A 71,438-nucleotide genomic window follows, 5' to 3' on the forward strand; every position below is an offset into this window, starting at 1 on the left:
AGCCCAGGAAGATGGACAACCTTGACAGTGCAGTTGAAAAAACCCATAACTGAAAATAACCATTAAGTTTACATTCAGTTAGCCATAAGAATGAAGAGTATTCCATGAAGAGAGAGTAAATTACTACTGAAGCATAATTTGTGATTCCTACCATATGATTTAGTTATGGTGCCACAGTAGAGCTTATGAGCTCGGTGCCTCAGTTTCCCCATCAGAAAAGTGAGAACACAGTGAATACTGAGTAAGTGAGGTTAAAGAAATGGGACAAAGTTTTAAAGCAGGATTTGAAAAATTTACCAGATACCAACTAGTCAAAAGATTAAACTCACTAGACAGAGTCCAAAATAAAAAGACAGGAGGAAGCTCACTGGCCAACTTAATGACCTAGTGAAAAGCCAACTGCCCTTCCGAACTTGCTGCCTACCATGGTGTTGTCCCTTTACCCTACTCAAGGGCTCCATCTTTTATGTCAACTGCTTGCTAGTAGGTGTGTGACAGTTTTGAAGCCCCCTCCCCATACATTCCCCCTGCAAAAGAAGGAGCATTCTCTCTACCAGCCCCTAACCTTAAAATTGTTCTACTAGTCTATCCTCCACCTTCCTTCATACTCTGAATTTCCCTCTCCTGTAGTTTCTTTTGCTGCCGCTCAGGATTTTTTCCAAGTAGCAGGGTTAAAGTGACATAGTTCTTGTCAGTTGCTATTCAGAATCCCATCCCATATGTAGCAGTGCAACAGTAAAAACTACCAAAATTCTGCTCTTATTTCAGACCACTGCTGTTTGAAAAAGCTCTGAGCACTGAACCATATGCAGATTCATGAAGCTAACAGCAATAAGATGAAATGATCTAGTCACATCTTGGGAGGGTGTTGCAGAGATGGAAATAAGATCTTTAAAGCTTGACTAGACAAAGCAGGTGGTAAGTTTAGCTACAGAAGCAAAGTGGTGGAGATGAAGATACTTTAAACAGGTATGATCTTCCATTAGTTTTCAAGACAAGATGCTTCTATTTGGGCAGAATCCTGGGTGAAGTCATAGCTCTAGTACTCCTCAAATGCCTTTTTCTTGAGCCAGTCCTTGTAGAAATCTAAAGTGCCAGCTTCTCCTGGAAAAAGGCCACTGGCAAGTCACAAAACCCAGGAAAACAGCAAGCACAATCAACCCCACCCCTAAGCCTTCTCCCTACAGCCAGTACTGCTCCACAGGTATCGCCTTAGCCCACCGACACCGCATACCCCGTGCGGGATCACTGCCTGTACAGTTTCCTCAGGGGCAACGATTACCTTGACAGCAACATGTGTGTAGCAGGAGGCAGAGCTGCCTAAATTTCCCCCTCAGAAGCGCACCTGAGCATTTATATCTGCAGAGACAGCACTTAACGCCCGGTACCCCACCGCCTCTCCCTTGCACGCTCCCACACCTGACACTCCCGTTGCCAACCTAGGGACAGGAGATACCCCTGGGCGCAGCCGCCACCCGCCTTCCCCCTAGGAATCGCCTCTGCGCCCATTGGAGGCAGCCAGCCGGCTCCTGCCGCCACCCCCGAGCCCCACCCCCAGGACAGGCGCGACAGCAGCTGCTCCCCCCCATCTCCGCCAGCGGCGGCAGCCTGAACGGTAGCAAAGCCCCCCAGCCCTGCTGTCTACGGGGCTGCCTGAAAACCAACGCAGACGAGGACCCCACCTATCCATCCTATCCTAGACCTTCGAAGACCCAAGGTGCCTGTAGCGGTGCCTGAAGAATAATTCCACCGAGGACTCTAACCGCCTGTACAACCACAGCACGCGCACTGAGCAGGGATCCGAGCGATTCTTCCTGATCCCGGAATAACAAAGCCACCGACGACCCTCAGCGCATCGTCCAGCTGTTTTACATAGGGCTTGTCTCAGGACCCCGACTGTCTACCATGCAGCCTGAACAATAATTGCCTGAGGACCCCGGGTGCCTAGTACAGTGCCTGCGCAGCGAGTGCGCCCGTTGCCGCTGAGGACCCCGGCTGCCTTCGCGTTGCCTGCACAATAACACTGCTCCGCCAGCCTCCGGTAGAAGTTCTAAACAAAATTCCGCCCGGCGAGCGGCGGGGAGCCCGGCGGCAGCAGGGAGACCCGGCCTGAGGGAGCGGGGGGCCCTGCCGCGCTCGCTATGGATCAGTGTGTGACGGTGGAGCGGGAGCTGGAGAAGGTGCTGCAGAAGTTCTCGGGCTACGGGCAGCTCTGCGAGCGGAGCCTGGAGGAGCTGATCCAGTACGCGGGGGGGCTGCGCCGCGAGATCCTGCAGAGCGAGAGTACGTGCGGCGCGCCGGGCCCGGGGCTCGGGTGGTGGTGGTGGGGGGAGAGCGCTACCCCTCAGCCCTTCCAGAGATCCCGCCCCTGGTTCTCCTACCCCCCCCCCAGATCCCTGTTCTCCCCAAACGCCCCCCCCCCCGATCCAGGTTCTCCCCAGGCTCCCCTGCCCCCCCAGATCCCAGTTCTCCCCAGGCTCCCCTCCACCCCCAGATCCCTGGTTCTCCTCAAACTCCCCAGGCTTCCCGATCCAGGTTCTCCCCAGGCTCCCTTCACCCCAGATCCCAGTTCTCCCCAGGCTCCCCTCCACCCCCAGATCCCGGTTCTCCTCAGCCCTCCCCCTCCAATTCCTGGTTCTCCTCAACCCTCCCCAGGCTCCCCCGATCCCGGTTCCCCAAGTCCCCTCCCCCAGATCCCGGTTCTCCCCAGGCTCCCGCCCCCAGATCCCGGGTCTCCTCAGCCCTCCCCAGGCTCCCCCGATCCCGGTTCTCCGAGTCCCGCCCTCTGCCCCCGATCCCGGTTCTCCCCAGGCTCCCTTCCCCTCCCTCCCCCCCAGATCCCGGTTCTCCCCAGGCTCCCCCCCCGATCCCGGTTCTCCTCAGCCCTCCCCAGGCTCCCCCGAACCCGGTTCCCCTAGTCCCGCTCTGCGCCCCCCGATCCCGGTTCTCCACAGGCTCCCCGCCGATCCCGGTTCTCCTCCCCCCTCGCCCCCCGATCCCGGTTCTCCACAGGCTCCCCGATCCTGGCTTCTCAGCCCCTTCACACACCCCCCCATCCCGGTTCTCTTTGGTCCCCTGTCCCCCATCTGCTCCCCTCCCCGATCCCGGCTTCTTGGCCACTCGCTCGAACGACTCCCCGATCTCGGTTTCTCTTCGGACCCCTTCCCCAGACGTATCTCTAAGAAGCTCTGGGGGTCCACTTTCTCTGTGTCTGCTCACACCCCCTGTCCCCACAGAGACCCGGAGCCCCCGGCTTCTTCCCCCTCCGCCTCCCAAGTCCCGGGCTGGCTTCTCCGTGGGCCCCCGGTTCCCGGCCCCAGCCGCCCCCTTCACCACCACTACTACCACCACCATCGCCCCGTCCCCGTTTGGAACAACTCCCCGCGGCTGCGGTGTCTCCCTCCTCCCCCCACTTCCTGGCCTCATCACCCCCAGATACTGTGATTTTTAAGCACTCAAGGAAAATGAAATAGCGATTTCATAAACAGAGTGTAAAAGGGGGAAAATTCCCAGCCGGTCAAAACATGTAAAAGTTAAAGGAAACTGTTTTTAGACAAACTTCCTTCTTTCCTTTTCATCTTTTGTCTTGCCTATACAGTGTTCGTAAAGGGAAACAAGCCTTTGTTTACAGTTTCTGAAATGGTATTAAATGCCCTTGTAGGGGGAAACGTGACTCACAGCAATTTAGTGAAAAGGTTACAACCATGTTTAAATTTAGACCCTTTCCACACTTTATAGTTAACAACATGCTAACAAGAGTATTTGAGCACCATTGTTGCTAGTAGTAGTGTGGGGTTCTAGCAGAGTTTTCCTGACCTGCTAGGACAGGGAGACAAGGTGGGTGAGGTAATATATTTTATTAGACCAACTTCTGCATACTGCAAGGACAGGGGCATTTTTCTGTTTCCCTGACCAGTTGAAAAAAAGAAGCAATCCTTCTTCATGCTCATTCAGGGAAACTGCAGATTTCTGCTACCCTCTGAACTTAAACAACTTTGTTGCTACCCTGGGTCTAACTATAGCATAAACAGAGCCTTATTTGGGTGATAGAGGAGATTAGGACTTCTGGTTGTGTGGTGTTGAGTTGGGACAGGCATTGGTCCATTTTGGGTACGCCTACTCATTCTTTAATGACTGAAAACATTTATTCCTGGTTAGGAGATTCTGCTGTGTCATCTTTATATTTGTCAATATGTTTATATCTTTATTCTTTTGCATTGAGTAATAATGGGATTAGTCACTGCTATTGAAAGAGCAGTCATAAAAGCCAGGCTGCATGACATAAACAACAGTTTTATTGGATTTTCTGGGCTAGATTATAGGGGCTTCAGATGAAGATAAACATAGCCCCTAAGTAGTATATTTGCAAATAATATTTAGCACTTTCAAAGTGTCATACACCATACCAGCTCTTTTTAAACATAAACCTTGCAAAATCCCTGGGAGGTAAGTAACTCAGTATTTATACATGTAATGGGAGGAAGTGGTGAGACAAATCATGTGATTTACCCAGTGCCATAGAGGAAGTGAGTAATAGATATGTGATTAGAATCTGGGCATTCCTGGCTCCCAGTCCTGTATTTACTGTCGCTGTTTTCAAGAATCCACTTTTGTTTAGTTCCAAGAGTTGTATTTGTTTGTTCTAGTCCCGTGCAAATGCAGCTGCATAACTTTACTTGCATTGATGTCAGTGGGATTACTCATGTGAGTAAAGTTAGATGTTGGCAGGGTCAGGGCTGTTATTTATATATGTCAGTTTACAGAGAGACTATAGAGTCAGGCCGTGTTCTGATGATCTTACAATTTAGGTATTTGTAAAAGTCCAGTCCAATATAGGCAGTAGAATCTTCATTCTGTGAGAAGTTCTTGAACAGCTGTTAATCCTCTTGTTCCAGCTGTTTCAAGGGTTGGTGGATCAGAAATTCCTAGTGGCATTATCTACCAGAAATTAATTCTTTAGAGAATCTTCCTCTTTGGAAGCACGTTTTTAATAGTCCCTCATATTTTTTTCAAGTTGTCCAGGCAGATAAAAATTAAATTAAATCTGTTCCTTCTGCACCCTCTTTTATCGGCCCACAATTCAAAGAATTTTTTTGTCGTACAAAACGGTTTGACTAAGTGGCCAGCACTTTGTATGTTTGTTTATTACTTAGCGTGTGCATAGTCGTCTAGCCAAGCGATGGCATCTTCAGTGGTGTGATGCTGTTCTTCTAGGCCACCGCTGAACCTAGTTAGCAGGCATTCATCGACAGTGTGCGTCATCGGCTGTGTTGTGCCGCAGCTGCACAAAAGGCTGTTACGAAGGTCCCAGTGATACTGGTTGGCTGCACAGAGACCGTGCCCGATCCAGAACCTATTCAACCATTGGCACCTGGGCAGGTCAAAACCAGGCGGACAAATTGTGGGGTCGGCAACGAGGGACTGGTTGGGGATTATAACAGAGATCCATTCCTCTCGCCAGAGTGTTACCACCCTAACATCCTGGCATGGCCATATGAGACCATAATGGGCAACATGACGGCAGACATGCAGCTGGTGGTTTAAAAAGGTGGTTGTGCAGCAGCAGGCTTGAGTTGGCGCCTACTTTCTCCAGTAACTGGCCAGTGGCAACCTCTTGTCTGATATGAGGAGGAGCATTATTGCTCAGAACTGGGAGCCGGGGAGTGGAGTCGGATGCAGGGTGCTGGAGATTATACACATGGCGGTATGTAACTGTGTATTCACCAGTTTGGTGTGTGACGATCGACTCCAAACTGGTGTGCAGTACTCCGCCACCGAATTCGAGGTGGCAAGAGCTGATGTCTGCAGAGTTGGAGCACAAGCATCCCATGACAAACCTGACAGTTTTTTAAGAAGATTGTTGCGTCTCTTAACTTTAGCTGCTGTCTTCTTCAGGTGGGCATGGTAACTCAGTTGTGGTCTAAGGTCACACCTAGGTAGAACGGTTCTACTTCGTGCTTCACCGTCTAACCATTCAGATAAACATTCAGTTTTCAGGTTGCTCTGGCGTGATGAAGATGGAACAAAGTGGAGACTGTTTCTATGATACTTGGCTGGAGGTGCCAAGTTTTACAATAGTCAGCTAACTTTATCATGTCCCGGTTTAAGGTGGCATCAAGCTCATGAAACGTCCAGGCCTGGGTACTGAAACAGATGTCGTCTGCCTAAATGAACTTTTGTGACTCTGTTGTTGGCAGGTCATCAATGTAAAGGTTGAACAGGGTTGGAGAAAGCACAGAGCCCTGGGATAACCCATTGTTCTGTTGTCTCCAAGCACTCGTCTTCTCCCCCATATGGACTCTGAACTGCCTATCATGGAGGAACAGTTCAGTGATGCCTGTGACCCAAGGTAGCAGGACCCATGATACCTTCACGAGCAGGCCAGTATGCCATATCGTATTGTATGCTGCTGTTAGATCAACGAAAACAGCGCCTGTTTTCAGGTTTCTCTGGAAGCCATTTTCAACAAATGTGGTCAGTGCGAGTACTTGATCGCATGTGCTACAGTCTCTGTGAAAGACGGCTTAGTCAGGGCTCAAAATTCTCTCCACGTCAGGTAATATGAGCTGTAGGACCAAGCGCTCCGTACCTTGAAACACACCGGCAATAATGATATGTTAAAGGCAATCAATAAAATATACATCTTACAAATTGAGACTCTTATCCTGCAAGGAGAGTTGTGTGGTAAGACCCTTCTGCTTAAAGAGGGTCTCATTGACCTCAGTGGGGTTCTGCTTAGTCAGGAAGATCAGCCTACAAGGATCCCTTTGCGGGATCCAAGCCTCTTACCCGTTAAAAAAACAAAACACTCTTGTATGTCTTTACTCTTTTGTGACTGTGTCCCCACTGTGCTTCTTTTCTAGACCTTTAGCAAGGCTGGTGCTATCTTTTTTCATATCTTGTAAAAGGCCATGTATGTTATTGGTACCTAATGAGTGAGCAATGTGAATGTGAATATTGCCATTGCTTAGTAAACACTCTGGAATAAAGTAAGGGGTGTTTACTGTGCAGCTTCAGACAATTTGGGGACATTATAAAGCTACCTTTTTGGATAGCAAAATTTCCAATTTAATTTTCAGTAGTTATAAATAACTTTTTAAATAGAACAAGGTGTTCAAGCTTTGTTCTTGTTATTAGTCATTTATCTTATTGCTTACTTTCTCATTTTTACCATATAATTATAAGCAGTATAAACAAGTTATTGTATGAAATTTTAGTTTGTACTGAGTCCAGGGTGGATTTGATTTAAATCAAATTGATTTAAATCACTAGTCAGGAAGACTTGATTTAATCATAGTTTTCTACATAAAAGTGCATTCGTGTTGGTTGTTATAACCTTAATACATATTCTTCACAACTCAGAGATAGATGTAGGTTTCATTTTTAGAAAGTACACACTATACATTTTTAAACAGTGATTTATTTTGAAAACTTTTCGGATTACTTTTACAGCGATATCAGAAAATGAATGATTGTTTGGTTATTTCATTTACCAAAGGTAATGAAGCAGATATTTATGAAGTCATTGGGAAGTGAACTATTTCCAAATCAACAGGTTAATCATTAATATTTGGAGGATTTTCTTGCCATGCTGTATTAGGAGGAGAACATCACCAGACAGACATTTAGATTGTTTTAGTTAAATAAAACAAACATTAAGTATTCTGGATTTTTTTCTTCAACAGCAAACATATAATATTTTAACAGAACAAGCATATGTCCCTCGCTTCTCACATTTATCTCCAGACTTCTTCTCCTTGTCCAGGTCTATTCCACCCCCAACAATCTTCTATTCATTGAACATTTTGAAGCTTTGCACTTTAAGAGAGAGGTAAGGGATTGACTCTGTGAACACAAATTTGCAGCGGCACAATAGAGTTGAGGTCTGTTATTTCTCACCTCTATATATTATTTGTTTATTTTAAAACATTTTTGCTGTTAACAAGCATGTTATCTCTGGAGACACAAATCCACAGTTTGAGAACAGCAAAACTAAGTATCTCTGATGGTATCTTCTAGACTGAGCACTGAGTCCCATTGGGTAGATAGAAAGATTAACCTAAATAATCTGTACAGAAGCCTGTGGAACCCCATAAAATTGGGTCCCTAATCCATGAACTATTGGAACTCATTTACAAAACTTTTCTTGAACATTATATGAATATATTGTCTCATACTATAGAATTAGAATTTATAATCCCTATTCCATGATGAGATATCTTTGAGCTATAATGTATCTTAATTAAAACTATCTTTAGATAGGGTTTTTCCTCAAAAAGCATTTTATCATGGTAGTTGCGTTTTGTTTCTCCTCTCCCCACACTTGCAACTCCTGTGATGGCAGTTTGTTACGCATGTTGTAATGCCTGAAATATCAGAAGAGAAACTGGCTGAGTAACACTCTGCTCCAACCAACAGTAAGAATAGCAATTAAGATTAGGGGTTGCTTTTTGATCCTTGTTTTATTAAATGTTGTGGAACTATTAGGATCTCATCCTTTTAAATATTTCTCCTGGGAAGGATTTATGGGAAGCTAGGGCTGTTAAGAAAACTGTTCTTGGACTGGTTGTTTACTTCAACCATCACTGTGTACACTACCTGAGGGATATTTTAACACAGACATGAGTGTGTGCCTGATTGAACGATGTAACTCGTGGAATGATCTGGGCGGAAGCAGTGATGAGAAAAATCCTCTCATTAGCAATAGGTTCTAACACAAGACTGGAAAAGAAAATATTCCTGAATCTGGGATCCGAAAGTGGGACTGAAGCAGAACACTGAAGAGAAAAAGTCCATTTCTCCAGCTGTGACTATTTAACCCATAGGGAAACTGAGGCATAGACGATGTGAGTTGCCTGGGAGATACTGGGATTAAGTTTAGGAGTTCTCAAACATTTTCATATTTATTATTTTATACATAGAGTGTGCCTCCTCCCCTCCCACTGGTAATCCCATAACATTCCTGTGGCAACTATTGAAACTGATGCAATGGACTATCTGGAAAGGAATAATGTATTTTTAGCTGTCACATGTGATTTAGCAACTGGAAATGAGGAAATCCAGCACAGTGTGACGAGCCAGTTCTTTGTGGACCACCAGCAAGCGCTCCATGGCCCAACTCTGCTCTTTGAATCAGTGTTTGAGACCTGTTGGTTTAATTATTTAGACATAGGATTGTGAGTTAGAAGATTTAGGACCTGAATTGTATTGCTTTGCACTTTGTTTTTAATGTAATATGCTACCAAATCAGAGTGGTAATACTGGGCACTCACTTTGCACTGATGTAAATAGCTATATAAGGTTTAGGGCAACAATGAATTGGGCCTTTAGGTTCTAATCCTGAAGAGAGAGAGAGAGAGAGAGAGTGTGTGTGCGCGCATGCAGTAATGTAATGCCTAGCCCTAGTACATCCTCAAAGAACTGCACAAATGAAAGCTGATCCTACGGTGAGGGTAGAAATGATACCCCAGTACATTCTGTGAGGAAGGTTGGTTTAATGTTAATGCTTTGAGATCCTCTGGTGAAAGGCACTAGAAAGTCCTATTTATCATTAACCTTGAATTCATCAATTTAAAAAACTGTTATTCCATTCAGGAGAATTTGTACCTGCCATAGCAAAACCGGGACTGGCATCTTAATGAAGTTGTCCCATATCCTATGGGTTTTATTTTTTTTAAAACGGTGTTTAGCTGATGATACTTTGCCTACGCTTTCTAAAGATTGGCTTTTGACTTTGTTTTTTTCAGAGCTCTTCACTCTTCCAGTACCATTTTCATCTTTTATTATCTTCACCTATTTGGGAAGGATTTAGCATTATCATTTGTTTATAATAAAGTTTGTAATCAATTTTCTTGTCTTCTGCCTAGACCAAGATGGAGCCTTGTCAGGGACAATTTCCCTTGTTATGACACAGTGCTGTAAAAGAATAAAAGACACAGTTCAGAAATTGGCCTCAGATCATAAAGACATTCACAGCAGCGTTTCCCGAGTCGGAAAAGCCATTGATAAGGTATTTATGTTATGAGTTTTATTGTGTTGAAACGTGTTAAGTATTTTTCCCCTGTATTTTATAGTATATAGTCAATCCTGCTATATTTGGAATCAGAAGGTTGAGGTTAAATCCTGGCCCAATAATTGGAAAAATTCCATGGACTTCAGCAGCGCCAGGATTTTATCCCTGTGCATAAACTAATCTTCTGAAAGTTTAGACCACTCTGTAAAGAGACTCTCCCCCTTTCAAGCATATTAATAAGAGAAAATGCCCATTAGCATATACAGGATTAATAGTTCAATGTCACCTTGATCATCTTGAGCGATCGGTCCTTCAGCCCTTGTATAGATTACGCCGACACAACACGTCTTCCATTCTTCTCATATCCTGGCCTTCCTTCTCCATGTGCAGCCATGTCTTTTCACGATAAAATCTTCCCATCTCTTTGGAGGTCGGCCAAGTGGTCGTTTCAGTTCCCGTGGGTACCAGTTGGCGACAGCTGCAGTCCATCGATTGTCAGTGAGCCTCGCTATATGTCTGGCCCATCACATTTTACTATGCCTGCTCTCAACAACAACGCCCTGCACTCCACTCTGCTGTCTGATCACTTCACTGGGGACTTGATCGAGGATTGAAATTCCCAGAATTCTTCTTTCTATCATCCTCTCTGAGACAGACAGTTGCTGCTCCTCTGTCTTTGTCAGCGCCCATGTTTCGCTGCCGTACAACATTGCTGGCAGTACTGTTAAGTTGAAGATGCTGGTGCGTGTTGCTTTGTTGATTTTTTTCCTTGGAGAACATCCTTGATAGAATTGAATGCGCACCAACATGTTTTCTTTCTTTGCCAGAGTTCCCCTTCCTGATCGTGGTGCATGTTCATTTCTTGGCCCAAATAGATATTGTTGTCAGAGCGGTACCGGTGTGGTGCTCTGCTGTCTCTTCTTATGATTGTTGGTGTCTGTGTGTGTGTGTGTGTCTGTGTGCTGCCCCAGCTCTGAGCAAGCTGACACAGCAGACCAGAGAGAAATCCCAATGACCACAGAGTCCAGTAAGATGCAAAAAGCCACATCGGGGGTTTTTTGCGACTGCACACCCCCGCAGGTCCCCCAGTTATTTGGTAGTCTGCGCGAGAGTGCAGAGAGGTGCCTCTTGGCAGGAGGCGACCCCCGGCTTAGGCGGGACTTTCCCGACCCCCCGGGGACCCCAGGATGCCTTCTTATATGCCTTCAGATACAGACTACACACACATCACACCTCACACGTTACGTTAACTCTTCTCCTCCTCTCAGTTACAACCTTCTTCGTACCTATTAAGCGCCCCACCTTGTACATGTTGGTTGTTGAAAAAAACAACTCATCCATCATTTTTTTTTTTGCCCCTTTTTGGTGGTGGATGCCCTGTTTTTTTTTTTATTATATATGGAATGTTTAGTAGTGTGTGTGTGTCTAGTGCTGTGTTTATGGTGTGAATGCAGCAGCAGCAGCAGTTTGTGCCAGCTTCTGAGCAGGGCCCTACCCCTGCTCTCACAGCTTTAACTTTTTTTTATAGCAAGGTCTTGACCATTACTTTAGTTCAGGCCTCAGGCCTCATACTGGGCCTTTATCAGGGCCTGCACTTACTACAGACATATTGCTCAACTTCTTCTGTTTGTTCTCCCTTGATTGTTATTTGGGCTTTTGGCAAGGTAACAGACTGCATACATTTTGTTTTGGAATGGTTAATTTTCAGTCCGACTTGGCTGCTTTTTGTGTTACGATCTCATAGCATTTTCTGTAGTTTGATAGTATTTTCTGCAATCAACACAATATCATCCATGAATCTGAGATGTTTCAACGTATTATAGTAATATAGCAAGGTGCTAACAGAATTAATAGAAATCTTCTAGCTAAGAAACATGTCTTCTTTCTGTCTAATCACTGGTAACAGATGTTTAGACATCCGTATCCTGTTTTAGGAGACCTGTTAATCTGGAACAGCTTTATCAGGAAAGGTATTTTTGAATGATTTTTTTTTCTAGTTTGCTTTTACTCACTTCACTGAGGGCTTGGTCCTGTGAGGTGTTGAGCACTCTCAGTGGGAATACAGGATGCTGAGCACCCCACCGGATCAGGGCTATTAATATGATGCTTTTGTGTACTTTATTATTTATTAAGAGAGCACAAAAATTATCATAGTTGAAGCTTTTCTGGTGAGACATTCTGATACAAATTCCGATTTCAAGGATTTCTGGGAGCTCCACAAGTTACTGTAGGATAGACTTCAATATCCCTTCGAAAAGGTACCAGAATTCTCTCTCACAGCAATTGATGCCATTTGTAAACCTTCAAGCCACCCTTTTCCATGAAACAATATTGTGAAACATTCTTCCCTCTCGTGGGAGATAAATCTCTGTGTAAGAGCATCTGTAATAAACAAAACAAAAAATCCCCCAAACCCTTTTTTCAGATTTTCGTTTGTGTTGTGGTTTAATATTTAGACATGTTTAGATCTCAGATTGTATGTACTGACAGATTTCTTAAACACAGTGACAGACACAGAGTTGGTAGACCGCAGACAATCCTTTTATAAAGGAGACCTCTGTGAATATGTCTCTTGCCTCTAAAGAGCCAACCCAGCTATTCAAAGTAAGGATTAATCTTTTATCTTTCATAACCAGGTTTAAACAAGACATCTAATCTATTAAGTTTTAATTTAGTAGAGCAGAGTGCACTAACAATCGCAATACCCAGCACACTGCATTATTGGGTGGAATATCTGCAACTATTGTGATTTTTTGTTTGTTTGTTTTCTCTGTATTTAGCTATCATATAGATCTAAAAAAGAATGGCTGGCTTAATACCAACAGTGCTAATCTAACCATCAGTGTGATATTCAAAGCTTAAGGATACATCTGTTCATGATCCTAGCTACTATATCTAAACCAATTAACTAGAATAAAAGCAATCCATCCTTATTACTAGCTTGAAACCTGCTATAAATCTGTTTAATCTTGTCTTGAGTTTGAAATTTGTGACTTCAGTCCTCTTTTTTGATTTAACAGATGGACTTCATATGAACCATTCTGAATTTGATTAGGTTCTTTTTCTATTTAATTGCTCTGGTGAAACAGAATAGCACTAAATAATAGCAATGTAATTTAGGTGGACTTGAGTACTGATTAAGTTTGCCCAGTATTAAAAAATGGACAATATAAATAAAAGTTTTATTAAACTGTAGGAACCACATTTTAGAGACTGACAGAAACAAGAAGTGGAAAGACATCAAGAAGTTCATCTGGTCTGTGCCCACCGTGGGTGCAGGATTGCCAATAAGGACCCATAGCTGAAAGTTCAGTCCTGTGATATTCTGAGCAACCTCAACTCCCATCAATATCACCGGGAGTTCAGGGCACAAACACTTCTTCCACATTATTTGGCACTTTGCAAGATCATGCCTTGAAACACAGACTTTCTGTAAGATCTTTTGCAAGTCACTTGAACCAAAAGCTTCAGTCCATACAGCTGGAAAACTGGATAGAAAGCAAGAGCTGCATCTGCTGAGAATTTCCCTAGACAAATAAACTACAGAGAATACATTCTAATCCTTCTTGGGCTATTGACAAAATCCATTGTATAAAGTGGAACATAATGATTTCATGGATGGTCAGGTTGAAGAAGGTCTCATGGGGTTAATCTAATCTATCCGCCTGCGGCTGATTAAGATAATGTTTGCATTTCAAACAAATCTGATTCTGTCTAGTGAAGTATCTATTGGCTTATTAGGGTTCCATAACCAATTTAAATTCAAGTCTCCCCAAATAATATACTTAAGTTTTAAACCAAGTCAAAGTAATTAGATATAATTGATCTAGTGAGTGGATCCCTCATGGCTTCCAGACAAATACTAGACAAACTTTTTTGCTGTCAATAAATAAAATCCTCATTAGAACCCGACAAATGAGTCTTTTACTGTCATTCACAAGATGTAGGTTTTGTATTTACAATAGCCTTCCAGCAGCATCTTCATTTTCATCTTTATTTTTACAGATAGAATAAAACCCCATGACAATGTGATTGGTGTTTTAAAGGTGATCATGGTTTTGTTAAGATATGATCAGATGTGAACAAGTGTATCTCACATGAATTTATCGTGGGCTTCAAGATTAGAATGAGGCTTCCAATATTTATTGGAACTAATTTTAGTTGAATGTTACATCCCAGTGATATCTATTGTTTCAAATCAACCAGTGTTTCCTGCTCAACAAGCTCAGATTTTGATGGAATTTGGTGTGCAATGAGTCCATAGTGAGTTCAGATTAGGGAGTTATAGCTATCTGACAGAATAGCCAGATACATACAGCACTAAGTGGCTTTGAAAAGAGTTGCAAGGTTTATGAACCAGATGTTATTTCAAAACTAAGTGTTGCCTTAACAGTAATTAAAATAGCGAAAAGGTGAGGGAGTTGAGATATGCATGTAGTTACTAACATGGGAGTGAGTAGGCAAATGAGATGAGATAATAGTATAGGAGTGACTATGCTAGTGTTACACTCCCAGACCAGGAATGGTTTTAAAACTAGGGTTTTATTAAACATAATAGCCACAACCCCCCAAAGAAACGCAGCTTGTGAATGTTCAATCTCACTGAAGGACAACAGCAATCCTCCTGGGATCACATCTTGCTTCCCCACCAGGGCTGGCTCCAGGCACCAGCTAAAGAAGCAGGTGCTTGGGGCGGCCAATACCAAGGGGCGGCCCTCCGGCCGCTATTGGGGCGGCACGTCCGAGTTTTCAGCGGCAATTCGGCTTGGAGCGAAGGACCTGCCGCTGAATTGCTGCCAAAGAGTGGTTGGTTTTTTTGCTGCTTGGGGCGGCAGAAAACCTGGAGCTGGCCCTGATCCCCACTGTGTTCACTTTAACCTCATCAGCAGAACTCCAGACCCTTAAAGGGAGAGGGCACAGCCTTAAAGGGACAGAGTGCAGGTAAATGTAAGCCTGGCATTCCATTATGAGTGCTATACTAGTACCTGCAAGCCTCTGACCACATTCGGTATGAACTAAAGGTTCTTCTTTGAGTGATTGTCCACATGGATTCCATTCTTGGTGTGCATGTGCCTGAGGCTAGAGTCTTTTTGCCAGCAATGTCTGTTGGGGCCACACGTGCACCCGAGGTATTCTCCCCTCATGCACACTCCCACCTGAGGGTGTAAAGAGCAGAGTGCACCCAGCTGGCCCTCAGTTCCTTCTTACCACCCATGGCAGTGAGACAGAACCACTACAATGTCAACTTGCTTTCCTGTTTCCTATAAACACTGTCCTAATGGTTAGTTAGTTAGTGTTGTTAATGTAGATTTATTTTACCCATTAGCATAAAATCCTCCCCCCCCCATTTATCACTTAATAGGCTTGGCACCCCCTTGTACAAGAGCTCTAGCCATCATAGCAGCAGCAAAATCCACAGCAGTCAAAGCTTTCCCTTCTTGGGAGGCTGCTGTGCCTCTAAATGATGGTGAGGGGCATATCCCAGAGTGCTGTTCCATCTACCACTCATTTTCCAAGTGGATTCAAAAGGCCTGGGAAACCCATCTGTGATTATTTCTTCTTCAGTGCTCCATGAAGACCTCTTCACACATGGAGAGAAGGACCTAGTGAAGGCTTGTTCCTTTTTGAGGAGCGCTGCGGTGAGCCATGATTCAACCTTGAGCTCCAGGGCAACGTCGATTTAGAGACCCCGGTCGTTGACTTCAATACCTTTGATGACAGCTTTGGAAAGGGGCAGGAAGGAGCACCTCTCCAGAGTCGAGCCAAAGTGTAGGTCACCTTCCCTGCTGCCTACAAGGTCCAGACAAAAAGTTAGCGTGGGTCTGACTCCCCTCAGACTAAGCACTTGAAGGGCAGCCATTGGTCTGACCAAGGTTTCTTGGGACCAGCTGTTAAATAAATGCTTGTGGTACCCCCTATACCTGCAGACTGCTATTCCTCTGGCTTCTGGCGCTTTGTCCCTACTGGTACCTAGAACATATATGGTACTGAGTGATTTAGCTGTGATTCTAGTATTAGAGTCACCTTTGGAGAGATTGAAAGGGATGCTGGCTATACCATTGGTCACCAAATCCGCTATATTGGAATGGTACCAACTCCATCCCCTATTTGAGTAGAGGGATCATTAGTGTCCTTGTACATCTGAAAGTGTTGCCCTACCTCTGTTCTCCTCACCCTCTCTGTCAGTGCACAGTAGGGACTCATCTCCCACTCACCTCCATGGGGTCACAATGGGAATCCAAGAGGGATTCCAGGAAATGTTCCCAGTAGGAAAAGGCACGAATCTCATAGAGATCAGCATCCTCTCCATGGGTCCATTACCCATATGCCTATGAACTTTGGTGTTACTGGGTACCATGTGATATGCAATCCAGTTCCTGCAGGTCAGTAGTTAATGGGACACATGACCTCATGTACCTCTGTGATGCGTGTTGCTAGACTTCACCTGTGCTCCATAAAAGGGTGGCTAAAATGGGTGTATTTACCCAGCTCAAACCACACAGACGTGATGGTTATGGTCCCACAAGAAGTCCTCTCTCTGGTGGAAAGACCCTCAAGTGGTGCAGAACAGAGTACCTTTCTCTACACCTCTACCTACCAAGTCTGTGGTGACAGATACCTCCACTCAGGGATGGGGAACTCACCTAAACCATCTTTGTACTCCGGGCCTGTGGTCCCCTCAGGAAACTTATCTGCACATAAACATCCTAGGGTCACAGTCATCCTTCTAGCATGCAGAGCATTTCTGCTTTTTACTCCAGGGATCCATTATCCAAGTGCTGATCCCATGGCTATGCGCTATATCATCAGACCATGAGGAACCAGGTCTTATCCACTCTGTCAGGAAGTTGTTAAACTTTGGTGTTGGTGTATTTTTCACCATATCACACCACTCGCCTTCTGTCTGCCAGGCATTCAGAACTTGCTAGCCGAGCACCTCAGCAGACAGTTCCCTAATAACCACGACTGGTCAGTCAAGGACCCAGTGTTTACAGAATATGTTTCACAAGTCGAAATAGACCTATTTGTCACAGACCAGAACAAGACATGCCATGTGTTCTGTTCCAAAGGGGATCTAATCCAGGCTTACTGTTGATGTCTTTCTCACTTCCTGAACACTGGGACTGAGATATGCCCTCCTCCTCCCCCGCCTATGCCCTCCCCTCGGAGCTGGTGAATCTCTCCGCGCGCAGCACCCGATCACTTTATGGTGCTATGCCTAATATAGTGTGGCAGAACAAGGGTCAGATTTTACAACTGACAGCTTGGATGCTGGCTGGATGATGTCCACTGAAAGAAGCTGTTCAGCTGAAGTTCAGAACATTATCCTCCAAAGCAGGAAAGACAGACTTACGAAAAGGTTTTCTATTTGAGTATCTCAGCACTGCTGCCTTCCTTGACAACACCCACTACAGCAATACTATTTTTAGCCCTGAAACAATCTTGGCTTTCTATTGGCTTGGTAAGGGTCCATCTAGCAGCAATATCTGCTACTGTCCAGGGTCATACTGAAAGTTCTTACCTATAGTGGCTTCATTAATTGAAGGTCTAATTTATGATTTTTCTCCTGGTTCAGGAGCCCTCTCCCATTTGGAATCTCACTATAATATAATCAGAGTCGATGAGTTCCCCAAGCTTGAGCCCTTAGCGACCTGTTCCCTATATAAGTGGTTCTCAACCAGGGGCCTGGCGTCCCCTAGGGAGCTGTGAGCAGGTTTTAGGGGGTCCTCCAAGGAGGGCCAGCGTTAGACTTGCTGGAACCCAGGGCAGAAAGCTGAAGCCCCATCACATAGGGCTGAAGCCAAAACCAGAGCAACTTAGCTTCACGGGGGCCCCTGCGGCATGGGGCCCCAGGCAATTGCCCTGCTTGCTACCACTTAATGCTGGCCCTGGCTTTTATATGCAGAAAACCAGTTGTTGTGGCACAGGTGGGCTGTGGCGTTTTTATAGCATGTTGGAGTGGGGTGGCGGGGCTCAGAAAGAAAAAGATTGAGAACCCCTGCCCTATACCACCTACCAATGAAGATTGCGTTTTTTGTAGCCATTACATCAGCTCAAAGGGTAGGGGAGCTTCAGGCCCTCAGGGTGGATCCCCCTTATACAGTGTTTCATAAGGTCACGCTCAGGCCTCATCCCATGTTCTTTCCCAAGGTTGTTTCAGAATTCCATATAAACCAGTTCATTTGTCTCCCAGTTCTCTTCCCCAAGCCTCACTTAACCTTGAGAGAAGCCAATCTTCACACGCTTGCAGCAGTAAGAGCACTGTGTTTTTACACAGACAGGACAGAACCATTCAGAGACACATCTAGACGGTTCGTGACCTCTGCAGAGAGGGTTATAGGTCAGGCAATATCTTCTCAGATTATCTGAGTAAAAGGACATATTACGAATTAGCCAGATTAAATCCACCCAGCCACATTAGAGGGATGCCTTCTTTGGTAGGGCTGTCCCACAGTCGTTTAAGTAGGACTCCTACTACCCACCTCCAGGCAAACAGATAACTGTGTATTAGTCACCAAGAGTGGAATCCTTGTGGACAATTACTTGAAGAAACAGCAATGACTTCCCTACAGTAATTGTGGTTCTTTGAGATGTGTTGTCCACATGGTTTCTATGACCCACCGTCCTTCCCCACTACTAGGAAGTCCTACTCCTCATGAATTCTGTATTGGTAAAGGAACTGAAGGATGGTTTGATCTGCTCCACTCTTTATGGCATCTGGTTTGGGAGGACATGAGGACATCTAGAGCATAGGCACAACCCTAATAGACATTACAGGTTAGACAGATCTTATCTTGCGTGCATGTTCACAAAGAGTGGAATCCACATGGACAAGTTGTCTTGAAGAACCACTGTTACTATAAGGTTCTTTAGCAGAAGCCTGAGCAGAATTGGACCAATCTGAGTGCTTATTTGTAGCTGTGCATTCCTCCCTGATAGACCAAACTCCTGAATGCTTATTAAATATCACAGCTGTAATGGGTTCCATCTGTCTAGTCACAATGTGGTTGGGATATTGTCATCAGGATCGGTGATGGAGATGAACCTCGCAAGGTTCACAAGATTGTTTCAGATACGAGGATTATTATTATTAAGCTCTAAGGTGCTCAGGGCTGTTCAAGACATGCCACAAACAAACAAACAAACAGTCGGTACCTCACGGAGTTTACAAATTAAGACACCTAAGACAAAACTCTTGTTAAATGTGAGACAGCTTGTGAATGGTCATAGCTTTTATATTTTTAATATTGAGCTCTCTGTATCACTCCATGGCTCCCCTCTTATAATGAGGTGGAGAAGACAGTTGATTGATTTAGGGCTAATGTTTTTGTTCCTCACTAAAGACTGTAAAAGCAGCAAAGAATCCTGTGGCACCTTATAGACTAACAGACGTTTTGCAGCATGAGCTTTCGTGGGTGAATCCGACGAAGTGGGTATTCTCCCACGAAAGCTCATGCTGCAAAACGTCTGTTAGTCTGTAAGGTGCCACAGGATTCTTTGCTGCTTTTACAGATCCAGATTAACACGGCTACCCCTCTGATACTTGACATGAATGACTATGTCTATAAGATCGGAAGGAGATGATTGAGGCCTTATGCACTGAGCAAAGGAGGTTGTTCCATATGTAGGGGGCAGCAGGGAAAAAGGCATGAAGATGAGATTTGGTGCAAGAAATAAAGGGAACAGTGAAGCTGGCATAGATTCATAGACTTTAAGGCCAGAAGGGACCATCATGATCATCTGGTCTGACCTGCACATCACAAGTCACACTCCCTCCAGCAATAGGTCCATAACCTCTGGCTGAGTTACTGAAATCCTCAAATCTTGGTTTAAAGACTTCAAGTTACAGAGTATCCCCTGTTTACTCTAGTTCAAACCAGTAAGCGAGCTGTGCCCGATGCTGCAGAGGACGGCAAAAAACTCCAACGGTCTCTGCCAATCTGACCTGGAGGAAAATTCCTTCCTGACCCCAAATATAGAGATCAGTTAGACCCTGGGCATCATTGGCAAGTGAAGGGGAGCTGTAGTTGAAAGCAAGGATGAGTAGTTTAAATTGGGTAGAATAAGCATGTGAAGTTCCCACTTTAAACAGAGTATCTGCCCAGTGTTTATAGTCCAAACGTACCCCTTTTCTGTGGTTTGGCTTCATTGTTAACTAAAACAACAAAGCGTACCTCAGCCTCAGGTTAAGCTTTCCCTGCAGGACAGCTTCTATACTCTTAATTTCCTCTACCAAGAGAGATACTATAGTCTTCCTGATATCTCAGTTGTAGCTAATGATCCACCTATTAACATAACTCAGTAGCGCCTTTATGCAAGGTTCTAGCACTTGACAACTTGCCCAGGGTTCTAGAGTTTCCCAAATAGATAGGGGGGAGACAGTGAAGGGACAGATTAGAAAATACAGAAAACTCTCCTCTGCTGACACTTCTCTGTGAGGACATGTCATGGGCTGGAAATTCTTTTATTAATTAACTAGACTTGTAATTTGCTAGCATATTTCCTTATATTGGATACATTTCAGATTCCAAGCAAGCAAGCCAAGGATTTCTTCTTACAGCACACAGAAGATAACGAAGTATGTTTCTCTTAAAATGGAAGGTAATTGAGGGCAGCTGAGTAACAAGCAAAAAGCATCAGAGTGTAGACATAGGTGTCTCTGCCTAATTAAAGAATAATTACATGGAGTTACTTGTTCCAGCCTATTAAATGTTAATTTGTACGTTTCAGAATTTTGACTCCGACATCAGCAGCGTGGGGATAGATGGATGCTGGCAAGCTGACAGCCAGCGAATTCTCAATGAGGTGATGGTAGAACATTTTTTCCGACAAGGAATGCTGGATGTCGCTGAGGAGCTCTGTCAGGTAACCATAGCTCAGGATGTTTAACGTTACCAAGAAGTATAAATTATACCCCAGATAAGCATCTTTAATTTTGTTAGCTGAAACTCTCAACTGGAGTATTAATATTTAAGTGTAAATAATTTCAAAAATGAGATATTACTTTGTAGACTTTTTCTGGCCATTTTTCTGGTAACTAAAAGGTGTGACTTTGTTTTTCAGGAATCTGGTCTTTCTATAGACCAAAGTCAAAAAGAACCATTTGTGGAGTTAAATCGAATATTGGAAGCATTAAAAGTTAGAGTTTTGAGACCCGCATTAGAGTGAGTTGCTCAGTTTTCTTTATTTGAATACTTCAAGTGAAAATCCAAAGGGTGGTGGAAATCTTGGCATTGACATCAATACACTTTAAGGCGGGCGTCATAGTTTATAGGAGGTTTAGATGTTGTTCTGTGGTCCTTTTCCCCACGGCTAGTGCTGACCTTCCAGGTTCTTTCTCCTGGTCGAATGCTTAATTGGAACTACACATGGTATAATCCTGTTACTAACTTAAGCTTGCAGGAAAAACTGTGTCAGTTACAGAAACAGTTGTATGCCTTAAACAATGAAATGTTACCTAGGTTACAATGAAACACTGTCATTTACTTAAAAAGAGTCTAAAAGTAGAGAGTGCCAAGTACCTCGTGGCTGTGCACCCCCTGTTCCCATTGACTTTAATGGGGGCTGAAGGTGCTCAGGGCCCTGCAGGATCATGTTCAAAGCAATTCATTTTGTCAGTTTTGCCAATCAAACACAGATCAGAGAGATCACAAGAGAAGGGAAAAGCAGGGCGATGGAGGAGCAGGTGGTTTGAAGGATAGGTGCTTTTCATGGGCTGGTGGTGATAAGCGAGTGGTGTTGTTAGCTTCACACTAGAGTTTTGCTTTTTCCTCAGGCAGGTAGAGTCCCTGGTTCACCTGAGGTCAGATTGGGAAGATGGATTGCAGGTGAAGTCCTGCTATTAGACAAAGTTATCCTTTCTCCCAGTGGCAAGAGCCAGTGGAGAATGGTATCTGATGCGCAAGCAAAGACCATCTAGCATATGTTGTTGAACTTCAGGCTATGATATATCTTGGATTTAGTAGGCTTTTCCTCCATTAGACCTATAAGGGGAAGTGGAAGATAAAGAAAAAAGGCAAGATGATGAAAAATGCCCTCTTGTGGATTACACTGTGTTGTCTGCCTTTCCAGACCCTGGATAACTGATTAGGATGTGCTCTACAAATTGCAGGAAAGCATGCAACCTTGAAAGAGATTTTGGCACTTGAGTCCAGTTCTCAGTGTGCATCAAATTCTATGTAACTTAACTTTAGCTTCTCTCTCATATAAATAAAACTAGACAAATTAAAGAAACAGTTGTTAAAATACATCTTTGGTAGCCTGTGATATTTATTCTGTATTACTAGAAACAGTAGAGCAAAGGAAACAGAAATCCTTTACATTTTATTGCATATGATCATCATGCATTTAGGACAGTGTTTCCCAAACTTGGGATGCTGCTTGTTCAGGGAAAGCCTCTGGCGGGCCGGGCTGGTTTGTGTACCTGCCGCGTCTGCAGGTCCGGCCAATCGCAGCTCCCACTGGCAGGGCTGCCCGGGGCGGGGTGGGCAAATGGGGCAATTTGCCCCGGGCCCCACAGGGGCCCCCATGAGAATATAGTATTCTATAGTATTGCAACATTTTTTTTGTGGAAGGGGCCCCCGAAATTCCTTTGCCCCAGGCCCCCTGAATCCTCTGGGTGGCCCTGCCCACTGACCTGGAGTGGTGAACCACGGCCAGTGGGAGCCACAATTGGCCGGACCTGCAGAGGCGACAGGTACACAAACCAGCCCGGCCTGCCAGGGGCTTTCCCTACACAAGCGGCGTCCCAAGTTTGGGAAACACGGATTTAGGATAGCCAATTTTCTTCGTTGTTCAGTGAAGTAATTTTCATATGGGCAAAGACATTTTTCCCTTGATACTTGTGTTCACTCGTAACTACTAGTCTTATAGTCTGACCTTGAAAATCTATGATCATGAAATTGGCGTCATGAAACGCTGTGATGTTTAAGCCATTACTCCACATACACCAAGTACTGAAATCTTTCTATAGAACATGAGGAGGGCAGCATAAATAATTACTCATTGAATATGCTAAGGTGAATGGAATGTTGAGCTGGTTCAGTGCCACTGAACTAGATAATTACAGGGCATGAATAATCTAACAATGACCTGGATGTACCAATTGAAACGGCATCACCTGCCATTTACATACACCTATTTCTTGTAGTTATAATAGTAGCACAACCTTAGTGAAGGGCATTACCTGGAGATTGACTGCTGATTGCTATTAATGACTGTCAACTGCACCTCGGGGCAGCAAGTCCTTTTGCCTCCAGCTAGCTACACATTTCCAGGAAATACCCTGTACCTCACTCATTGCTACTTGTTTATTTCTGGTAACTCCCACACTTGCCAAACAGGAGGGAAGGCATGGTCTTTTCTCCAAGGATTTCATATTCCAAAGACAGGGGGTGGAAGAAAGTAGTGCAGCATATAAGGTGGTGGTTAATCACATCTTGATTATAAAAAGTTATGTGAACAGTGTTCTGAACGAATAAAGAGGTACTATAAGCGAGTCCCAATTACTCCTCACACTTGAGATTATTAGGGAGCTAGTTTCCCCTGGGTCCCACAGCAGAAATGGAGCTTCAGGAGGGAGCTGAGTTTGGAAAGGGTAGAGAGGGGCCTGGGGGGTGAGCTCAGGAAGGTTCGATCCAGGCATGGGGGACAGCATGTTTGTGTGAGAAGCCAACAAACAGGCAGACAAGGCTGTCAGCATTAAATGTAGCTTTAAAAGAAATGTTTAAATGGCAGGCTCAAGTACTTGGCTGACCTGCTCCCAGGGCTGTGCTGCTGCTGTCGATGGAGCATAAAGGTGGAAACAGGGAAAGAACTGTTAATTACCGCACCATTAGTCAGGCAGGGGAAGATCCAGTGTTTGGTTGTTCACTCAAAAACAAAAAAAAAAAAAAAAAAAAAAAAAAAAAAAAAAAATAATATATTTTATTTTTTTTTTTTTTTTTTTTTTTTAATTTTTAAAAAAAAAGCTCCAATTAAAGCAGACTGGTCCTGTGCCCAGAAAGAGAGAGAAATAGAGATATCTATTTGTGATTAGAGATTTAATTATTAAATTAAATATAAAAAAATAAAAAAAATAATAAAATTAAATTAGTATTATTATTGCTTTTTTTTTTTATTTAGGTTTTTTTTTTTTTTTTAACCAATTTTTTTTTTTATTTTTTTTTTCTTTCATTCCAGCAGCAGCAGCTAGCAGCCCCAGATCCTACATTCCTACCCTGAGATTCCTGCACTTGTGTAGAACCCCACTGACTTCAAAAGAGCTCTGCACAGTCAAAGAAGTTTGCTCGTTCAGTCTGATTGCTGGGTTGAGGCCGTAGGTCCTTTCCAGATGGATCCCTGTGCCTCTGTGGAGCCCCATTGATTTCAGTGGGTCTCTGCGCGGGTGTAGGGGTTCATTTCTGCAGAACATCTTACAGGATCTAGGCTTTCGATTGTAACTTCTTCAGGGAGTGGATTTGTCTTCCTATGTATCTGTACTGCCCTGTTCACAGCAGAGTCCTGATATTGATGGGGGTCTCTGAGCACTACAGCGGTATAAAGATTAGGTGAGAAAGAAGCTCAGCTTTGAAGGTTGTTTTTAATTATGTACTTTATAGAAATAAATGTTCAGCTAAATTTGAATCACAAAAGTGAATATGTAGAAAAGCAAGTATTGTTCTGAAAGAAGTATCAGCGTTCTTCGGGAGTGCAGACAGTGCAGTGACTAATGCTTCATTTCAGAGCTTGGTAGAGCATATATGGGGGTTGAACTTGAACTTAGTTAACAAATGAATGTCACTTGTTGCTTTGGCAGGAATCTTTTTAATAAGAACAGAATGTCCTGGGCTGCTGTCTTTGATTGTGACATTAGTCAAAATGATCTGGACAAACTGGAGAAATGGTCTGAAGTAAATAGGTTGAAATTCAATAAAGACAAATGCAAAGTACTCCACTTAGGAAGGAAGAGTCAGTTGCATATGTACTAAATGGGAAATGAGTGCCTAGGAAGAAATACTGCAGATGTGGGGGTAATAGTGGATCACAAGCTAAATCTGAGTCAACAGTGTAACACTGTTGCAAAAAACCGAATCATTATTCAGGCATGTATTAGCAAGGGAATTGTAAGCAAGACATGAGAAGTAATTCTTCTGCTCTATTCCACACTGGTTAGGCCTCAACTGGAGTATTGGGTCCAGTTCTGAGTGCCACATTTCAGGAAAGATGTGGACAAATTGGAGAAGGTCTAGAGAAGAGCAACGAAAATGATTAAAGGTCTAGAAAACATGACCTATGGGGGAAGATTGAAAAAAATTGGGTCTGTTTAGTCTGGAGAAGAGAAGAGTGAGTGAGAGCGGACAAAAGAGTTTTCAATTACACAAAAGGTGGTTATAAGGAGGAGGGACATAAATTGTTCTCGTTAACCTCTGAGGATAGGACAAGAAGCAATGAGCTTAAACTGAAGCAAGGGCGGTTTAGGTTGGACATTAAGAGAAATCAGGGTCGGCTTTAGGCTGATTCCCCCGATTCCATAAATCAGGCCCCACGCCTCAGAGGGCCCCGCAGTGTCTGGAAGAGGGACCCTGCAAGGTAAGGCCCCAGAAGACAACTGCTGCGTAGGAAGGACCCTCCGCCGAAGTGCCGCCGGAAACAGCGGCAACCGATTGAGCTGCCACCAAATTGCCGCTGCTATCTTCAGTGGCAGCTCAATCGCTGCCGCTGTCTTTGGCGGCATTTCGGTGGCAGTTCTTTCGAATCGGGCCCCGCACGTCCTAAAGCCGGCCCTGGGAAAAACTTCCTTTCAGGGTGATTAAGCACTGGAGTAAATTGCCTAGGGAGGCTGTGGAATCTCTTTCATTGGAGATTTTTAAGAGCAAGTTAGACAAACACCTGTCAGGGATGGTCTAGATAATACTCAGTCCTGCCATGAGTGCAGGGGACTGGACTAGATAACCTAGCAGTGTCCTTCCAGTCCTATGAATCTGTGATTCTAGTTGCAGTGTTTGCTGAACATGCTTTCCGACTTATGAGCCACTTAATCACTCTGGATGACATTTGGTGGCCCTTATTTCCTAGTAAGGGTCTGAGCTTCAGTGACAATAGTCAGCTGACCAGGACTGTACCATGGACAATATTTTCATGATACTAGCTTCCTGGTTGAGAAGTTCTATTGATACATTCTTCAGTGACATTAGCCACTTAGTGGAGATACAATGCTGACAGACTTGGTTGGGTTGAACCGTCTGAGACTTACACTGCACTGCTGAAATTCAAGCATCTAAGTTTACTGATTGTCAGGGATCCTAGTTTTCCATGATTTAAAAACCCTAAAATTTAGCAATTTAAAAAAAAAAGCACAAAAATCCGCATTTTTCCATGATTAAAATGTAATGCTGAACTTTAGTTTCCCTAGCCACAGTATATATAGGTATCAATTGAACACAGTGTTGAGGGGAGGGATAGCTCAGTGGTTTGAGCATTGGCCTGCTAAACCCAGGGTTGTGAGTTCAGTCCTTGAGGGGGCCATTTAGGGATCTGGGGCAAAAATCTGTCTGGGGATTGGTCCTGCTTTGAGCAGGGGGTTGGACTAGATGACCTCCTGAGGTCCCTTCCAACCCTGGTATTCTATGATTCTCTGTTATATTGATATATTTACAATATTTAAGCAAGTTCAAAGCCTACCAGTGCCATCAAGCACTGTAACAAAATTAATAGAATTCTAATTTGTATTTCTTACATATACCAATACTTCTATGTCTCTATTCCATACAGTAGAACCCCATTTATTTGCGTCTCCCTTATCCAGCCCTCCATATTACCTGAACCACCAGCCACCTGGGGCTGATGGTGGTGGGGCTCAGGCTGTCAACCTGGGGTGGCTGGGGCTCTAGTTGTCAGCCCTGCTGACTGGGGCTGATCACCCGAGCCTCCCCGCTGCCAGCTTAAAATAGGGGGATATAAAGCTGTTTGCCAGTTCTCCTGTTTTTATTTTTTCACAAAATGGAAAAACTAAAGATTCTCTGTAAAAATGCAAATTCTGCATTTTCCCGTGGCAAACGGATTTCTAGGCTCCCTGCTGATTATGAAGGTTCTATTTTCCACTGGGCATCGTTAAAAGTTCAAGTCAACAGTTCTGGTTTCAAGCCCACAATGCTTAAGTCAGGATTGTGACTCTTTCATTCCAATAAAATGGAAGAATACATTTGCTTGTTTGCAGATGTAAGACCTGCCTACCCGGGTGATTTTCACTAAGTGACTGAAGTGTTTTTGATATGGTAGAGTGGTAGGGTGATATATTTCCTTGCTTTTTTGGATTGTTAATTTCACCTGCACCCAATCCAGCTCTTCCTTGTAAAAGACATTATTGGCTACATCACTTCCTTGCTGAGAGGTGGAAAGCTGCTCTCCTAGCTTAATGGTACTCCAGATAAAAAGCAGGTATCCACTAATAACAAACAGGCGTGACTGATCTTACTAGAATTTGGGCTTTATCCAAAGGCTTCTTAAAGGAGCAAGATCAGATTGGTTTAGGTCCAGCCGTGTTTAAAACATCAAAACGAGGTTCCATAAAACCTAAACAATATGAATGTTTCCATGAACTCTTCAGTATGTTCCATTACAGTTTATTTGGTTTGTATGTAAACATTTTGCTGTGGCATTTGCAACTCAAAACATGGCAATGTTGTGATAGTGCATCGCAGGAGGAAAGGGAGATTAGCGAGGCTATTTTTATTGTTCAAGCTGAAGATAACAGAGAAAATACAGTAATAGCATAATCAGTACAAAGTTCAGTTATTAAAACAAAGATTTTTTTAAAATGTCAGGTGATAGTAAGATCTGTCGTAAAGAGCTCCCAGGGGAGACTGCTCCGGTGCACATCCATAATGTGGTGATTCAGTAGATGACACCTGGAGAGTGGAGAGGGGCATCATGTTCTTACAGGTTGAGTCTTTGGATGGTATCTAAAATAGAGGTCCTGACAATTTGTGGCTATTTAAAGATCTTGTAGCAACACAATATGGGTATTAATCTCAGTCTCTTGGTCAAATTCCAGCTCTATATTCTGCTTAATTATACTCCTCCTACAGTTTTAGCTTGATATATGGTGTATACTTCCTGTCCTGGGTTGTTGGGTAGTGTTACTGTGTGCTGTTAAATGAGGATGTGTTATTCAACCCCAAAAGTGGTGGCATTTAAGTGGTAGATTAAGTGACCCCTTTGTATTTATATGTATTCCTTGTCTGAGCTGTGAGGCTTAGTTGTTTGTAAAATGTTTTGAGATCCTCTGAATGCTGAGTATTATAATGGAAGTGCAGGATATGGAGCCATATTCTTACTGAGATGCTCCTTGAAATGCAAGTTATAATTTTAACAATTCTGCACTGTTGTAGGCTGAAACTGATTTTTTTTTCCAATTTCCCTTAGGTGGGCAGTATCTAACCGAGAAATGCTTATGGCCCAGAATAGTTCCTTGGAATTTAAACTACACAGGCTATATTTCATTAGTTTATTGATGGGTGGAACAGCAAATCAGAGAGAGGCATTGCAATATGCTAAAAACTTTCAGCCATTCGCTCTAAACCATCAGAAAGGTGAGTGAGTTTTAGTTGTTTTTAAATTTGTAACACATTCAGTACTTGGCATTCAGTTTGAGTTGCCTTTGTATTCTGTTGCTGTGTTTTGTCAAGTCCCTTATTTACTTTTCCAGGGGAAGATGTGGAGGCCTTTTCTTAATATAAGAATATATTCAAGAGCAAGTTGTGATGCCACAACAAACTCTTGACTGTTAATAAACACAAGGAATAATGTGCTAAGAGCAGCTTTACATAGACGATAGAACATTGAATAAGTGAAGGGCAGGTTGAGTTAAGTATTCAACTCTCCAGAAACCCCAAGGTGGAATTACAACCATAAAATAGTTTTAAGCACACTTGCTGGAAAGTGAGAGGGTGGGAATCACAGGTTAGTGAGACTGGCTGTATCTTCCTTCATCTGAAGTGTCAATCTGTCTTTCTTTTCACACTACCTACATCCTAGTTTAAAGCTTGTATAATCTTTATAGACTACAACTAGTAGAATGCGATATTGATCAGGCTTGACACTGACATTCTGTCCACTGCTGGGGAAGGATTGGGAGGAGAGACAACCTAAATATATTATTCAGTTGACTTTTTTAAAGTCACTCACCTGATATTTTGCTTTTCTCTCTTCCACTCTTCTTTATCCCTCTCGTCTCTCCCACCCGCTTGCATTCCCACTCCTCTGATTCCTCCATGCTTTGCAGCATCTCCCACAAGTAGCTAGCTTTTTCCAACAAGCTAACACAGAACCCTTTATTTGCCCATCCTCTTAATACTTTTGAAACTTGTCACCGCATCTTGAAATGTAATCTCTCCCCCTCCCATGTTCAGGAATACTGTCCTGGCATCCTGGTAGCTTGAATTATTTTTGTCTTTTAAAGGTGACAATCAAATATGGTTATAATGTTGTTGAGCTTTTTATTTAGGTCTCCTCTAATATAGATACATTGCCAGGGTAAAGTATACAAAAACACACACAAATACTGTTTGGGCAGACGTCTGGTATTCCAGCTGTATGTGACAATATAAACGTTTTTTTTGTCGTGAGATGCAGGTGACTTGATATCTCGAGAAGCTGGGAAGCCACGAGTGAGTTAAACATGCCGTCCCAAATGAGAGCCAATAAAAAGCTTAATTCCATACCATTGTATGCTCTGTTTATGTTGTTGGCAGTGGCTTGGGTATGTGTGTGCTTTCAGTGTGCTGTCCAGCTCTGCACAGATAGCTGGTTCAACAGACCTCAGTAGTATTCGCCAGTGTGGTTAAGTGAGGGAGGCTGGAATGTCGTTGCCTCAGTAGCGCTGTTTAGATCAATCCCTGGATCAATGTCTACAGTTACCCTAACACATGTATGCGCGTTACAATGGACTCAGCTCAGTCAGCTGCAGGACTTTCTGCTGTCCCCTAGGTTGAACAAAGTACGGTAAAGTACCCTGACATTTCTAGGCTAAAACAAACTGGAACACACAGTTAAAACCACCTTACACATTTCATGATGTCCGCTTGTTATCTCCCCTTGTTCCTGATATCTTGGACAAAACATCCCTATTCATTATTTTGTCAAACCATCTTATCTTGTTCTAGATTGGGATGTATCTGTACTAGCTAGAATATATGTATGTAAATATCTAGTGCCTAGTATACTAGCAAGAACTTTGCCAAGTTCATGGGCTAGAAAGTGAACTTGTAAGCATCTGCTTTAATGCATGGCCAGACTTTGGTTCACAGCCTCTGGTTTAGGCCTCAGATCTTGCCCCAGGCCCACACTTTGCCCCCGCCCCCCACTACATACTCTCTTCACAAAGCTGACAGAAGAACTTCTTTAGAAAAGTGTTAGGGAGTTTAATTTCATCAGTACTAGTTTTTTCATATCCCACTGCCTGTATAGAGAGATTGCCCTATTAACATGAGTGCAGCTGTATGGGCAGGGAGAGAAATTAGTATGAAGCGGTAAAAATCTCAACGAATGATCTTAAAAAAAGAAGAGTATATTTCTATAAATCCAGGTGTCATGACCCTAGTGTTTCTGCTGTGCCAGAGTCAGAGACAGATTCGTATCCTGTTGAAGAGTGGAATTCCAGCTCCGGCATCATTTGTCTGAGTAGTTTTGTGAGACATCTGATCTTAAAACTCTGTAGTCCTGGACATTGGACTAATAATCTGTGCTCCAATCTCATCCAGGGTCCGACCACCCTGTTGGTAGGGGAGAAGTAACATTTTTAATAGCCTTTCTAAATAATCAGAGCCTGACATCTGAAAGCTGCTCAGACATTTGGCACATTGTAAATAGACCTGGTAGAAGCAGGTTGGTGGGGGCAGAGTGCAGGTGATAGCAGAAGTGCAAAAATAATGCAGTCTATTCCATAGCACTGCGGTCTGTTCTGGTTACAGAAAGATATCTATTCCATGCTGGTCATACCCATATTTGGTATTGAAGTGTGTGTATATTTCTGAATCTCTTGTAACACAACTGATAATCGTTGACTCAGTATACATTAAAATTATGTTTTTTTCCCCGTGTAAAGGGGAAAAGCTCAGACTAATCTTCCACTATAACATAAAGCAGTGTAAAATGTAATAGCTAAAGATTTGCTTTTGTCCTTCACAGATATTCAGGTTTTAATGGGCAGCCTGGTGTACTTGAGACAGGGTATAGAGAACTCTCCATACGTTCATCTACTAGATGCAAACCAGTGGGCAGACATCTGTGACATCTTTACAAGGGACGCCTGTGCTCTCCTGGGTCTCTCGGTTGAATCACCTCTGAGTGTTAGGTATGCTATCTCCCACTGAAATGTTTTGAAGGCCAGGGTGCCTAACCTTTTCCCAGCTGCGGGCTGCAGTGCTAACTTGACGGGAATGCAAGAGACGTGGCTAATGTGCATTCAGTAGAGCCCGTTGTAAGACTACAGATTCCAGCATGCAGTGTGGCCAAATGGCCGCCTATTCAGCTTAAAGTGGAACATTGTATGCTGGGATTCTTAAGCTGCTGTAGGTTACACACCCATATTAAAGATGAGGCGGTAACCAGCCCCTCCTTGAGCTTAGGACAAGTGTGTGAAAATTGGTACCACAACTTGACACTTAAAAATGAAAAAGCCTGAACCAATTATCTACTTGCTAACTAACACTTTTAGTCAATTTTGTTATCTTTAATTCAGTTTTCTCACTTCGCATTGGTTCTGTGTTGAGGTTCTGCTTCTAAATATGCTAGAATGTGATTTCAGCTGGTAAAATTTACAATCCACTCATGGGGAATTCAAGATTTGCAAAGATGAAATCTTACACTTTCATGGAAACTGGTGTTTCCCGGCTCTGCGGTGAATATTAACATTGTGTTTAACTGAAAATACAGAAATCTAATTTTTCTTTACAAGTCTCCAGCAGTCAAATCGTAAACCACCCTTTACCCAGATAGTGAAGAATTAACCACCACTAGGACTTTGAGCGGTACATCCCCCAAATGCACTGTACCTGACTTTCCTTTTAGAGGTTAGATGAGAAAAGAGAGATGGGTTTTGTCTTTCAGTGGACTCAATCCTATGGAAGTGCCAGTATTTTTTTTGTGGTTATCTGCTTGCCTGTGACTGTTAGTTACGTTCCTGTTGACCACTTTTAAAGAGGTACAAACTCATTACTGCAGCATTTCACAGACATTTCATTAATATCTTTGGTGATTTTTGGTGGACCAATTTCTTTTGGAGCCAGGCTCATGCATTGGAAAGGAGCAGCAGAATGGAAAGGAAAAGTATGCCTGAATATACATCCTTCTGTAGCAGCGTTTATTGATTCATTTTAGTTTGTGGGTGTAAAAATGAGCACTGAGGAATTTGTGTCCCTGTAATAGATTTTTTTAGTCCATCTTTTTTCCTCCCAGAACAATATCCTGCGAATTAATAGTCACTCACTGACATTTTAATGGCCCGTGCATTGACTGAGTAATGTGCACAGTTCATTATCAGTACAAGTATATGAGTTGCTACCACTGAGGTGGAAAAATCCCCTCCCTTTTATTGATACTTGTGTTGATTAGACAGCCGTTTGGGGCCCAAAGTGAAATCAATTGAACTGTGACGTTTTATTGTGCATATGTTATTGACATTCAGGGTATAAACAAGACTGCTCTAAAATGTAGCTATTGCACGTACGTAGCAAATACTTTAAACATTAAACCAGTTTGAAATAAAAGCCTGCCTACAAAATTTCATTTTCTAATATTTTTGGTGCAGGACCATTTCTCTTTTTATGTCTGTTCAGTGGCTTACAACAACAAGGATCCAATCTTATTGGGACCCTCGGGGGGCCTGATCCAAACCCGTTGAAGTCAGTGGAAAGACTCCCATTGGCTTCAGTGGGCTTTGAATTGGGCCCTCTAAGCACTACTGCAATCCAAATAAATTGTCATGTATTACATCAATTTCTTTTAGCTACTGTTAGTCTTCAGAAGGCTCTTTGATGTCCCTCACAGCTGTTTTCTTTTAGGACTACTAAGTGAGGTGGTGCTTTTGTTTGTGCAGAATATAAATCTTCCTAGTGTAATGTAGGCTAATGCTGTAGCTTTTTGTCTCCCCCTACTGGCTAGAGCACAGATAATGGTTTGAACTGGCTACTGTGTCTGAGGTAGCGGATCTGATTCTTTAGCTCAGATGCTACAGGCTCATGCTTTTAGATCCAGAGGTTCCAGGTGTAGTCCCCACAGACGACCCTGCCAGAGGCAACGTTCTAAAAGCAGTTTATTAACTAAACCTCTCAAAGCTCCTGTGAAGGAGAAAGTATTATTTTCACAGATGATAAAACTGGCCCAAATAGTGACGTGACTTTGCCAAAGCAACATATTACGTCAGTAGCAGAGCTGGGATTAGAACTCTTGGCTCCCCTTCCTGTCCTCACTTAATTTGTTGCAGGGGGTACTCAGTGCAAAATATTCAGACTTTCCTGTTAATTTGCCCAAAATCATTTCCACACTTGTTGTGGCAACCTCGTGGAGTACTGCAAAGGAATAGAATATACTTGGGTAACAGGAAGCTCCTGGAACAGACTCTGTGTAGCACCCAATCTTAGCCCATTTGCAGCATAAACAGAGCAGGTTGCATTACCTTCCTCAGCTCCATTCTGTGGAGACTCCTTCTCCGTCTTAATCCCAGGGACCATAGGTAGTGAGATCTGTAGTCTCTTGAAGTTACACTAACACACTATTAAAGGTCTGATTGTGGTCCATGTGCGTACAACTCCGTAGGCTGCATTCAGATCACATTTTGGCCATGCCAGTTATGTAACAGTCTCTTGACCACATGTAAAGCTGTGCGGTTTCCAGTCTCTTTTTCTCTTGGACCATGGATACCAAAACAAATGGTACAGTAAATCAGATTATTGATGTGCTCCGCTCAAATTGTTACCCTTCAGCTTGTTGAACACAACAGAACCCAGAATCCCAGCAACCTGCAGTCTTACTTGTTGGGTGGTAATACAGAAGGCAAGAATGGAATGAGGAAATATGACTGTCTTTTGTCCCCATTAACTTACTAATGAGGTAGAGCTATGAGAAATATTCATTTTAAAACAACATCCTGTGCTAATATTTCTGTGCATTCTGCAGTTTTTCAGCAGGTTGTGTAGCATTGCCAGCTTTAATTAATATCAAAGCTGTGATCGAACAAAGACAGTGCACTGGAGTTTGGAATCAGAAAGATGAATTGCCGGTGAGTATGTTCTGTACTTTCAGACAGACCAGGATTCGGACAATGAGCAAGCCTTTTGAGTTTCTCTTATACTAAAAGTGTGTATGGATTGTCTGTCACCCCAAAAGTCAATGTGAACTGTATAACTGCTAAAACAGCCAGGAGCGTATGCTGCCATAAAATTGGGGAGGAAGAAAATCGGATTGTTATATTACCATTGTTCAGCCAGGCCTGAGCTCCAGCCACAGCTTGCTGGAGTATTGCTACAACACTAGGTGGGCTTGAAATGACCAGGAATAGCATCGTTGCATGATTGGTGGACTGAATTGGGACCCACAGATGCACTTAAGAACATAAGAACGGCCGTACTGGGTCAGACGAAAGGTCCATCCAGCCCAGTATCCTGTCTACCGACAGTGGCCAATGCCAGGTGCCCCACAGGGAGTGAACCTAACAGGTAATGATCAAGTGATCTCTCTCCTGCCATCCATCACCACCCTCTGACAAACAAACAGAGGCTAGGGACACTTCTGGAGGAGCTTATTCATAGCAAAATCTGTGTGACCATGTTCATGAAACTGTTCAAGACTCTCTGTTCCTGCTTTGAGAAGGAGAAAAAACTTTTTAGGTGTTGAGCTGGGCAGCAGCAGACTTGACATTCCTGACTGTAGTTGTGATGAGGATCCATGTGTGGCACCAGTGTGTCTGCTGGGATCAGTCCAATATTGCTTTTTATAATTGTGACTGTGGAATCTGGTCTAAGGTGGGTGACCAGTTCATGCATTGGCACCTCAACAGAATGACTGGAAAGAACATGGTTTAGCAAAGGATCACCCAGCAGATATGGATTAGTTAATAGTACTTATATAGCTGCTTGCATATTCTAAACACTTCACAAAGACCCCTGTGAGGTGCTGAAGGTGTGGAAAGCATTGTTGTTATTTTACATACAAGGATCCTGAGAGGTTAAGTAATATCAAGGTTACAGGACTCAGTCAGAGCCAGGATTAGAAGCTGGAAGTTCCTAGTCCCCACTCCTTTGCCTAAAACACTGAGCCACATTTTTCTCTCTCTGTCTTTGCTCTTGTCTCTTCCTGAAATCATACAACCCTCCTGCCTGAGGAGTTGTGGCGGAGTTTTTGCCTGGACTTGTATCTTCTGCATTGTGATCCCAAGATGTTACATGACTTTTGATGTGAATCATATACGTGTTAGTGGTGGGAGTTTTAAAACCACTTTAGGAATGTGGATAATCAGTTCTAATTAATTTCTAATGAAAATTAGTCATCAAATCCCTTAGCCGGCTTTGGAAATCTCTGCCTAGAACAGATAAGTCCTGTGGGATCATCAGGTCCATTTCCCTGCCAGTGCTGGTTTATTCTACAATGCATACCTACAAGTGGTGTGCCAGCACTATGCTCTGCTTTGAAAAACCCTAAAACAGTTTAATTTAAGATCACTCTGAGATATTTCTGGCTGAAGGCATTTTTAACCAATGGATTAACAAATAAATTTTTATGCCAAATATTGATTTAATAGATGATTTTTTTCCCCAGTTTTTTTTAAAGCTAGAAATAAAATTTTTTTGTACCTAATAGTGTTTTTTTTAACCCTACCTAAAGGAGAGAATGGAAAAGAAATGAAATGTTGTCCATATGTTCAAAATTTTTTTTTTTTTTTTTTCCCCAGTTCTTTTAGGCTTTTTATTTTTTCCCTCTGGGTCTTTTTCACACTTGCTGGGTGGGTTGGGGGGTTTTTGGTATGGTTTTCCTATTTGTGGGCCCCCCCCCCCCTCATTTTTGCCCTCCCCCTGGTCTGTCACTCTAGGTGCACACAGGTGTGGGGGCAGTGTGGGGGGCAGCCTGGGTGGGGGAGGGTGCAGTGGGGCTGTGGGGGGGGTGTGGGCGGGGGGGTGGCCCCTGGGGGGTGGCTGTGGGGGGCTGGGTGGGGGGCAGGGGTGGCTAGGGCAGGGCAGGGGGGCAGGGGCAGGCTGCAGGGGGGGCGGGCTGCGGGCCGGGGGCGGCGGGGGGGGGGGGCGGGGGGCGGTGGGGGGGGGGGGTGGCGGGGGGGTGGGGGGGCGGGGGGCTGGGGGCGGGCTGGGGGGGGGGGGCGGGGGGGGGCGGGGGGGGGGGGGGCGGGCGGGGTGGGGTGGGGGGCGGGGCGGGGGGTGGGGGGGGGGTCGGGGTGCGGGGGGGGGGGGGGGGGGGGGGGGTGGGGGGGGGGGGGGGGGGGGGGGGGGGGGGGGGGGGGGGTGGGGGGGGTGGGTGGCGCGGGGGGGGGGGCCGGGGGCGGGGGGGGGGTGGGGGGGGGGGGGTGTGGGGGGGGGGGGGGGGGGGGGGGGGGGGGGCTGGGGGGGGGGGGGGGGGGGGGGGGGGGGGGGGGGGGGGGGGGGGGGGGGGGGGGGGGGGGGGGGGGGGGGGGGGGGGGGGGGGGGGGGGGGGGGGGGGGGGGGGGGGGGGGGGGGGGGGGGGGGGGGGGGGGGGGGCGGGGGGGGGGGGGGGGGGGGGGGGGGGGGGGGGGGGGGGGGGGGGGGGGGGGGGGGGGGGGGGGGGGGGGGGGGGGGGGGGGGGGGGGGGCGGGGGGGGGGGGGGGGGGGGGGGCTGGCAGCAGCAGCAGGGAGCAGCCAGGCAGCAGCAGAGCAGCAGAGCCAAGAGCCAGAGCAGCAGCAGCAGCAGGCAGGAGGCAGCTCACATGGCTCATGGCAGCACGCACTCGCCCCGGCGGCGGGGAGGAGGGGAGGAGCTTCCAGGGCAGAGGCAGAGCCATCAGCTTCCCCTCAGGGGAAGTAGTTAACAGTCAGTTCTAAAAACTTCTAAATTTTAAGGGGGTCGGGGCGAACCCAGTGTGAACGGCTCCAGCTCACCCCTGGCTGAAGGCTTCCCACTCATCAGCACAAGTGATTCTGGTGTACTTAAAGTTGTATTGAAATGTGTTTAATGGCCCTGGAGAGAGTAGTGATGACTGTCTGCTGGAAATGCAGTTACACAAGATACATGGTGATTTTAATTAATGTTTTCTTTTATACAGATTGAAGTGGACCTTGGAAAGAAGTGCTGGTATCACTCAATATTTGCCTGTCCCATTCTTCGTCAGCAAACAACAGATAATAATCCACCTATGAAACTGGTCTGTGGTCATATTATATCAAGAGACGCTCTGAATAAAATGTTTAATGGCAGCAAGTAAGTCTCATTCTTTCCCTATTAGCAAAGTGTGGGCAGTGACCAATTTTAAGGTTAAAATAGTGAGTTTGGGGTGAGAGAAGATTCCATAAACACAGAATGGGTGGAAGCTAGTTGAAATTCTGATGGCTGACTTCAAAGCAGGATAGCATTGTCGGTGCACTAGAACAATAACAGAGTGAGTTGGCTGTAAATTATACTTTTATACGACACTGAAGGACCTGATATAAGAATCTCAATAGATAGGATTACATCACTTTGAAAAATTAGCCTTCCATTTTACAAAAACCATAAGTACCAATTAATTATTGCTGCATGAAGGCTCAGGTTTTCTATACATTGTGTTTTCTGTTGAGAGCAAGGTTAATCACACACGAAACAAATGTTTTTTAAAAAAAAAGGGAAAGAGGGTCACGTGGGGTGGGGGAGACCCTTGGAGGAAACTAGGGTAATCCGATAACTTAGAGCAGATGAATATTTCTGCAATGGTGATTTCATGTTATTCGTTAGCTACTTAGATTTGGAGGGGGCGGGAAGAAAAGTGGGAAATAAGGAAAGTACTTTTTTAGGAAGGGAACCTCTCCAACTATTGGTAATTCCACTTCGGGACACACTACATCGATAAAGCATAGAGAGCTGCACAATCTAAATACACTATGAACTTAATTTTGGCCCAAACTTAAATTTTATAGTACAAAGGTTTTGTGAAACCAAATAGAAAATGTTACTGGGTTTTTTCAAATGAAAATTTTGGATGTCTCCTGTTTTTCATATTCACTGCTGGGTTAGAAACTGTCTAGATGTTAACTGTAAGTGACCGGTCTAATTTCATAGTCCAAACAGCAAAATGCAGCAAGCAACCACACAGGATAAAGAATTAATTTTAAAATCTAACTTCTTCATTTTTAATAATCTAGGTGTGACTAATAAGGTAAGTAGCAACTACATCTTTAAAAACAATTATTCTAACTCTGGCTAAGGTCCCTTTATAGCTAGGGGATCTGTTCTGTGGAGCTGAGGAAAGCATTATGCAGAAAGGGCTATCTAGTCTCTTTTTCCTGCCTACCCTATCAAATTTAATTGACAACTAGGTGCTATTATAATATAAATAATAATGAATGCAAATGCCTAGTGCTCTGTTATTTCAACATGTCAAAACAAATTGAGATGTCCAGAAATTGCAGTTGCTGCTCCACTGCAGGCTGTCATATTAGAACAATCCTAACACATTGTCTTTCTCTCTAGATTAAAATGCCCCTATTGTCCAATGGAACAGAGCCCTGGAGATGCCAAACAGATATTTTTCTGAAGAAATGATTCAATGTGCAGTTTGTAAGTGACACTCTGAATTACGGGTGCATTTCAGAAGAATTAAAAACACTTGTTCCATTTTACGCAGCAGACTGAGGACTCCTGTGTTTGTATAAGCTAATGCTACAGAAACTTTGCCAACATTTAGTATATACATACAGAGTGGAAATGCTACAGAAATAATATTACCATAAAGCTTTACTATACTCTTGGTCTCCATATCTGATCAAGTTACCACACCAGCAGTTGTCATTCAATGCAGGTTTTTGTACTTAATTATATGGTGACTTTTTAAAGCATAAACCGATCACCTCCTCCCTCTTCTCCCCTCAATATGTTTAATATTCATCCTGCAATTCTTCTGTCATCCTGTTGATAACTGTCACCCTAGGGAATGTTTGTGGAAAAAGTTTTATTTCCAGTAATGTGTACATAATTCAAAGTAAATACTTCTGAAAAAGTTTGATAAATTGAATAGTGTTATAAAACTAATTTTTTTTCCTGGGAAAAAAAAAGCTGTGATATATTCTGAGTTTTCTTTCAAACATTTTTTCAATTTTTACATAGAACTCAAAGTAAATGTGCATATATATAAAATATATAAATATATAGCCCTGAGGGGCTAACTGTTAAATTCCATCACTGATTTATAAAAGTGGTGTGTGGAGAAATTACTACTGGAATGGAGTGGAATAGGGAATCCTGTTCCTTTTGCTTTCGTGATCAAGAAATGTTTGTGTAACAGAATATTCAATAAAATGGAGTTCTAAGTGGAAGTGCTTTTAGTCAATGACACTTGCTCTTTGGCCTTTGTAGTCACGTTCTTTGAACTTTGCATTCAGGATTAGGCTATAATGTCATGTTGCTGTATAGTTTAATAGACAGAGTGTGTTATTTATAAACGATTAGCAAAGCCAAATAAACGGTCAGAGTATTCATTGTTAAATTGGAAAAAAACAACCACCCACGTCCTGATGCAATCTACTGATCACAAATCTGCACCTTGCAGGATTGGGCTCTACATCCTCATATTAGAAGCTAGCAAATTTTCTGTAGCTTGAAAACACTTTGCTTCTAGCCTTGCATTTCGTACTAGACTATTACTGCCAGTGCCACTTTTTCCTGCTCAGTTTGTTATATCGTTGACTAGGTGAATTTGTACTCATAAACCAGATGTAGATCATGGCAGTTAAACCTTTTCTAGTGTTAATATATTTGTATTTATTGCACTGTACTATAGTAGGGCAAGCAGCCATATGGCATGTTAAGATACATGTAAAAATATATTTCTGTATTGTGTAATAATCCCCCCCCCAGCTTATCTGATTGAATTCTGACACACTGTTTGAATGCACTAGTACAATGCACGACAGAGAAGAACATCACTGAGAAATCTACATTTTTGCATCCCTGTTTCGTCTGATTTAAGAGATGGACTTGGGCTCAGTGGCAATGGACACTCTGAATGAGACAAGAGGAGCAAACCAAGACACATTAAACTTTGAATATGTGTTCAGTATGTATGTGGAAAAAATAGAGCTGTGTGTGTGTGACTTTTTTCTGCAATTAAATTGTATTCATACTGACTTAAAAAAAATGAGGCTAAGTGGTGAAATCAACAATAAACGGGTGAGGATATTATTTTTAATGTAGATTTTTAGTCTTGGTGAAGTTACTTTTAACCTTTATCTTGAGTGGAATTGCTTTATTTGGCATTTCAGCAAAATAGCATGTGTATTGTAAAGAAAAATGATGTAAATGTAATTTAAAAAAATGTTGTTGTATCTTTCCACTTTGTAACATACAGTGCTATCTATAATGCTGGTGCAGTGGGATCACCATAAACAGAAGCTAATTTATGTGGTGTCCTGAACAGAGAATTGTTCATAACATACAAATGGTGCCATTTGTATTAAGTAGGTAGATTCTCCTGTGTAATCAAAACATGCTCAGGCCTGGGGACAGAGATAGGGATTACCAGGGAACCGGTTTTTGTTCTCTGATTCTCCATCTGGCTCTATCCTGGCGTGCAAGGACCAGTTTCTAACTCATGGCAGCTGATTGTCCCTAAAAAGACTGGTTTCAGAGTAGCCCGCTGGCCCTTCCTCCAGGATCTCCCTAGCTGGGACCTTGTGGGCAATTTCCATTTCCTTTGCATTGCCTGAGTGGCGCAAAGAAAGCAGAGCAGCACCAAGCACCTGGGCCTGGTTAGTGCTCCGCCTGCTGCTTTTCCCATATATGGAACCCTGTGTGTTCTTCAACGCTGGACTAGCTTTGAGCTCTGCCTGCTGCTTTTCCCACACTGCATGTGGTTTATGATGTTGAATGCAGTTGAGAACACCAACCAAAATGTCCCCTTTCTGGCTACATGCAGGGGCTCTTTATCTTGCTTCGATGCAGTAAGTGTTGCTTTCCCATATCAGTGCGTTGATTAGGGTCCTCCAGCTGGAGTCTGATAAAGTTGATAGTGCCTGAGTGGAGCTGTTCCCTGTCAGGGCATTTGGGCTCTTTTAAGTGCAAAGTAATGCAGCTTGGAAAACATAATCCCAATTCTCCATACAAAATGCTGGGGTCTAAATTAGGTGTTACCACTCAAGAAAAGTTCATGGCATCGGCAGGGCTAGTTCTCTGAAAATATCTGCTCAATGTGCAGGAGCAGGCAAAAAAGCTGCCAATATTAAGAACCATAGGGAAAGGAATAGATAATGAGACAGAAAATATCAAAATGCCACTATATAAATCCATGGTACACCCACTCCTTGAATACTGCATGCAGTTCTGGTCGTCCCATCTCACAAAAGATATATTAGAACTGGAAAAGGTGCAGAGAAGAGCAACAAAAATGATTAGGGGGATGGAACAGCTTCCATATGAGGAGAGATTAAAAAGACTGGAACAGTTCATCTAAGAAAAGAGATGACTGAGGGGGGATATGATGGAGGTCTATAAAATCATGACTGATGTGGAGGAAGTGAATAGGGAGGTGTTATTTACCTTTCACAAGAATCAGGGGTCACCCAATTTAATAGGTGGGAGGTTTAAAACTAACATAAGGAAGCACTTCACACAATGCAGTCAACCTGTGGAATTCATTGCGAGGGGATGTTGTGAAGACTAAAAGTATAATTGGGTTAAAAAAAGAATTAGATAAATTAATGGAGGATAGGTCCAGGAATGGCTGTTAGGGATGGTCAGGGATGCATCCCCATGCTCTGGGTGTCCCTAAACCTCTGACTTCTAGAAGCTGGGACTGGACAATAGGATGGATCACTTGATAATTGCCCTGTTCTATTAATTCCGTCTGAATCCCTTCTGGCACCGGCCACTGTTGCAATACAGGATCCTGGGCTACATGGACCATTGGTCAGACCCAATATGATAGGACCCTATCAAATTCATGGTCTCTTTTGTTCAATTTCACGGTGACAGGATTTTAAAAATAATAAATGTCATGATTTCAGATATTTAAATCTGAAATTTCATGGTGGTGTAACAGGTGTAGGGTCCTGACCCAAAAGGGAGCTGTGGGGGAGTTGCCAGGCTATTGTATGGGGGTCACAGTATTGCCACCATTATTTCTATTCTGCTGCTGGCTGGGAGCCCAGCACTGAAGGCAGCGCCACCGTTTGCAGCAGCGCAGAAGTAAGGATGGCATGGGACAATATTGCCACCCTTACTTCTCTGCTGCTGCCTTCGGAGCTGGGCCCTCAGCCAGACATCCCAGCTCTGAAGGCAGCAGTGCAGAAGTAAGGGTGGCGTGGCATGGTATTGGTGTTCTTGCTTCTGCGCTGCTGCAAACGGTGGTGCTGCCTTCAGAGCTGGGTGCCTGGCCAGCAACTGCCACTCTCCAGACACCCAGCTCTGAAGGCAGAAGGGTAGCAATACAGCATCCCCCCTACAATAACCCTGGAACCTCTCCTTTTGAGTCAGGACCCCCAGTTTGAGAAATGCTGGTGAAATCTGTAGAGGATAGGGTAAAAGTACACAAAAGACTAGATTTCACAGTCCGTGACCGGTTTTTAGGGCCCTAAATATGACATTCTCTCTTGCCTCTTGAGTATTTCTCAACAGGTTGTTTTACTGTGAACAAGCTTCTTCCTGCTTGGGACTCTGGGAATGCTAGCTTTGTGTGAGTCCAGTTCCTGTGGAGCAGCTGTCTCGTGTTCATTCTGTCACCCAGCGAGTTAGAAGGTGCGCAGTTTGTGCAGGAAGAATGGAAAAGCCTAGGCCAGAGTCGCAACCTTGCAGTATGAGGAGACCATCGACCTTATTCATCTTCCCTCATCCTCACTGAATGTGAGGCAGGTATGAGTCATTCAGCCATGCCACCAGAATCTTTATACCACACCTTCATGTTTTGCCTTTTATCTAATGCCTGTCTATAAATATATTTAAATGGAAATAATTAAAACAATAGCTTTACTATTTTCATCATACCCTGATTTTGCATTATGTGTACTAAGTCCTTTGCAGTCCCGTTCCTGGTAAAAGCAATCTGCATTTGCTTTAACAGGAATTATTTGTAGTTTTTCACCCCCGCCTCCAAGAGATGGTGCTAGCAGGTGGGGTTTTTTTTTAAAATAATATTTTAAATACCCATTGTTTTAAAGCAATGGGATAGGGGTTCTCAAGCACTTTCATAGCATGAACCATATTTAAATACTGTGAAGGTTCATAAGACATCTCCCTTCCCGTTTGTGAGGGCTTCTCCCACGTGCCATTGCAATAATGTCCCTTGTAGCAAATCCAGAAAGTGCTTACATGGAAAAATGGTTGGAGCATTTAATGAGTCTACAGCAGTCTTTGATGTAATTTAGTGGCTGGAAATAAGAGAGACAACACCGTATGATGTAAATGCTCCACAGAGCGATTCACTATAAGAGCTGCACAGTAATATCAGACATGGAAGTCAGAGCATTCTTCTTCCAGCTCCCTCATTCTCCCTTGCATTCGCTGTGAGCTTCTCCCATTTTAATGGTGATGAAATGTTACTTTATAAACCCAGGGCCCAGATTATCTCCACCTGCTGTAAGACCTGAGGAGAGGGCTCTAAGGGAGGGAATTTCTGTGAGAATCCCTTTCAGAGATTCCTCCATGCTGCTCCAAGCTTTGTTCCTTGTGTTGTAGTACTGAGGGAAGCAGATGTTCTAGCCCCACCTACCATGGGAAAGGCCAGAAGCTCTGCTCCCCAGGGGTCCTGTGCCACCACAATAGCCCTGGTCCCTGGCATCCTTTCTGGAAATACCGCTTCACTGAAGCCCCACCTACCATGGGATCTCTCTGGCCATGGCTGCACTCAGGACCCCCAGCTTGGAGCTCTATGGGAAAGATAATGCAGCCTCTGTCTGTGTAATCTAGTCTGGGGATTCTCCATGGGGACAGAGAGCAATGAACATGACTCGGCTGTCTTGATCTGCCTACCCCACCACCAGAGTGATGCCATGGGGCTGGATTGGGGGAGATAGTGCAGCAGAGAGTGCTGGGGGCGGGAGAGGGGTGATGTGGAACCAACTAATTTATAACACAGAATAGAATGGTTTGTTTTCATGTGGATATTTAAGAATCTCACATTCATAGACAGTGTGTGTGTATAAGTAGCACTGATCCCATGTTCTTTGGTAAACAATATATATATATATATATGTACTCCCTATTTCTCTGTTCTCTTAAAGTAGCAACATACCCTTCAACAGAGTCACCACCTTTGCCTTAAATTTATAATCAATGTAACTAGAAAATATGGTGAATGTGAAATAATTAGTGCAATTGCCTGTAACCTTGCAATGCACAGTCCCATTGTATCCTGGCAAGCCAGTGGTGTGGAGGAGGGTAAATACGCTTTTCCTGTCAGGGATGCTGAGATTTTTGAGCTAAATATCCTTCCCTTCCCTCTGAAACAGTTAGCTCTGGCCTTGAAAGAAGGAACGTGTTGCATAAGTATTGTGACAAGAGGCTTCTTTAAGCTCAAAAATCATGGAGATCTTGCTAGGCTCATCAGTGTATCCATGAAGACTGGTTATTTTAAAAGGTGAGGTGTTACTTAGCTTTATCTTTAGGAAGGAGTCTAGGAAGGGGAATGCATTTTTGGGCATCAGACCAAATAACCTGGATTTGGACTGGCATCTAGAAAAGGAACAATTGCTGCATTTGGCTGTGTAATCTCAAATGCTGTTCTTTTTACAGCAGCTACAGCTGTGCTACGCACTTGAGAATGCTCCTGAGGAGAAAATACTTATGGTGCTATTTAACTTCTGGCCAGCAGAGTGCAGTTTGTGAACAGCAAATGCTATTTTAAGGATGTGAGAGAGACAAGGTAGGTGAGGTAATATCTTTTACTGGACCAACTTCTGTTGGTGAAAGAAACAAACTTTCGAGTTCCACAGAGCTCTTCTTCAGGTCATTGATTGAAAAGACGTTAATAACTGTGCATAATATAATCTCTCTCTTTGTGACAAAAAATACACGATGAGCACATTTTACCATATTCCTGCAGCACTTTTCTGTACACGTCAGGGATCATTGCGGATGCTAATCCAGTGTGAGTAGAGTTTAAGAGAGCCAGTGTGGATATGAGAAAAGGATTGGTTCTCTTTCCCAGAGCCCTACAGTAGGTATTTGTAGACTAAATTTTCAAAAGTGACTAGTGATTTTGGATGCCTCAGTGTTTAGGGCCTGATTTTTAGAGGGCAGATGTTCAGTGCTTTCTGGCAATCAGGCTCCATCAGGGTGGCCTGACCTTGGCACCTAAAACCATGAGTCACTTTTGAAAACGTAGGCCTGGGTGCCTAGCTGTCGGACCATGGAACCTTTTCAAGCCTTATGGTTGGAAATGCAGGTATGTTCCTCATGCCTACCATCTCTGGGTTGATGCTATAATTAACCCAGTTCCTCTACTCCCCAGTTCCTCTTTCTGTGCCAAACTCAGTGATCTAGATACTTTTCCCTCCTCTTGCTCTGTGCGGGAAAATGGTGTGAAATCTCTGCCCTGGAGCTAGTTCTGTGCTTCACTCTATTGTGAACTTTAAAAAAAAATTATTTCATATGTTGTTAAGTTTATAAGATCCTTTTGGATCTGGTTATTATTGTGGATCTGGCAAAATATCAAACAATCAATGAGCTGAAGAGATGCACCACGTTCCCAGCAAATTCCCATCCTCTGATGAGTACAGGGTATGTCTCGGTTAGGAAAAGGCTATTCAGCAAAGAATTGCCCAGTGTCCTGGCCTCTTTCCAAAGAATTACCAAGCAAGGCTCTAAAACTTTCTGGTGTGAGGGAGCTTTAACAACTCCAGAGCTGGAGAGGTCTTCTGCAAAGTGAAGCTCTCCAGGCCCAAGTGGCACGGCTGTGAAACCTGCCTCAGATCTGAAGTTTGGTGGTTCCACGGAGAACTGGAAGGGTTGGTCTCTGGAGAAAGATGCCCTGTAGGAAGTCCCAGAAATAACTCAAGAGACCTCAGAATCCAAGCTCCTCAGAGAGAGCCTGAGAGGCTACTTCTGTGGGTTCCACAGCTCCAACATGTCACTTGAGGAAGGACTCAGACAGAGATTTGATTGGGTGCATTTGGCCAAGCCTTGCTGTGGTCAGACGCCCTGGACCCTAGGGATTTCGCCAGAAAAAGGGCCTTCTTTGGAGTGATGTTCACTTGCTTAATGTTTGGACAACTGTACAGTTTGTGGCACTAGGCATTACTCCTACCACTCACGAGAACACACTGCAGTTATAATACTTTGCACTGATACAGCAGTTTCTAAAACACTCGAGATCTTGACAAGGCTAGGTCTTTAAAGCAGCAGGAACTAAAGCACAGAGAAGTTGTGGTTTGAAAACAACTCAGTGGCAAGGCTGATAGTAGGATTTCCCATGATAGGTTTCCCAGTCACTAGACTATGCTGATTGCCTGTAGTTTTAGAGACAGGCATGGAGGCCCTTGTAAATACGCAATAGGTGTAAACAGATACAAAGGCCACCAATTTCTCTTCGGGTTCTGAAAACCAACACAAACTAGGTGGCCTTTAGTTGTGCGGTTAACATAATGTCATTAAAATGCCTCGATGAGCACACAGCTCTCAGGGGATGTCACAGCTGGAGGGGTTCTCTGATCTTTCTCTCAGTTACTGTAAAAAGTGGTTAGATTATTGTTTTTAAAATGACAAATGCTACTACTGAATAGAGCAACCCACCTCGGCCTTTGTTTTGATGTGTGGGGGAAAGAAAAGGACAAAACTTTTTAAAAAGTTCCAGCTAGTGAGATTTTCTACGTTTCTATTTACGACAGCTCAACTCTCTTAGTCTGAGCTCAGTGCAGTGAGATTATAATACCTGTTTTACAGACCCCAAATATATAGTTTTAGGTGCAGAGACTATTTCTGAGCCCCCCATTATTCCTTAGGGGAAAGTATCAACCCAGAGTACAGCTTCTCTTAGGAACAGAGGAGATGCCTTACTGGATCAGGCTAGGGTTCCTTCTAGTCTAGTATCTGTCTTTGACAGTGGCCAGATGCTTCAGAGGAAACTATCAGAAATGCTTTGGTGGACAATTTTGAAATAATCTCCCCAAAGGGGAAGGTTCTTCTGAACCTCTTGTAAGCTAGAAGTTGGCTTATGCCCTGCAGCATGAATGTATATGCTCCCTTCTTATCAAACGTTAACAAAAAAATCTGTCTACTGTAACTGTGAATACACTCAATGAGGCACTATTGTCCAGAGGCTATGGCAATGGACTGGGTGTAAGGAGATCTGGGTGCTACTCCCAGCTTTGCCCCTGACCTCCTCTGTGAGCTTGGGCAAGTCATTTCCCCGCTCTGTGCCTCTATCGCTCTTCCTCCCCTTTGTATATGTAGACTATAAATTCTGGGGCAGGCACTGTCTCTTATGATGTGTAAGTAAAGCATTTAACAAATGGGGCCTCTAGGTGCTACTGCAATATAACTAACTATATATGTCTAGTTATTTTTTGAATCTTGCTATGCTCTTGGCTTCAATAATATCTTGTGGCAATGAGTTCTACATGCATCGCGTAACAAAGTTGTCCAAGTTATTGAGCTAACTGCACCTCTGACTCCTTCTGGTCTCATCACATGCACCCCTCTCAGGTCTTGGGCCTCACGCCATCACCTCTCTTGGCATAGAATCATGTGATTCTCCCACTCTGCAGTCCCCTGTGATCAACCGTGGTTACCTCGGCAGGTCTGATTTATCCTCAATGCCTGCAGTTCCATCCCCTCTGGAGCAATGACAATGATAATTAGTGACCAGGCAGCATTCGTCAAGCAATGTATTATTTATTTAGTACCCATCAACTCCCAGCAGAGGAAGAAATTAGAAGAGCCAACCAACATCACCAGACAGGCACTGCAGTGGAACCCGAATGGCCCAGGATAGAAGACTATGGAGATCTGCATGAATGAATGAATGACAAAAGGCTTTCAGACAAAACAAATCTTAAAACAATCAACACCCTACATGCTAGCCTGTCTTTCCCTAAGGCTTACCATTCCCTGGATCTGGGGAAAGATCCTAATCTTTCAGACTCCTCCATAGAGCCTCTCCCTGGGTCTGTCACACATGCTGACAATTGATCCTCCTTCTCCGGGAGGAGACTTATCTGTTTATAGCCCTCTGATAGCAGAACAGCTATGTCACTTTGGCCTGGAGGAATGCCAGTCTTACAATTGCCCCTCACACTCCCTCCCTCCCTGACCCCGCTGTGTTTGTTGGGAGGGTTGCTTACCTCTAGCTATTTTGTTGCTTTCCTGCTTGCTTTTCTCACAACCCCCTATTAAGTCACACTGATACATTCATTCAGGAAATTCCAATAACCCACCATACTCTACTGTAACTTCCCTTTACAGAACAGGTCACATGCAGTGTTCATAATATTATTATATCTCAGTTTTCATAGATTATTACATGGTATATCAACGTCTGTCACAAAGGATTTCGTGGTCTAGTGAATGGGACTACTTACGAGTCTTGAGATAGGCACAAGCTTAAGGACTTTACTAAATTGGGGCCACTTATTACCAGATTCATTGTTTAAGAAGAGAGACGCTGGGGATGTTAGAAGTGGATTTGGATTGTGTTACTGTGGTAGTGCCAATACAGATGGAACATTTTGCCTGGCTGATTTGTGTATAAATATATAGTAAGAGATCTCTCTTGCCAGTCAACATCTTGTATTTACAGACTTATAAGGCCTTTATCCCCACAGTATTTACAGGTTTAGCATGACAGCAAGGTGTGGAAGTATTATTGTCCCCATTTTGCAGATGGGAAACTGAGGCAGAGAGAAATTAAGGTTACAGACTGTGGTAAAGCTGGGATTTGAACCTAGGTCTTCTGAAGCCTAGTCCTATATTTTTAACCACAGCAACACCTTTCTTCTGTTATTCAAATCTCTCAGCAAAAAGGTCATTTATATTTTTATTTAGTTGTTTAACTTTTCTGAGGCTAAGAAGAGGAAAAGGAAATGTACTTTAATGAGACTATCTAGAAGTATGGTTGAATTGTTCCACAGTATTTATACTGATTGCTGGGAACAGAAGTATTGAAAAAAACTTTATGGCAATTATAGCAAGAAAATATTTACATCAACTACATAGTTGAAAAAACTAAGGGTAGGTCTATACTTACCTGCCGGCTAGATGCGATAGTTCGAACTCCGAACACACTCCCGTTGACTCCGGAACTCCACCACCGCGAATGGCGGTGGCGGAGTCAACGGGGGAGCCGCGGACTTCGATCCCGCAGCGTCTGGACAGGTAAGAAGTTCGAACTAAGGTAGTTCGACTTCAGCTATGCTATTCGCGTAGCTGAAGTCGCGTACCTTAGTTCGACCCCCCCCCCCCCACCCTAGTGTAGACCAGGCCTAAGATCTTTCATTCTGTGCTTAAAACACTGGTTTGTGGAAGGGAGAGTGGGCTTAGATTTACTCTTTTGCCACTCACCTGTGGGTGCCTAGAAATAGGATGAATCCTGCATACCTTGATCAGTCAAAACTCCCACTGAAGTCAGTGAGAGTCTACCTGAGTAAGGGCAGAATGCTAGAGCCTGCAGTCTTTAGTACTGTAAAAGGAATAACAGCCCTTTTTAGCATTTGCCCTTTCAACCCTGCATCATGTCTTCTAAAAGTTTTACAGTTTCATTGATTTTAGCCAGTTGTTGATACTAAACTCTGTGATTGTTCAAACTTATCTGGCTTTTTGCCCCATTTTAAAATTAAAAAATTAAAATTAGCCTGTGCTAATGCCCCACTACCAGTTAGCTTGGCATTGGGATGCTCATTAGATTAAATACCTTTTATCTCCTTTCCCCATTGTAGACAGCATCACAAATAAAAATGTCTTCACAAAGGCCCCAGTCCTGCATCACTGAAGTGAATGAGAGCTTTACCACTGTCTTCAGTTGCTGCAGGATCACACACTTTGTCGTGGCAGGCCTAATCTGGCAGTCTTTACTCCGGTTTTTATGCAGGCAAAATTCCCCAACAGACTGAACATTGAGGTCTTTACTTAGCTGTTGAAGTCAATTGGTATATAACTGAGTAAGGAGAATAAAAATCTCAGGATTTGCACCACAGATTTCAGTAAGTGGGGGCTTTGCTTTGCTTTTTTATGACTTTGAAACCCGTTTGAAAGATTCAACCAACAAAATTTTGGAGGAAGCTACATTTTAAAATCCAGGCAATAGAATTGATGTAGGAAGTGGCTGGTGTCCAGCATTATCTATATGCTCTTTTTGAACAGTTTGCCTTTTAAAAATTAACAGAATAGAAAGTACAAGAACAATTTAAAAAATAAAGTGAGGACCAGAATGAGTAATGGAAATGGACGTAGGGTTTGTTTATGCAGAGACAGCTCTCGTTTGGAGATCCAGATGCAAATGGCTCAGTCACATTACACGTATCTGTTTGGCATGCTAGGTTTTCCATTGCTCCTATTCATAGGCCTAAGGAGAGAGGAAAAGGCAACGTTTACAATTTATTTGGATGTGAAGTGAACAAGAAAATGAGTTCTGTAAAAAAGCAAGATCCACCAGCATTGGTCAGCTCATCTGGCCTTCATCTAAACCAATGGGTCTCAAGTTGTAGGCCATGGTATATTTCCGGGTACACGTCACACTGGTGAAGCATCCGCCAGTCGTCAACTAGTGACACCTTCTGCTTGCTGTAGCCCACTCCATAACTCTTTCAGGACCTTACAAAGGCTTTTCGATCAACAAATCAGTCCCCAATCTGCATCCTGTACAGCTGCTTCGTATTGTTCTTTGTGACATGGTATTGCCAATCCCAAACATCAAAAATCATGAGTCAGGGCCCCAGTAATCATGCGACTGCCTTTAAAAACATGAGATTTTTAAAAAAATAATGCATTTTGGATTCTTTTTATTTGCCTCTGGTTTCTGAGCCTTTGGGATACACTCAGATTATGTTTTCAGGCATTCTCTGAGATCATGAGGGCTAGAAATGTCTTTTTTTTTATTGAAAGCCGAGGCTCTTACATAATCACCTGACTCCTGGAGTTAGCACCTTAACATTAAATATTATGAGACTTTTGATAAAATGGCAGGAATTGGCTTGTGGCTTTTTTGAAGGAAGTACAACCATGATCAAATTTGTCCGCTGTGCCAGGCCTGGAGGAGTAACAAGCACTCAGAGAAGAGAACTATAATGCAAAGTGACCTGGATTGATTAGGGCAGTGGGGGCTGCAGACAACTGGGGGAAAATCCAGTACAATGTACTGTAAGGTCCTGCGCAGAGAACAGGAAATAGGCACAAGAAAAAGGGAGGGAAGTAACTAAGCTGTCAGTACGAACCATGTCAGAGCAAGTTTATTTGCTATACTGTCCTGCTATTACTTTTTCACATAGCTAAGATTCATGGTTTTTGCAAGGCAGGTGTGGCTTCTGCACTTGGAGGGGGAAAGGGCACGTGGTCCCTGGGACGCTTCTGATCTTAGGAAGATATGTAAATGTTTAAGAACCACAGATCAAAATGTGTTCTTTGTAGAGAAGTCTTGTATCAAACATAAGTAGGCTTGGCAGAATTTGATTTTTTTTTTTTTTTTTTATAATTTTGAAAGAGAATGTCAACATCTATTTTAAAGCAGTTTTAGATTTTTATCAATTTATACATTCACAGTTGCACAATTTATGGGTTTTGAGACTTTTTTCTATTTTTATCAATTTAAATTTTCACAGTTGTGGGAAATTATGAGGGACACAGTTATTTCATGACATTAGATGTTGAGATTTAAAAAGTTCGAGCTTTATAAACCATTAAAACACAAATTGTCAACATCACACATCAAAATATACGAAGTAAATAGCCTTAAATCAAGCAGTCATACCTGTTTTTACTATTCATTTGCTAGTCCATTTGCACTAAGCCTAATTCAAAAGAATAAATAAGTGGATGTTGACTTTAATAAGCAGGGCCGGCTCTGGCTTTTTTGCCGCCCCAAGCAAAAAAAAATTAAGAAAATAAAACCACCTTTGGGGCGGCCGGCGCGGCAAAGCGCACACACGCACACACAAAACCTGTGGGGCGGCCGGAGCAGAAAAGCACACACACAAAAAACCTGTGGGGCGGCAAAGCGGGGAAAAGAAACAACAACCCACCCCCATTCACTTCAGGCCCTTGTCACCTTGCAGGAAGTGCAGAGACAGGATCAGGCCCAGGATTGTCAATGTAATGTCTGGAATCACTTTCTGTAGTAACCTGCTTCATCAAGTTCAGCTAAAAGGAAAGTCTAGTGTGTCAGATCCTCAAGCAGTGGAAATCTGCACCTCTCCAGGGCCTTTGGATGTACGCTTGTTTACAGCAGCGGAAGACCTAGCTCAGGGTACAGTGCATATTTTCACTGAAAATTCATTTGCAGTGGAAAAAATAACCCCTGAAGTTGCTAGTGCTAGTCCTGGAGCCAGATCCTGTTGAGAAGCAGTCCTTGATCGTCTTAGCCCTGGTTTACACTGGGGGGGAGGGAGGGGAAGGAGGGGACGGGGGAATTGATCTAAGTTACTTCAGTAACGTAGCTGAGTTTGACATACTTAGATCTACTCACTGTGGTATCTTCATTGCAGTGAGTCGACTGCTGACGTTCCCCCATCGACTCCACCTGTGCCTCTCGGCTTGGTGGAGTACAGGAGTCGACAGGAGAGTGCTCGGGGGTTGATTTATCGCGACACAAATAAATCGACCCCCGCTGGACTGATTGCTGCTCGCCGATCCGGCAGGTAGTTTAGACATACTCTGCGTCGTACCACTGACTTCTGAAGAGCTGTTATTGAAATCAGTGAACTGCTCACCAGAGCAAGGACTACTCCAGTGAATAAAGGTTTTCAGGACAGGGCCTTTAATTCTCATTTCCCATCCATGTCTGTGATATTCCTTTTATTCACTACAGTAAAGTGTAAGGTTTAAATGCCTCACGCTGCAAAAAGAAAACTGGAACTTGCCCTTTAACAGCTCCTAGCTCAAACATTCTCCAAGATGTTCCTTCTGGCCTGAAGCTTTCCAAGCTTTGGTCAGCCGTCAGGTGAATTCCTGGGGAAGTTTGAGTACAATCCATTCAGCTGTTTTTGAATGGAGCTGGGAAAAACATACATACCGGTACTTGTTCCCATTTTCCCAAGATTTCATTTTGTGCACAAATGACATATCAACAGATGAACTTGATGCATTAAGGCATAATTGCTTTGCTAAGTTGTTTGGGGGAAAAGTTTTAAAATAATGGAAATGTAAGTAATTAAAATAGATTTTTCTGTGCATGCCAGAAAAATTGTATTTCCTGAGGCACTTGGAATCTCACACTGTTGGTTCTACACTCCATTGTTCTGCTGTTAGGTTTTTCCCATATTAACACAGCATAGTAATTTCAATGGGAGTTTTGGGTAGGCAAACAGGCAATATTTTTATTATTTATTACAGTAGCACCTAGGAGTCCCAGTCATGGACCAAGGCCCCATTGTGCTGGTGTAGACTCACCCCTATGGCACCTCCTGCTCGTGACTTCCAGGAATTAGCTCGTTCCAGCTCTGGAGCACCCCCTGCAGGCCAGTGATCCCCCTGTCCTCTGGCCACCATGTCCCTTTCTGGACTCTGGTGCCCTGTTAGCTGGGGTGCTGCCCCCTGGAAGTAACCCCTTTCTCTCAGGGTCTCCCCTCCCCAGGAAACCCCCACCCACTATCCCCACTTCACCTCATTATCAGACTACTGCCAGTCATCAGCTAGCTGCCATACCCTGCGGCCAACTGCAGTATCAGCCTACGCATCACTGGCAAGGTTGGGTTTGGACCTGCTGCCTTGACCTACCCCTGGGCTGCCCTCTGCAACCCCCTGTACCTGTTGCCTTCTGCTAGGCTGCAGCCTGGGGCTTTCCAGGCTGGAGCTCCCCAGCTTCTCTGCCTCTCCCCAGCCCTGCTCCACTCCAGTACCCTGTCTCTAGCTCCCTGCAGGCAGGCCCTTCTCCCTCTATAGGCAGAGAGAGACTGCTGCTTTTGGCTTCCCTGGCCTTCTTATAAGGACTGTTGCTCAGTTTGGGGCATGGCCCCAGCTGCAACCACTTCCCCCAATCAGCCAGGGTTTTACCTTCCCCAGCCTCAGCCCACTGCAGGGCTTTTCCAACCCCTTCCGGGCTGGAGCAGGTAGTCACCCCGCTACAGCTGGGTACTGTACAAACACAGGAAAAAAAGCCACGTTGTGGCATGATGACCTCTTGGCCAACACACCAGGGATTGAACTGGGGACATCCAGAGCTAAAAGCAAGAGCTGCTATAGCTTGAACTAAAGTATCAGCCCTTTTTAGCTGGGGGTTGTAATAGAACTAAGTGAATTTTTTTTTTTCACCACAAAATACATTTTTTCACATCACCAAAACTATTTGCAAATTAGGGTCAAAGTTAGTGGATAGTTTTCGCCAAAAACAATTGGAATTTTATTTTAAAAAATGTTGGAAGTGTATCGGTTCAGCCATTTCAAAACAAAAAATATGGCGTTTTGGTTTCAAAATGGCATTTTGTTTTGAAATTTAACTTTTACAAAAAGAAAGGGGAAAGGGCACCCCAAAACAATCCAGAACTGAGCCAAAAAAAACCCCTTGTTTTGGGTTGAACAAAATGTTTCATTTGAACCGAAAGAAAATATTTTCGTTTGGCAAGGAAAAACAGCGAAAATTCAGTTCTGGTTCTAACTGAACCATTTCCCCCGCAGTTCAACCGCCAAACTGAAAAAAATCTATTATGCGCTCAGCTCTTGACCATAACAACTTCCATCCTCTGTAGATCAGCACAGAGGGGGCCTGTAACACACACTCCGCAGTGGATTAGAATGGCACTTTGCAAGGCAATACATATCTCATACTGGAGATAGAGTGAGATAATAGAGGCATATATATTTTTAGGTTAGCTGCTATAATGTGGTCACAGTGCTGTGATAGCAGGGTTATATTTAAAGATCAGAAGGCATTTTCATTCTAAAACCCTTTCACAAAACATTACCCTTTGGGCAGCAATTTCTAATGCTTGATCTCAGCCTAGGAGTTCGTTTTTAACAAGTTTTACCAATCTGGTAACCATTCTGTATTACGGACATATTAAAAACAGCATTTTTCTGATGTTAATTTTTCTCAGATGAATTTGTTCATTTTGGTAACTTACAAATAGCTTGTTCTGAAATTTAAAATCTGACAGATGTGGGTCCTGAAGGGGGAATGCGAGCTTAGCTTTGTCTGCAGACATTGGATTTGCCAAAGAAAAGGCTCTGGAGGTTTGAAAATACTACCCTGAGCAATCATTAAGTCCAGATCGTCTAAATGCTAATCCCAACCCAGACACTTAGGGTTTGTCTGTCGTCTGGATTTGTGCACCAATGTAGTTCCACCAGTGCAAATCCCTAGTGAGCACTCACTGGGACAGTGTAAAATGAGGCTCACACAAGTGCAACTTGACCCTGTTTAAAACATCTTCTGTGGGCCTTCGGCAAGTCATTTAAAGCTACTTGAACCTGCCTGCCTCAGTTTCCCATTAGTCAACACAGTGATGTTGCAAAGTCTCACTTAATGGTGGTAATAGCTTTGAAGCTGGACAATAAGAACGTGACCTTACAAGCTCCTGGTGCTTGGGGAGCCCATGAAGTCTGTGCAGACAGAACTTGTCGGGTCGAGCCTGAATGCTACTTGTCATTAGTATTTATTTATTTACTGTTCACAGGTACATTTCACAGTGCGGTTATCTGAATGTGCCGTCGTTTTATTCAAATAACCAAACATGCAATGATCTGCAAAAGGGGGAACGAAATGATATCCAAAAATAGCACCAAACCCTATGTTAATGCAAGCGGGTGGGCCAGGTCCTGCATCTCTTGAATCCAATAGTAGTTTTGGGAACAGAAAAATGCAAGATAATGGGCCTTACATTTGAGATGTCAAAAATTCAGAAGATTCAAGTTTCCATAGCAAACTTAACACTGTCCCCTTGTGTGTATATACTATGGCACTTCTTTTGTTACACAATTAGGGCTTGATCCTGCAGGGGGCTGAGTTCTCTGACCCTGATCCAGAAAAGGATTTAAGTACAGCTCAGCTTTAAGCATGTGTGTAGTCCCACTGTCTTCAATAGGATCATGCATGTGCTAAAATATTTTTGGGGATCTGGCCCAGAGGGCTCAGCACCTTGCAGCCCTTAGATAATACAGGCCAATGTGACAGCAAGCCTGATGGAAAAACAAACTATACTTTCCCCTATTATCCTTGACGGAGACATGTAACATTTGGTAGGTACATTGGGTGATCCCCTAATGAAAGGGCCTACTGTAATTCATATCCACAAAGTCTGCAGCCTGCAAACTCTTTGAGGCATGAACTGTCTTCCTGTGTGTCTGTACAGTACCTACTCTCTATGGGGTGCTACTGTATTTCAATGGTATATAATAATAACAAAGGGGAAAGGGTTAAAGCAAGAACCTTAAGGCTGGTTTTCCGGACTTAACGACACAGACAAACCCTCAGAAGTAATATTGTGTGCATGTGAGGGGGCCGATGTGTGGGACTTTTTGGCTTGTGGTATCAATTTACTTTATAACACGCTGCGCAAGAAGCCACTGAACTAAAGAGAAAATGCCCCCAAATGGAAGTTTACCAACCTTTTACATTTGCATCTTCGTCTTCTGGTTTCTTTTAAAAGAAAAGATGAAGTTGAAAGAATTAGCGAGCGAGTCATTGTTCAGTAAAAAAGACGCTGCAGCAACACATTACCGGCATTCCACCCCCACTCCGAAATCATCCTCTGCATGCTAGACTTGAGTTTATATTTGCTGTAGGTTTGGTCCAGCCACTGTCTCTTTTAGTTTTCTTTTGGGCAACCCTTAAGCAAGGCAAGTAGTCAGGGAGGCTCTATGTATTATGCTGCCCCAAGCACGGCAATCAGGCAGCTTTCGGCAGCGCGCCTATGGGAGGTCCACCGGTATCGCGGATTCGGCAGCATGCAGTACCCGCCGCCGAATTGCTGCCGAAACCACGGGACCGGCGGACCTCCCGCAGGCATGCCGCCGAAGGCAGCCTGACTTCCGCCCTCACGGAGCTTGGAGCGCTGGTGCCTGTAGCCGCCCCTGCAAGTAGTCCTTATCCAGCACATAGTCCTATTGAAGTCAATGAAATTGCTCCCAAGAATAAGAGCCACTCGTGTGATTAGTGGCTGCAGGATTGAGCCTTCGGTTTTTACTCAGGACTAAAACTCAGAACTGGAGCATTGACTGTATGTTCCTGATTGCAATCGATACCAATCTGGAAAGCCAGTGAACATTTGTTTGCAGTGCTTATTTCTACAATAGGCAAGCGGCATGGATTGCCAGAAGAGGACAACCAAATTTACCCCAAGGTAACTGAGATCTGACCCTAAAAAAGAAGGAGGATTTTTTGAGTAAAGATCACCCTGTGCCCTCTTCACGGAATCCATTTCTGTTGCCAACGTACTCTGGGATAAGAAGACATATTGGGACAGATCCTCACCTGGTGTAAATTAGCATTGCTCCACTGACTTCAATGAAGCTCTGCAGATTTATACCAACGGTGGATCTGGCCCACTTAGCCAAAGTCATCCTTGGCATAACTCCACTGACATTGCACCAGGGCTGTATTTGACACAATATATGGGAGAACCATTTATTTTAGCACAAAGAAGCAGGCCACATCTTCGGGCAAAATTATTTTCATGGCCCTGGCTGGCTGCTCTCTGCTGGGGGAATCTCCCTGCCACTCACCAGTTATAGAAATACACAATCCAATGGCTGGAAGCTGATGCTAAACAAATTCAGTCTGGAAATAAGGCGTACTGTACATTTTAATGGTGCAAGTAACTAAGACTGGAACAATTTACCAAGGGTGATGGTGGATTCACCATCACTGACAATATTTTAATGTTAAACGCTGCTCTCTGGCCTGGGAGCTAAGGAGTATCTGGCTCAGCCGGATGGAGAGGACTCACTTACTTTGACACATCGTGATGGTGGCCAGCAGGGCAATGAGGAGGAGGAGGCAGACGCTCGCTAAGGGGACCCAGATGGAAAAGTCACAGGATAAATCCAGCCCTTTCTTTGGGGCTTTTGCTGCAGAAACAAAATAGCGTAAAAAATAAAAGTAACCCAGGAGCTTCAGCGATCCCCCGGCCCCCGGCTCGGCTCCGAGAGGAGGGATCAGGCGGTGGGTGGGGGTGCAGGATGCACTGGGTGCAGGGGAGGGAGGGACAGGTGCAGGCTCCACCACGTGCTGTGGAGACAGAGACGGCCTGTGCTGGCCGATAGCGGGGGGAGCCGTTTCTGCTACTCGCCAGCGATCCCAGCGGGGAGGACGGGGCTGGGGCTCATGCGTGAGCCGCTGAATTTATCGCTGGGGCTGGTTTAACGAGCCGCCAGGTTTCCCTCCAGAGGGAAAACATGTGGCCGGCAAATCCGGGCTTAGGATCTCCCTGTCCGCCCTGCGCTTCCCACACAGCCCAGCACTGGCAAAGGGGCAGGAGCGGGGCTTTCCCCCTGGCATGCCTGGCTGTGCACGATAAGAAGTGAGCCCGGCTTGGAGCTCTGGGGATTGCTCTGCAATGGGTTGTCCAGCCCGGGACAGCCAGCAAGAGCCTGGGAGCCAATGCTGCGTGCAGAGTGAGCAGCCAGGGTGTGTGAAATCACAGCCAGCCCCGCCGCTGGGGGCTCTGGCTCCCCCAAAGCTGTGGGGATGAACTGAAGCCAGTTCCTGTGTTCAGGGAGTGTTTGCAGTCCCTGGGTTCCTTGGTGTTGGGCTGGGGGCTGGTTGCCTTCATAAAGGGGGTGAGGGGTACTGGAAACAAGAATGGAAACAACAGGTAGTGAAGTCAATCTCTGTCCCTTCATCTCCTCTCGCTGACTCCCCTGTCCCTCCCTCCAGGACTCACTCCCCCAGTAGAGCCAATAGAGGCTGGGCCCCCAGGTACCCATAGCCCATGTGGACAGCAACTCCTTCCCCAGGCAAGGCTACTCTGTAGGGATCTCCTGGGGCAATCCCAGTCCTGGAACAGACTCTAAAGAGCAGTAAATGCATCTATCTATCTATCTATCTATCTGGTTTTATCCTGCTGCCCATCGTGACGGTGCAGTCTATACGATTTTATTAAAATATGCTAATGAGTGAATATAGTGTAACTGGAATATGCTTTATGAAAAAGATATATAAGTGGTTGGGACAGGGAAAGAGGGAGCAGCCATCATGAGGAATCCCCTAGCTACCACCTGAGCTGGAACAAGAGCTGTACCAGGGGCAGGGGCGGCTCTAGGTATTTTGCCGCCCCAAGCATGGCAGGCAGGCTGCCTTCGGCGGCTTGCCTGCGGGAGGTCCCCGGTCCCGTGGATTCGGCGGCACGCCTGTGGGAGGTCCTCCGAAGCCACGGGACCAGCGGGCCCTCTGCAGGCATGCCACCAAAGGCAATCTGCCTGCCGCCCTTGCGGCGACCACCAGAGCGCCCCCGTGGCTTGCCGCCCCAGGCACGCGCTTGGCGTGCTGGGGCCTGGAGCCGCCCCTGACCAGGGGAAAGGATTGCGCCCAGGCCTAGAAGGTGTCCAGTCTGAGAAAAGAAACTTATTGAAACATCTCCAAGGGTGAGATTTTTATCTGTACTCAATTGTATTCCGTTATATTAGGCATAGGTTTGCGTGTTTTATTTTATTTCACTTGGTAATTCACTCTGTTCTGTCTGTTACTACTTGAAACCACTTAAATCCTGCTTTCTGTATTTAATAAAATCACTTTTTACTTATTAATTAACTCAGCGTATGTGTTAATACCTGGGAGGGTGGGTATCACTGCGCATATCTCTCTATCAGTGTTATAGAGGGCCAACAGGGGTTAGACCCCATTGGGAGTTGGGCATCTGAGTGTTAAAGACAAGCATACGTCTGTGAGCTGTTTTCAGTTAAGTCTGCAGCTTTTGGGCACTTGGTTCGGACCCTGGGTCTGTGCTGGAGCAGACGGGTGTGTCTGGCTCAGCAAGACCGGGTGTTGGAATCCCAGGCTGGCAAAGGGAAAGCAGGGGCAGAAGTAGTCTTGGCAGTTCCCAAGAAGGTTTCTGTGATCCAACCCGTCACACCCATCGTCATAGTATCTGAGTACCTTCCAGTCCACATCAAATCAGTAGCAATAGCAAAGCCCCTAGTGGACATCATGGAGTCTCTGGCACTTATCCCATTTTGGGGTCAAAACTCTGCTTGGGTAAGGTTTGGGGTTTGATTTTTTAAAAGTTTTTCTTAATGTTTAGGGGTTGGTTGAGGTTTGTTGGGAAGAAGGGGGTGTCAGTGATGGGGTTTGTTGGGAAGAAGGAGGTGTCAGTGATGGGTTTGTTGGGAAGAAGGGGTGTGAGTGATGGGGTTTGTTGGATGGGAGGGGGTGTGAGTGATGGGTTTGTTGGGAAGAAGGGGTGTGAGTGATGGGGTTTGTTGGATGGGAGGGGGTGTGAGTGATGGGTTTGTTGGGTGGAAGGGGGTGTCAGTGATGGGTTTGTTGGGCAGAAGTTGGCATGATGGGGTTTGTTGTGTAGAAGGGGGTATCAGGGATCGGGTTTCTTGGGCAGAAGGGGGTGTCAGTGATGGGGTTTGTTGGATAGAGAGGGGTGTCAGTGATGGGGTTTGTTGGCTAGAAGGGGGTGTGAGTGATGGGGTGTGATGCATGCCTAGAAAGGGTTAAACATCCTGCAAAATAAATAACCCACAGAAGACATGTGGGGAGATAATGTTTGTGTTTTTGTGTATTTACATATGTATGAGTAAGAAGGACAATGTAATCAACAGTCCCTGTCTATGCTGTATTCTGATAATTCAGAGGTCAAAAGAACATCTTATCATGTAAATGAATTGTAAACACGGAATATCTCAGTATTCATCTCTCTTTGAAATGTACTGTGAATAGTGGAGGAACAAGCAAATGGCATTATGTTAATTTGCATAGCTAAGCACCGGTGATGGACCTCCTTCAAAGTCAGCCTAATTACCTTTTGTTCCCTGAGGAATTCCAACTTGTCAAAAGACATGAAATTGTATAAAAGATCCTTGAGTCCCGAATCTGTCATCTCAGATCTGCTTAGACTTCATCAGGGAAGTTTGAGTCACAAGACTGAGGTCCCAGTTATGCTGGTACGCCCTGAATATGAGATTTGGACATTGGACTACGACCTATGAACTGAATTCTAAAGGAACTCTTTGCAACCACAAAGCTCAACATCTCTGCTATGAATCTGCACCTAAATGAATTGAACTCATGTCTGTCTGTATATTGATCTTTTAACCATACTCGCTCTTTGTTTTTTTTAATACATTTTAGTTTAGTTAAGAAGAATTGGCTGTAGCATGTAAGATCTGAAACATTTGTTAACCTGGGGGTAATGTATCTGATCCTTTGGGATTGTAGAACCTTTTCTTTTATATGATGAAATAAGATTTTCAGAAATCATCATTTTTGACATGGGTACCTGGATGGAGGCCTGAGGCTGGATCACTTTAAGGGAACTGTGTTGTTTGGACTTCTGAGTAACCAGTGAGGTAATAAAGAAGCTGTTTTATGCTGTCTTGGTAAATCTAAGTGTTGGAATATCCACCAGCTTTATGGGGATTGTCTGCCCCATTCTTTGCAGTTCACCCTAATTAAGTGACCACAGCTGGCTCCCCATTGTGACCAGGGTCACATGGGGTTTGTTGGGTATAAGGGGTGTCAGTGATGGGGTTTGTTGGGTAGAAGGGGATGCCAGTATTTTGAGCATCATTCCCACGGCATTATCCATGCTGAAGCATGACTGGGAACGGGGAGGGGAAAGTGAGCAGGCATCTATCCCATTGTCTCCAGTCTCCTGAAGGAGAGGGATCACTAGGACCCTACGGGGAAACCCTCAACCTGCTCAGGGACACCCAACTGCTGGCAGTTACAGGCAATGAGTGGAGGTGAAGGGCAGTGACAGAGAATGAGGGTGAGACAGATGCCAGGAGTCAGCGTGGCTGAGACATTCAGGGAAAGTGAAACATTGAGAGGGGCGTCCTGGGCAGAAGGTTCTGTGCAGGGAGGGACCCCTGACACCTGCCCACCTGGGCACACAGGAAGAAAGGGCCAGGTCTGAGGGGTGATAAGGATGATGCTGGGCTAGGAGGGAGGGGGAATGCTGGGGCTCCAGCCCAGGCAGAGGGGGCTTAGATGGGGTGAGGTTGGTGCTGACCTGGCAGGTGGAGTGGGATCCCGGAGCTGAAGTGCAGCCGCTGGTTGTGTTTGACGATGCAATAATAACTGCCCTGGTCCTGCTCCTGGAAGGACTTCACGGTCAGTCTGTAGATGCTGGATTCTCTTTTTGCCTCAAAGCGTGCGGGTGGTTTTCCATTCTCTGTTGATGCCACCCGGTTGAGGGAGGAAATGAACAAGATGAACTGGAAGGCAGAATCCCTGTGCTGGCGCATCCAGGACACGCCGCTGTTGGACAGGTTGTGGTCTGAGATCAGACACTCCAGCTCCACTCTGGCTCCCAGGGCGAGGGGGCTGCCGCCGTTGCGGAGCCTCACACTCATTTTGCTTCCCTGGCTCTGGGATCTGCAGCAGCCTGAGGGAGAGAAATCCACCCGGCAGAGTTATCAGCACAGTCACACCCATCCACAGAGAGTGTCCTCAGCACCATCCCAAGCCGTATTCTCCTTACTGGGGTCTCAGACCTCACTCAAAGCTCCATCCTCGCTGATTAGTGCCTAGACACCCAGAGCAGTGAACCAAGAACATGCACAGGGCTAAGGGACTAACACGCTCTCAGGCAGACTCGGATAATCCATTTCAGTGACTGCCAGGATTCAGGGCTACAGTGTGCTCAGCAATCGCCCAAGTCCTTACAATGGCTGCCCTAGTTCAGTGAAGTGGGCTGTAGCCCACGAAGCCTTATGCTCAAATAAATTTGTTAGTCTCTAAGGTGCCACAAGTACTCCTGTTCTTTTTGCGGATACAGACTAACACGGCTGCTACTCTGAAACCTAGTTCAATAGATCATCTGATGCAGAGAAGCCATCTAGGTGAAAGCTCAGGTTACAATGACAGGTATCAAGTTTTTTAAAACGATGCATTAGTTTTAACTGTGCTGGAACCCAAAAAAATCCTCGGGCCAGACTCTGCTCTCAGTCATGCTGGAGTAAATCTGGAGTAACTCCACTGGCTGCACCTGCATGACTGAGCTCAGGCTCTGGGCCATTTTCTCTATTCGCTCACAGAAACAAAGTAAAACACAAAACTGAAAATTAATCTGATGGGTTTGTTTGCTTTTTAATCTTTGTTTTGACTCCTTGCCCATTCATTTTGACTCCTCCATTCAGATGACTCTGGAGAGACACCCTAAACTCCCATTATTAATGACCCTTCTTAAAGAGGTTACACTAAATAGCGATTCTGTACTCACACAAGTTCAGACTGAGAAAAAACAGCAAAGAAACGAATCTGGCCATTATCTCCTTGTGCCGACTGTTCTCAAGAAAGGTGCAGCAGAGCAAAGATGAATTCGCTGGTTTGGCTTCATAGGACATAGTGCTTTTGGGGGAGGATGTGATGTCAGCAAACATTGTAGGAAAGTTTCTCAGCCTCCAAAATTAAATGAACCACATTGAAAAAAAAAAAGACATTTAATAAAGCAGAAACTGTTAAGTAAGCACATGGTAAAAAATATAAAGGTTGGTTAAGAAAGAAACATTTAAAATGTTAAATACAAGTGTAGGTTAAGAAAAGAACATTTGAAAACATTAAATAAAAGACAAAAATAGATTAAAAAATAACACACATGGCAAAAAAAGGGAATTTACTAAAGCAGAGACTGTTTAGTAAGTGCATGGTAAAAAGTATAAAGATAGGTTAATAGAAAAGCATTTAAACTATTAAATACAAGGGTAGGTTAAGAAAAAAGCATTAAAAAGAGTTTAGATAGGTTAAACATCTAAACATTGGTTAAAAGAAAGAACGGGGCAAGAAAAGGGAAAAGAAAGCCCCTTTGCAAAGGGCAAAGATAGACAGCACATGGTTGAGTCAGAGAGAGAGAGATCTTACCCTTCCAAGTATTTCTGCGGAAAGAGGCAACTTCCCAGACTCACAGCCCCTCAGGCTTGTTATCACCGCCTTTGGATTGGCCCAATCAGATGTTGTTCTTCAGCAGCGTCATAGAATTCATTTTCCTGAACCAACCCTTTCATTCCAAGATTTTCAAACAAGCGCCATCTCCTTTCCCTCCCTTCGCTACCCCCACTTTAACTGCCTTATTCTTATCTAAAAAAACACATCCCAAGCATTTTCCCCGCCATGTAGCCCTTTTACATACGGGCTTTAATAAAAGTTAAAACCATAAGCCCTTAGTAACAAACAATTTTTAAAAGTTTCCCCCCTATGTTTTAGGCTAGCAATGGTTATTTTTTAGTGAGGACAATTTGAAGCTGCAGCAAAGTCCCTGTTAGATAAAACAGCATGTGTGAGTTAGGCCTTGGCTACACTTGAAAGTTACAGCACTGGTGGTAGCTTTACAGCGCTGTAACTCACTCCCTGTCCACACTGGCAAGGCACATACAGCGCTGTATCTCCCTGGCTACAGCGCTGCATGTACTCCACCTCAACGAGAGGAATAAAGACTATAGCGCTGCTGCTGCAGCGCTGGGGTGCCAGTGTAAACAGTGATTAATCTTACTATGCTGTAACTGACCTCCGAAAGTTTCCCATAATGCTTTTAAGTAAAGAACTCTCTTTGTTTTGTTGTGATGCCTCTGGGCTTGGCTACACTTACAATTTGCAGCGCTGGGAGTTACAGCGCTGGTCATGCAGCTGTGTAGGGCCAGCGCTGGAGTGTGGCCACACTGACAGCTACCAGCGCTGCAGTGTGGCCACACTTGCAGCACTTTCCAGCGCTGTATTGAGAGGTGCATTGTGGGCAGCTATCCCACAGAGCACCTCGTCCCATTTTGGCGCTGAGTATTGTGGGAAGGGGAAGGAAGTGTGCGGGTCATTCCGCTTCCTGTTTGCCAGCGCCCCGTGGTGCATCGCTTCACATCCCAGCATTCACTCTTTCCGGCAGCGTTTGGCGCCATTGTGAGTGTCTTTCTGTTTTACTCTCTGTGTGAATCGCGATTTCTGTGGCAAATGGAGCCCGAGCTGCTGAGGACTGTGCTGATGAGTGTCGCCAGCACAACACGTTTGGCAGTCGAGCTATTCCTTCAGCTCCAAAGTGACAGTGAGGAGTCTGACGATGATATCGATATCGATTCTCCTGCCGTGTGACACCAAAGTGCTTGTGGCATTCACAGAAATGCTCAGCACCGTTGAAACAAGCACTGAGTGGTGGGATCACATCGTCATGGAAGTATGGGATGACAAGCAGTGGCTGCAGAACTTTCGTATGAGAAAAGCCACTTTCATGGGACTGTGTGCTGAGCTCGCCCCCACTCTGCGGCGCAAGGACACAAGATTGAGAGCTGCCCTGACGGTGGAAAAGCGGGTGGCTATTGCAATCTGGAAGCTGGCAAATCCAGACAGCTACAACCAGTTTGGTGTGGGAAAGTCGACCGTGGGAATCGTTTTGATGCAAGTTTGCAAGGCAATTAATCGCATCCTGCTAAGAAAGACCGTGATTCTGGGAGCGTGCAGGACATTGTGGATGGCTTTGCACAAATGGGTTTCTAACTGTGGAGGCGATAGATGGGATATTCCTATTCTGCCCCACCTGGCATCATATTTCTCTATGGTTCTCCAGGCGCTTGTGGATCATTTCATTGACATTTACACAGGCTGGCCTGGAAAGGTGCATGATGAACAGTGGCCTGTTCAGGAAGATGCAGGCAGGGACTTTTTCCCAGACAGGAAGATCACAGTAGGGGATGTCGAAATGCCCACTGTGATCCGTTACTGCCTTGGCTCATGAAACCCTATACAGGAAGCTTGACAGGAGCAAGGACCGGTTCAACTACAGGCTGAGCCGGTGCAGAATGACTGTGGAGTGTGCTTTGCTCGCTGGAGATGTTTGTATGGGAAGCTAGACTTGGGGAAAGCAGCATCCGCTGTACCCTCCATAATATTTGTGAAGGAAGGGTGAAACATTCAGTGAGGCATGGACCACCGAGGTTCAAGTCCTGGAGGCTGAATATGCACAGCCAGAGAGCAGGGCTAATAGAGAGGCCCAGCACAGGGCTACAAGGATTAGGGATGCCTTGAGGGAAGAATTTGAGGCTGAAAGCCAACAGTAATGTTGCTGCCTTGCATGGGAGTGAATTGCACTGCTTACACTGTTATTCTATTATCCATAATAATAATATGATTTGCAGTGCCTCTTTCTTTACTGGGCTAAGGTATCTTTCACTATCTGCTATAATAAAGACTGTTTTCAAAGCCAAGAATTGTTTTATTGAAAAGAAAAAGACAGACAGACAGACACACAACATTTCATGAACACAAGAGGGCAGGGGTGTGGGTTGGTGAACTGTACAGTCACAAGTTTGCATATGCCCTGTCTGGATTGCTGTTTAATGAATCCTGCACTTCAGGGTGCATATACTGCATGGTGATGGGGTTGAATGCAGAGGTAAGGGTGGTGGTAGGTATCAGGGCTGGTTGACAGGTGTTGGAGGCAGCTGGTGGTGGTAAGAACCTGGATGCTGGTGAAAGGTGGTTTGAGCTGACATTGGGAGTGCTCTGCTTGCATGGCAACGAGTGACTCTATAGACTCCCAGGATGCTCTTGGCCACTGCATTTCTCTGCCGGTTCCTGCTTTCGAACTTGCTTTCTTTCTCTCGCCACTCCTTCAATTCTTTACTCTCGAGCAGAGTGATTAAGAACAGCTTTCAGCATGTCCTCTTTGCTCTTATTTTTCTCAAATTTTGAAGCCTCTGTGATGTTGAACATCTGGGCAGTCCAGTAGTCAAGGTCACTGTAAAAACAGAAATGACAACATTTAACAGGGGCAGCATTGTATCCACTATCTCCAGACATGAATTGTTACACTGAGGAGTTCTCACTTCAGCATTCTTTTCCACACACGCATAACACAACAGAAGCCACGAAATGGTGAGTGAGAGGAGAAGTGGGGCTTGAGTGATAGAGGGAATCTGGAGTGCTAGAGGTTGAGTGAAGATGCAGATGCAGTGATCTTATCTCCCTATCTCTTCACTAAAGAGTCTCCCAACATTTTCACAGGACTTAATCCTGGAAGATGTTTCAGTCACTAGGGAACAGCGGGGGCTCTTCGTGCCTGTGTTCAGAAATGAACACTGGCAGCAGAGTGTCACTGGGACAAGGGACACAGTGGCTCTGCCTATAAACCCTGGATGAAGCTTTGCTGAGATAACTGAAGCAGATTGGCTATTCCACATTTAGAGGCTGGCATGCATGCAGCCATAACCCCCTTCCTCTCCAGAAACATTTCCACCCAGAAAATAAACTCTGCTTGTCCTTCTGCAACTGCTGGCTTACTTTCCTCCTGGCTTGAGAAGAGCTCCTGGCTGCATGCCTCCAGGAATCTGTGGTTTCTTCCCCATCCCAGGAGCTTCACGCTGCCTCCTCCGCCTCCTCCTCCTGTCCCCAGCCTGCTCAGAAGTGTCCATCGTTATCCTGGGATTGGCAGTGGGGTCACCCTCCATCTCGCTCTTTAACTTTCACCCTGCATTGGATCATGGCCCCGATCCAGCATGGCCCTTGATATCTGCTCAAAGATATCGTAATTCTGAACAGATGCCTCACCCCAAACACTGATGAGGTCCTGCAATTCACCAGTGCTCCATGCTGGCGTGGAGGCATGGTCACCTGTAACTGATTAACTGATTGCACTCCATACCTGGCTGCAGCAAACAGGAAGGAGATTTTGGTCACCTGAGGCAAGAGCAGTAGAGTGCAAACTGATGTGCAGAGTGGCTGAACAGGAATTCTGGGATAGCTCCTTATTCCTTGGAGGACAAGTAAAGTGCTGGTGAGTGTCCACACCTGCTGAGCAGCGCTGGATCAGCAGCGCTGCACTTGCCAGGATGGGTTTTCAGCCAGCGCTGCAACCAGGGAGTTGCAGCGCTGGTTTGTTGTTGCAGCGCTGGAAAGCCTCCACCAGCGCTGCAACTTGTAAGTGTAGCCAAGCCCTCTGTTTCTTTTGTTGTGAACTCGGGGCTCCCGGAGCTGCTTATCTAAAAAAACAAACACAGCTCCTGTTTTCTGTGAATGAGGGGGGGCGGGATCCGTTTCAGAGCAGCTGCTTATCTGGTCTGTGAGGAAAAAAACAAACACTATTTGCATTTAGTGAATGAGAGAGGGGTGGGGGAAGAGGTCGGAATTTGCAAGGCAGGGAGCTGACACAGTGTCGGCTCCAAAAATCCACTCTCTCTCTCCCTCATGCTCCCTGTCACACTCCACCCCAACCCTCTCTTTTGAAAAACACGTTGCAGCCACTTGAACTCTGGGATAGCTGCCCATAATGCACCACTCCCAACACCACTGTAGATGCTGCAAATGTGGCCACAACAGTGCGCTGGCAGCTGTCAATGTGGACAGACTGCAGCGCTTTCCCTACACAGCTGTACGAAGACAGCTTTAACTCCCAGCGCTGTACAGCTGCAAGTGTAGCCATACCCTTAGTGGATCAGAGATAAGAAGGCTGCTTCATCCCCAAACTTTTTAACAAATGCAAGTAAAAGTTGCATTAAGTTTTGCAAAGGAATAAAGTATAAAATAATAATATAATAAATACAATAAAAATAATTACTTGAAAAGACAAGCCTATATGAAGACACGTCCCTTTATTTACAGGTGTGTTTCAATAAAATAGAGCATGCAGAAACACCCCATGTTTAAAACCACAGACAGTTTATATTATATATATTTATATATACAATGTCTCTTCATGAGAGACTTGACTGCCAGTGTTGGCCAGGACCTTCTAGGTGCAGCCATCTTTAATCATCAGACCCGTTTAAGTGGAAGCTCCTCCTTAGGGGGAAAAAATCATAGGCAGGAGTTGTAGACCAAGCTGGATGAGCACGCATCTCAGAGAGGTGATTAAGAAAAAGCAGAAAGCCTACAAGAAGTGGAAAATGGAAGGATCAGCAAGGAAATCTACCTTATTGAGGTTAGAACATGTAGGGATAAAGTGAGAGGCCAAAAGCCATGTAGAGTTGGACCTTGCAAAGGGAATTAAAACCAATAGTAAAAGGTTCTATAGCCATATAAATAAGAAGAAAACAAAGAAAGAAGTGGGACTGAGGATGGAATGGAGGTTAAGGATAATCTAGGCATGGCCAAATAGCTAAACAAATACTTTAATGAGGCTAATCAGGAGTTTAGGGACAATGGTAGGATGACAAATGGGAAAGAGGATATGGAGATAGATATTACCACATACAAGATAGAAGCCAAACTCGAACAGCTTAATGGGACTAAATTGGGATGGGATGGGGGGGCAGATAATCTTCATCCAAGAATATTAAAGGAACTGGCACAATGAAATTGCAAGCCCATTAGCAAGAATTTTTAACGAATCCTTAAACTCAGGGGTTGTACTGTATGACTGGAGAATTGCTAATATAGTTCTTATTTTTAAGAAAGGAATAAAAAGTGATCCGGATAACTACAGGCCAGTTAGTTTGACATCTGTAGTATGTAAAGTCTTGGAAAATTTTTGAAGGAGAAAGTAGTTAAGGACATTGAGGTCAATGGTAATTGGGACAAAATGCAACATGGTTTTACAAAAGGTAGATCGTGTCAAACCAACCTGATCTACTTCTTTGAGAAGTTTCAGAGTAGCAGCCGTGTTAGTCTGTATCCGTAAAAAGAACTGGAGTACTTGTGGCACCTTAGAGACTAACAAATTTATTTGAGCATAAGCTTTTGTGGGCTACAGCCCACTTCATCGGATGCACAGAATGGAACATATATCAAGGAGATTATATATACACATACAGAGAACATGAAGAGGCATGAGTTGCCCTGCCGACTCTAAGAGGCTAATTAATTAAGATGAGCTATTATCAGCAGGAGAAAAAAAACTTTTAATGTGAAATGTTGAACATCTTCTTTGTTCAGCAAATTACAAAATCTTGCTGAGAAAAAACACTACAAGTTAGAGCGTGTTTTGGGAACAAAACAGGGTGTGTTGTAAAATAAAATGTCACGTTGAAAATAACTGTGTGAAGCATTTCAGAGTAGCAGCCGTGTTAGTCTGTATCCGCAAAAAAAACAGGAGTACTTGTGGCACCTTAAAGACTAACAAATTTATTTTAGCATGAGCTTTCGTGAGCTGCAGCTCACTTCTTCGGATGCATAGAATGGAACACACAGACGGGATATTTATACATACAGAGAACATGAAAAGGTGGAAGTATGCATACCAACAGGCAGAGTCTAATCAATTGAGATGAGCTATCGTTAGCAGGAGGAAAAAAAACTTTTTGAAGTGATAATTAAGATGGCCCATAGAAGGTGTGAGGAGAACTTAACATAGGGAAATAGATTAAATTGGTGTCATGACCCAACCATTCCCAGTCTTTGTTTAGGCCACAGTTAATAGTATCTAGTTTGCATATTAATTCAAGTTCAGCAGTTTCTCTTTGAAGTCTGTTTTTGAAGTTTTTTTGTTGCAAAATTGCCACCTTCAAGTCTGTCACTGAGTGGTTAGAGAGGTTGAAGTGTTCTCCCCCTGGTTTTTGAATGTTATGATTCCTGATGTCAGATTTGTGTCCATTTATTCTTTTGTGTAGAGACTGTCCGGTTTGGCCAATGTACATGGCAGAGGGGCATTGCTGGCACATGATGGCATATATCACGTTGGTAGATGTGCAGGTGTACGAGCCCCTGATGGCGTGTCTGATGTGAGTAGGTCCTATGATGGTGTCACTTGAATGGATATGTGGACAGAGCTGGCATCGGGCTTTGTTGCAAGGATAGATAAACCTGGAAATCCTGGACGCCCCATCATCTCAAGCATTGGTACTTTAACAGCAGGATTGTCTGGCTATGTGGACTCTCTCCTCAGGCCCTATGCTACCAGCACTCCCAGCTATCTTCGAGACACCACTGACTTCCTGAGGAAACTACAATCCATCAGTGATCTTCCAGAAAACACCATTCTGGCCACTATGGATGTGGAAGCCCTCTACACTAACATTCCACACAAAGATGGACTACAAGCCATCAGGAACAGTATCCCCGATAATATCACGGCTAACCTGG

General features: G+C 44.4%; 2 protein-coding genes across 4 annotated transcripts; one reads left to right on the forward strand and one right to left on the reverse strand.

Annotated features, from left to right (window-relative positions):
• Nucleotides 1-842: 842 nt before the first annotated feature.
• RMND5A (required for meiotic nuclear division 5 homolog A) lies at nt 843-39,519 on the forward strand. 3 transcript variants are annotated; one of them, XM_039539604.1, is made up of 9 exons: nt 843-969; nt 9,867-10,009; nt 20,744-20,878; nt 21,077-21,177; nt 28,418-28,584; nt 31,181-31,346; nt 34,169-34,271; nt 37,278-37,432; nt 38,678-39,519. In XM_039539604.1, the coding sequence occupies exons 2-9, from the start codon at nt 9,905-9,907 to the stop codon at nt 38,739-38,741; spliced, it is 996 nt and encodes a 331-aa protein (XP_039395538.1). In that variant the 5' UTR covers nt 843-969; nt 9,867-9,904; the 3' UTR covers nt 38,742-39,519. The 3 variants fall into 3 exon arrangements, with proteins under 3 accessions (XP_039395538.1, XP_039395537.1, XP_039395539.1); XM_039539603.1 differs by lacking the exon at nt 843-969 and adding an exon at nt 1,877-2,283; XM_039539605.1 differs by lacking the exon at nt 843-969 and adding an exon at nt 8,828-8,846.
• A 10,908-nt stretch (nt 39,520-50,427) lies between these two features.
• On the reverse strand, nt 50,428-63,712 carry LOC120406638 (T-cell surface glycoprotein CD8 alpha chain-like). The gene is made up of 5 exons (XM_039541640.1): nt 63,667-63,712; nt 62,455-62,829; nt 58,226-58,342; nt 56,882-56,912; nt 50,428-50,690 (listed from the first exon to the last, which is right to left on the reverse strand). Exons 1-5 carry the CDS (start codon nt 63,710-63,712, stop codon nt 50,639-50,641), a joined length of 621 nt encoding a protein of 206 aa, XP_039397574.1. The 3' UTR covers nt 50,428-50,638.
• Nucleotides 63,713-71,438: the final 7,726 nt, after the last annotated feature.

The sequence above is a fragment of the Mauremys reevesii genome, linkage group 5 (assembly GCF_016161935.1).
Source record: "Mauremys reevesii isolate NIE-2019 linkage group 5, ASM1616193v1, whole genome shotgun sequence".
Taxonomy (NCBI): Eukaryota; Metazoa; Chordata; order Testudines; family Geoemydidae; genus Mauremys; species Mauremys reevesii.

What these genes read in the sequence shown, in the direction of transcription:
- LOC120406638 (XM_039541640.1), bottom strand. Translation starts at nt 63,712, where the DNA reads ATGGCCAGATTCGTTTCTTTGCTGTTTTTTCTCAGTCTGAACTTGT. An exon ending in GATCCCACTCCACCTGCCAG is followed by an intron (nt 58,343 to 62,454) that starts GTCAGCACCAAC and finishes TTGTTTCTGCAG; the next exon opens with CAAAAGCCCCAAAGAAAGGG. An exon ending in CACCATCACGATGTGTCAAA is followed by an intron (nt 56,913 to 58,225) that starts GTAAGTGAGTCC and finishes TTCTTTTAAAAG; the next exon opens with AAACCAGAAGACGAAGATGC.
- RMND5A (XM_039539603.1), top strand. Translation starts at nt 2,142, where the DNA reads ATGGATCAGTGTGTGACGGTGGAGCGGGAGCTGGAGAAGGTGCTGCAG. An exon ending in TCGGAAAAGCCATTGATAAG is followed by an intron (nt 10,010 to 20,743) that starts GTATTTATGTTA and finishes TGTACGTTTCAG; the next exon opens with AATTTTGACTCCGACATCAG. An exon ending in TCGCTGAGGAGCTCTGTCAG is followed by an intron (nt 20,879 to 21,076) that starts GTAACCATAGCT and finishes TTTGTTTTTCAG; the next exon opens with GAATCTGGTCTTTCTATAGA.